Source organism: Canis aureus, chromosome 6 (assembly GCF_053574225.1).
Source record: "Canis aureus isolate CA01 chromosome 6, VMU_Caureus_v.1.0, whole genome shotgun sequence".
Classification (NCBI taxonomy): domain Eukaryota; kingdom Metazoa; phylum Chordata; class Mammalia; order Carnivora; family Canidae; genus Canis; species Canis aureus.
Window position 1 is genome coordinate 64,760,547 of NC_135616.1, and position 60,948 is coordinate 64,821,494.

Here is a 60,948-nt window from a genome sequence, read left to right on the forward strand (position 1 = left end):
GATAATAATGGTAACCTATCTCATTGCGTGTTGTGTGTCTTAAATGAATTGGTATATGTAGAGCTTTTAAAACCATGCTTGAAAAAAAATAAAACCATGTTTGAATGAATAAAAGCAAGCTATTATTATGGGTAGTACATAAATACTATAAGCAAATGGGAATGCACTGAATCTAAGAGCTATACAATATGTGCAAAGCTCATAGATGGAGCCTCAAAGGTGAAAGAGGCACGGTCCTTGCATTCTGAGCAAGTAACCAAGTGTGGAAGATAAACACATAAATAACTGTTACAAGACAGCCAGCAATAAGTGTACAATATCAGTACACACAAAATACTATGGGAATATTAAGGACAGTGAGATTCTTTCCTGCCAGAAGAACATTGTGAGATACTTGGGCTATGTCATTTTGCAGTTATGACTTAAAAAAATATATATACAAATTTAATGGGCAGGTTCTAGATGGAGGGAGAAGATGAGGAAATTCCAAGCAGGAATGGAGCAGCTTGAAAAAAAGGCCAAAGGTAAGAAACGGTACAAAAGGTATGAGATAAAGAAAGTTTAGCAGGAGACAAGATGAGAAAAGAGGTATGGACCAATTTGTGGAGTGCGTTCAGCTCTCGGCTTGGGAGATGTACTTGATTATGAATGCAAGGGAACCTTCAGTTGTTTCATACCAGGGAGGGAGTGTGTGTCCCAAGACATCCCAAATCATTCTACCTCAAACCATTCCATTTTTTGTAGTCCATTAGTTACCCTCTGATTCTAAGTTCTTTAGAAATGCATTAGTTTTTCAAGGCTACAAGATAAAATGAATTACAGTCATCAGTCCAATTGGAATCTGCTTTGAACTAGCCTTGCTTGAGCTTTCCAATTCCCCGTTTCTATATTCTTCTTTGGGCTATCTGAAGGAGGTTTTTTGTTTTTTGTTTTGTTTTGTTTGTTTTTTAACTCTAAACAGGCAAAACCCAGTTAGCAATATCCAGTGACTCAAGTCTCTTGGCACTCATGATGCAAAGACATGGCTGCTCTTCTCATTTTGCCTCTCCACTAGCATGTCTCTTTCCTCTTATTCTCTCTGAGATCAAAGAGAAGGGCATGGAGAAATCCTGTTTAAGTCAAACAGTTCCTTATCTAAAATGTAGCTCATTTCCCCTTTCCTTCGTGTTTGGTATGTTCCCTCCAGCAACAAATCTGCAGTAGAAAGATCCCGGCTCTGGCAAGAGCCCTAGGTCAGCCAGTGCTCTGGCACCTCTCACCCAGCAGGGTTTCCTTTACTTGGTGAGTCTTCCAAACCTCCAACCAGTAATGTGTTCACCAGTAAGACATACTTACAGCTTTGATTTTTAATATACATTAAATGAATCTGAATTAAGTATTCCAAAAAGGAAAAGAATTTGGTATTGCTAGTGATCGGGAACAAGCATACTACTGTAAAAACTTTGGTGTGACTCTGCATAGGTTCATGCTCCATAAATTTGGTTCTAGGACTCAAAAGCAGAATAGGAAACTCTACTGAATACCAGTTTGCTTCATGAATACACGTAATATGAACTATCTATTATTGGCTTAAAAAAAAAAAAGCATTAGGATTTATTGGCCAATATAGTAGAGGGTCCAGAAATGATTCCAAGCTTCAGGAATAGTTGGATCAGGCTCTGGCTTTCCTTTTCTCTGTTTCTTGTTCTTGCTGGCTTTGCACACAGTCTGGCTTCCGTCGTGATTGCAAAGAGGGCTTTTTAGCAGTAGGACTATTTGTTGGAAAGTGATTTTATGATTTCCCAGTAGGTTTAATGAATTCTTTTACTTTCCTTCAAAATCTAGCAGGTGGTACAGTATTACACGAAGATAGAGTCTTTTACAAATCGTGGTTCAAAGCATCAAAGTGCTAAAGCACCAGACTTCTAGTGCTGGACAATGAGTAAGGGTTAAGTCGTGATGAGTGCCATGGATCTTTTCCTTGTCTGAGCTCATGTGATCTCTTCAAATTAGATAGCTCTGCTGACCACATGTCAGGGGAGCATCCAAGCCTTTGCTTATTTGGATGCCCTGGCACTCAAGGCTAACCCTTCTAACACTACTATGTGGCTAACTTTTCTTCAGAGTCCTTCCATTATTGGTAACTTTTAAGAAATTTGAAAAATAAAGCAATGGATATAGTAAAATATTAAGACCTATTTCTTTTTTTTTAAGTTTATTTATCTTTTTTTAGTAACCTCCACACCCAGTGTGGGAATCGAACTCACAACTCTAAGATCAAGAGTTGCACATTCTTCCAACTGAGCCCACCAGGCGCAATAGGATCTATTTCTATGGACATAGAGGACACCAAAGCAATAATGGGAAAGAAATGTCATGGAGTCATTCTCTCTTATTACATTTTAATATGTGGGGTTGTTCTATTTGTGGTCCAATTGTTAGGAAAATGAACTAATTTGTATGACTGCCTGAAATAGCTTTGATGACATTTTCTCTATGGCATAGCCTGTGTTTTTGTGGGTTTTTTCCCCAAAGCTTTTATTTATTCATTCATGAGAGACACACAGAGAGAGGCAGAGACATAGACAGAGGGAGAAGCAGGCTTCTCCCAGGAAGCCCGATGAGGGACTCGATCCCCGGACCCGGGATCACACCCTGAGCCGAAGGCAGATACCTGACCGCTGAGCCATCCAGGAGTCCCAGCCTGAGTTTTTAGTGTGTGAGTGCATATGTGTGTCTGGACTGCATGTGGGCGTGGGACGGTGGTCAAGGAAAAAGCAAGAATTAGGTCCTGCTGCTGAAATCTGCAGCAGGAAACACAAACTAAGCATAGCTTAGCTTGTGCCAATCATGGTTTAGAGCTTTTTTTTTTTTTTTTTAATTTTGTTTTTGGTTTTGAGTTTTTTACACACGTTATCTCATTTAATTCTTATGACCCCCGCCCCCCTAGTGACATGGTATCTATCTTCTTCCCATTTATGGAAGGAGGAACTGAAGTTCCGAAAGGCAAGTATATTTCTCAAGGTTGCAAAGGCCAGGTGTGTCTGTCTCCAAAGCCTGAGGACTGAGCCGCTGCAGTGTACCTGGCTCCCAGCGTCCTCTCCCCTGAAGCACACTGCTGGAGGTTCCCTGGGGTACGACAAAAGATGTTCCCCACTTCCATACAGTGCCCTTTAAGAAGTCTTTTCTCTGAGAATTCCTTAGAATTACGGTTTAGTGTCAGGGAGGGAACAGCTTGCCAAGCCTTTTCTTCCCCCGGAAACATTTCATTTCCTCCAGTATAATGACCTTCTTCCCTTTTCGTATAATTCAACATGCTTCAAATGCAGACAAAGAGCTACTACTTGATTTTTTTTAAATATATATTTTTAAAGATTTTTATTTATTTATTCATGAGACACACACACACACACACACACACACACACACAGAGGAGAGAGGCAGAGACACAGGCAGAGGGAGAAGCAGGCTCCATGCAGGAAGCCCGATGTGGGACTCGATCCCAGGAACCCGGGATCATGCCCTGAGCCGAAGGCAGACGCTTAACCACTGAGCCACCCAGGAGTCCCTAAAATATATATATATATTTTTTGGAGTGTGAAATACGTGCAAATTGGAAACTTCTGGAATAAAGAAGACATGGAAATCTGTAAAGAACCACACAAATCACCCTAACACTCCTAAGACAATGCCACTAACATTTTTGTGCATTTTCCTCCAGCCTGCACAGCTTGGCGTTTCAGTTATTCCATATATGGTTATGTGGTGAACGTGTGTCCATAATTCTGGAGGGCAAAAACTGTTGGTTTTTTTCTTTCTTGATCAACATTGTACTTCCAAACTAACTACAATTTAAATGAAAACCTGAAATAGGGACGCCTGGGTGGCTCAGCGGTTGAGCGTCTGCCTTCGGCTCAGGGCCTGATCCTGGAGTCCTGGGATCGAGTCCCACATCAGGCTCCCTGCGTGGAGCCTGCTTCTCCCTCTGCCTGTGTCTCTGCCTCTCTCTCTCTCTCTGTGTCTCTCATGAACAAGTAAAATCTTAAAAAAAAAAAAAAACCCACAACACTGATATAAAACACAAACAAAAAACCCCCACTGTACTTACAGGCCTAACGCAATACCTGGCATATAACAATGAGCATCTAATTAGTAATATCAAATTATTTGATTTAATAAATAATTGTTGATTGATATTATATACCTTCCAAAACTTTTATGATTTTATTTATTTATTTGACAGAGAGAGAGAGAGCGCACAAGCAGGGGGAGCAGCAGAGGGAGAGGGAGAGCCAGGTTCCCCGCTGAGTAGGAAGCCCGATGTGGGGCTCGATCCCAGGACCCTAAGATCACGACCTGAGCCAAAGGCAGATGCTTAACCAAGTGAGCCACCCAGCCTTCCAAAACTTTTTAAAGGCCAGATAATTACGAATCTCTGAAATAAAACATAACCATGAAGTCCCATTAGGATATGATGAGCGTAGGTCATTTTCAGAGGTTTCACCAGGGTGAAGGCAAAATGGTGCGACGCAGAGAACACTAGGGCAGGAGGGGGGCTGGCAGGCTCTAGCTCAGCTCAGCCGCTTCACGTGCAACAGCACACACTCCACTTTACTTAACGCTGCAGTTTCCTTATTTGTGATATGAAGGGGATGATTAGACTGCTTGCCAGGATTGCCTTCTATTTTTACCCGATGTCATTTTCCTCTTTGAAAGGGTGTTACTCTAGCACATAAAAACATTTTATTTCAAAACACTTAAATAATTCAGAATCATATAGGGTCAAACATCAAAATCCCCCTTTTATGAACACCCCCATCCCCAGTACCGCTCTCCTCCCCAGAGGTTACAACTAGTACAGTTTGACGTCCATAAGATCCTTCCATCCTTTTTCTGTGCTTGTATCTACGTCCAAATACAAATAGGAATTTTAAAGAACCATACATGGGAACATATTGTATGTTTTATCCTGACAATTGCTCCCCCTGCCATTTTCCCTATGATATGTCTTCGGGACTCTTTCTGAGTCCGCGCATCTAGATTGACCTTGTTTTGATAAACTGGGTGTATCATCAGTGACTTAGGCACTCCACCTGTGATAGAGGTAGGTTGTTCCCAGTTTTACACTATTATAAACAATGCTACAGTCAATACCCTGCACTTCCTGGTGTCTTGGTTATGAGCATAAACTTTGCCATCAGCCTGCCTGTGTTGGAAACCAGCCTCCACCACTTTATGGATATTATTTAACTTCCTGTGCCTCTTTACTCATCAGTGAAGTGGGGGTCACTGGGCTATTGATAGAATCACAATAGTCAATATACAGAGTTCTTCAACCTGTCTGACAAATATTAAGTGCTAAATGCAATTGTCATCCTTATAATTAATACACATACCTTTAGGCACAGAGACAAGCCATTTCTGGGGAACTGATTTCTAAAGATGGCATTGCTGGATTGAAGGTCAGCACATTCAACATTTTGAAAGATTTCTGCCAAGTTGCCTTCTTCAGTGTCTTTTATAATTTCTACCTCTATCAACAGTGGTTGAGAGTGAGTATCTTACAGTGGTCGCGATCAATTTTAAGTGTTTGCGCTCCTCTTAGATATTTATGCACTTCTGGAAATGTAGGCTAATTAGCTATTGTCCCTGTCATTCTTAGCGTCCTTTGCTGTCAGGTTGAAATGTAAGACGTCTGAGCATTACTAAGGCAAGTTTGGGCCATTAGCTGTTTGCCAGGGAAGCTGTTGTCAGCGGTTTGAGGTTGCTCCCTGTCCATATCCTGTGCCCCGAAACATATCTGGTGATTTTTGTCTTTTGTGTGGTTCGTGTAAAATTAAGATCTTATAGTTTCTTCAAAAAGAGCTTAAAAAGCAAAAGCAGGACACAGAACAAGTATCAGGGAGTCAGTACGCACACTGTCAAAGTTTGAAGATTTACCAGAATGTCACGTTTGTGGTTAAAGAAGTGTTAGACCAGAGAGAGATGTGTCTGAGCTTGTCCCCTAGCAAGGTGGTGTGTGGTGTGATGGTGTGATCCTGAGTCAGGACGGGAGCAGCCTGGGCCTAAGGCTTCAGGCTTCACCTGGCTCTTTGGATTGGAACCCTTACACGGCCCCAAAGCTCTCCAGTGCCCTCCTCTGGCAAAAATGAGGAGTTACAAGCTTCCAAGAGAGCCTGCTCCTGTCTGGTCCCACCAGAGTATTTGCTGACAAAGTTAAGGTCAAAGAGTCAAGGAGGAGGGAAAAATGTGTGTTCTAAGAGAGGAAGAATTAAAGTTCTCAGCAATAAATTGCTGACTTATTACTTATAAGTAATACGTATACTTATTTACTTATTTATTCAATTGAGAAAACCAAGTGGAGAAACAAATACAGCAGCATTACACAGAATCCTACCCAAAACCATAGAAACCAATCTCCACCATACAAAACTTCTAAAATTCCTAAACCCCCAGATGTACTCATTTAGTGCTTTCTGACCAATGTGAGCCTTACTTAAATGCTTATCATGTAAGGAAATGTGAAAATAATATGCTTTCTAAAACTGCAGTTGTTCCTTATTTACCTGTGTTCCTTTTATCTGAATTGTCCTCTGGAAATAACTGGATGATAGGAAAAAGTTTCTTTCCCTTGCACTGTCAAAATCCAAGATTTTCCTCTTGACTCCCTTTAGATCTTTACTCATTCAAATGTCCTCTATGGGTAAGACTACCCCCACCCCACGTAAAATCTGTATCGCCAGCCCTACCCTCCAAAAAATCCCCCATCTCTACTTCCTGTCATATTTTTATCATTCTCATAACACTTACCAGTATACATTTTAATTTTTCTTTTCTTTTTTCTTTTTTAAATATTTATTTATTTAGTTAGTTAGTTAGTTAGTTAGTTATGTATTTTAGAGAGAGCACGGGTGTGCACGCCCATGAGTACCATGGGCAGAGAGAGAGGGGGAAAGAATCCCAAGCAGACTCCCCACTGAACACAGAGACTGATGTGGGACTCAATATCACAACCTTGAGATCATGACCTGAGCCAAAATCTAGAGTCAGTCACTTCACTGACTGAGCCACCCAGGTACCCCTAAATTTTACTTTCTCAAATTGTCTTTAATTCACATACCATACAATTCACCCATGTAACACCTATAACTAAATGACTTTTGGTGATTCTCAAAGTTGTGCAACCTTCATTACAATCAATTATAGTAGGGTCTCATCACCCCTAAAAAAACTCGGGGACTCAGTAGCATTTAGCAGGACTTCTTACCCCTCAAACCATCCTACTGCCTCTAATCCTAGGCAATCACTAATCTGCTTCCTGTCTTTATAGATTTGCCTATTCAGGATATTTCATATGAATGGAATCAATATGTTCTGTGGGCTTTCATGACTGACATCATTCGCTTAGCATGTTTTCAAGGTTCTTCCATGTTGTGGTATCAGTACATTATTTCTTTGTGTGTTTTTTTTTAAAGATTTTATTCATTTATTCATGAGAGACAGAGAGAGAGAGAGAGGCAGAGACACAGGCAGAGGGAGAAGCAGGCTCCATGCAGGGAGCCCAACTTTGGACTCGATCCCGGATCCTGGGATCACACCCTGAGCCAAAGGCAGGCACTCAACCACTGAGCCACCCAGGTGCCCCAGTATGTCATTCTTTTAATAGCCAAATAATATCCATTGTGTGGATTATACCACATTTCCTTTTTCTGTTTATCGACTGATGGATGTTTGAGTTCTTTTCATTTTTTACCTATCATAATGCTCTGAACATTCTTGTGCAAGTTTTCCTGTGGATGTGTTTTTTGTTTCTCTTGGGAATTCTACTTTAAAAATGTTTATTGTCTATCTCCCTATCCAGAAAGCAAGCTCAGAGATTTTGGTATATTTTGTTACATCCCCAGCACCTAACACCATGCCAGCACAAAGTAGGTGGATGACTCATATCTATCAAGTGAAAAACTGTTCTCCTCTTTTCTCTTTGCTAAATGAAGTCCCTCAGGTCCTCTTAATTCCCAACTCTTCCCCTAAATTTAGGTTAGTCATCACTAGGAGAAAAGGAAGGTGAATCCTCCTGGTGTCTCTCCCGTACATCTGCCCAGTCCCAGAGCTGGTTTTATTACGCTCCAGCCCCTATTTCAATCTCTGTACTTTTATTGAATAGACGTGTCTACTCCTGACCCAAAGTCCCTACTCCAGAAAATAATGAAAGCTCAAGGAAACTGAGTCTGGGTGGATCTCTGAAATGTCAGTGACTCTTACTTATTCTTTTTTTTTTTTTTTTTTTAGATTTTATTTATCCATTTGAGAGAGAAGAGAGAGAAAGAGGCTGAGCAAGCACAGGAGCAGGGGGCGGGGCAAAGGGAGAGGCCGACTCCTTGCTGGGCAGGAAGCCTGAAGCAGAGCTCCATCCCAGGACCCTGAGATCTTGACTTGAGCTGAAGGCAGACGCTTAACTGGCTGAGCCACCCAGGCGCCCCGAGTCTTATCTATTCTTGCTTTGTCTATGGCCAGGTGTTGTTACTCATCAGTGCTTTGCTCTTTCCCTCTAAGAGCAAAAGAGGAGAAAAAAAAAATCCCAACGACTTAATTAATGTTCAGGGATTGGAAGACTGAGTTTATAAGCCTACTTTCTGCTTCACAGTGACCTAGGAAGAAAAGAAGTTTTAATCAGAAATATTTTTCAGATAGACAATAATGAGTTCTAATTTTTAAATAAGCTGTTGTAATTTAAATCATGTGTGTATTGGAGACAGCCTCTGGATTTAACTTAGAGCTCCCCAGATAGCCCCACCTGAGGAGAATAAAAGCCTGTGCATATTCACATTAATTTGCAGAATTTTTAAAAAAATTTTTATTTATTTATGATAGTCACAGAGAGAGAGAGAGAGAGAGAGAGAGAGAGGCAGAGGGAGAAGCAGGCTCCATGCACCGGGAGCCCGACGTGGGATTCGATCCCGGGTCTCCAGGATCACGCCCTGGGCCAAAGGCAGGTGCCAAACCGCTGCACCACCCAGGGATCCCATAATTTGCAGAATTTAACCCACATGCTAAAATAAGTTCTGCAATGGACATAAAAATGAGTAGACCTGATCCTGGGTGAGCATCAAGGAAGGAGCATCCTAGGGGACAAGGAGAACAGATACACATTTCAAGTTAGAAAGTGGAAAAAAATATTTATTACACTCCTATAGTGATACAAGTTACTAGTTATGTGCCAAGGACTGTGCTAAGTACTGGGGTTAAAATATATCTGTCCCTACACATGAAGTGTTTTCAGTGTTTATAATACTGTGCAGGAAGTACTCTGAGAACACAGGGGAGAAAAAGGTTAGTTCTGATGAGGGATGTATATTGGAATCTGGCCCAGGAGAATGTTGACAGAGACAAGCAAGAAAGACATTTTAGGTGAAGAAAACAGCATGAGCAAGGGAGGACAATGGTTACTGGTCATTGTATCCCCGGAAACAAGAGATAAAGATACCCAGGACATCAGATTTCTCAAGTTCAATTCTGCAATAGCCAGGCATCCTCTTCAAGGTCTTTGTGAGAGATAAGACAAGGCCATCAGGTTTTGGCCACAAAACCCAATGTGGAAACTAGCCCGTGTATGCAGGAACCACAGACTCTCGTGTACCACTGAGGCAGGCCTGAGTCCTCCTAGTGCCCACACTGCCAGGCAGCAGCCTGCCCTCTGCCTGGGGCCCTGCTCAACAATCAACCTCAAGTATTTTACCGCTTCAAAGGGAAGGAAGAGCCAATTCAAGGAAAAGCCTCCAAAGGAAAAAGAGGGAAGATGAGTTTTTCCACCCCAAGAAACAGAACAGAGCTGGCCTCATTTAACACCCAGGACTTGCTAATTAGAATCACTAATCAAATGCAAGAATTGTTTTAACTGCTGTGAGCTAGCAGAAGCTGATTTAACACTGATGGGGTGTGCCTCAGGCACTACTTAAACAGCAAAATACCGAGGGCCCAGAAACTCCTTACCACAAACTGTTATTTAAGTCCCATTTTACTGGCAAGGAAAAGACCTTAAGGAGGGGGAGACATTTACGTCATAGTCAAGCCATAGAGCCCAGGCAGTCTGGCCAGAGTCCATGCTCTTGACCTTTCATTTTACAACATGACTTCACCAAAGAAATGAATGGAGAGAAAGTGCTGGAGAAGAAGGCTCAAAGACAGGAGCCTTGTGAGATCAGCTACGACAACACTCAGAAACTTCTCAAGTTCTCTGCCTAGCTCCATTTCTCAAGTCCCTTGAGTTCCAGCCTTGGGGAGAGGTGGTTAACACTTTGTATGGTTTCCCATCAACACCCAGGCCTAACACCGATGGACTTCTAGACAATAATCTCAAATGCTAGACTCACACTGTGTTCTAGGCCAAGGGCTCTGGTGAGTCAGCAACAAGTCCACTTTGGTAGAGTTCTGTTCTAGCTTAAATGGCAGTCTGAGAACTGTGTGTAGTGGATACTATGGTTTCCTGCCTTAATCCTTTTTTTGGAACCAGGACATTCATTCTCCTGGATGCTGGGAGTGTTGGCTGCTGAAAACTCACATTTAAATCCCTCTGTGGGAGTCACTCTCAGCCAAAATGTGCTGCTGCTACTACACATTGATTAGAATGTCCAGAACACCAACACCACCAAATGCTCGTGAGGATATAAAGCAACAGGAACACTCATTCTTTGCTGGGGGAAACGCAAACTGGTACAGGCACTTTGGAAGACAGTCTGGCAGTCTCTTACAAAAGGAGTTGCCACGTCAAGGTAAGGCCTCTCTCTGTGGGCAATTCACTTCCAATAACTGGAGGATGCATGGATGTATAAAGGCCCACCTCTTGCCATAACTCTAAAGGGCCACCCTAGTCCAGAGCTTCCAGTAGGAATGGCTGAGAACTCTGCTATAAACACATCACAGTTCTGTAGTTCTCTTTGCCCACTCCTGATTCCCTCATTCCCTTATAGATGATGTTCCCAAAAGCACCTCCCCCACAAAATTCTCTTTATGCAAATCATTGCCTCAGGTCCTATTTCCCAGGAGACCCAACCTAAGACAAATGGTATGGAAGCAGATCATAAAATGACATGTTGGAGCCGAATCATCTTCTAGCCAGCTATCAATGAGGACGCTGTCATTGGTGGTGAGTGGAATCCTAATAGTTCCCAGCAGGCTATGCCGGTGCAATTGTCAAAACTTCCACTGTGGGTGAAAGGGAAGAGAATGCACTGGTGGTGCAATGTCAGGAGTTTGAGAAGTTTGGTGGACATAGTAATTATAAGGCCCATGGAATCAATTGTGTCTTTCTGAGCATTATGTATTTACTGGCACAAGACAAAGACATACTGAGGTAACCAATTTTTTTTTTTTTTTTTTGAGGTAACCAATTTAAGGTGAAGTGTCAAAGCCAGGAGGCCTCCATTGCAGCACATAAAGAGATTTGTTTCCAGCTGAAGGGCAGAAAAAACTTGAGCTCCAGGTTTTTTATAAGAGTAATGGAGTTCTAGGGGTGCCAGGGTGGCTCAGTCAGTTAAGTGTCTGCCTTCAGCCCAAGTCAGATCTCAGGGTCCTGGGATTGAGCCCCACATTGGGCTCCATGCTCAGCAAGGAGTCTACTTGAGATTCTCTCTCCTTCTCCCCTCCCACCACTTGTGCGTGCTCTCTTTCTCTCTGTCTCAAATAAATAAAATCTTAAAAAAAAAAAAAAAAAAAAAAAAGTAAGGGAGTTCCAGAGAAGATTGAGTTCTCAGGCGCAGGATTACTAAACCAGTCAGGCTCTGATTGGGAAGGAGAGATCCTGAGATCTGGTATGAAGACATCCTGTTTGATGCACTGGGAGATACTGAACCCCCAGAATCCCCTGAGCCCCCTGAGCTCACTACTCTGCATTAAAGGCTAGAGTCCCCCATGCTTACAGATGATACATAGGTTTCTGCCTTGGAAGACTACAGGCAACACCCCTGAAGATCTACCCGCATCCCCTCCTGGCCACCAATCCAATAAATAGCGTTAAGAGACAACATAACCCAGCCAGAGATGCACTGGGTCCCCTAAGAGAGCATGAGGACTGGCCAACATGTACTGGCATGACCTGGGAAAGTTTCTGCGGGAATCGGTACTGAGGGTGTTAGATCAGAGAGTAGAATATAAAGTTGGGTAAGAAAAAAAAAAAAAAAAAAAAAAAAAAGTTGGGTAAGGAAGCATTTCTCAATAGGGTTAGAATTCAACTCATTTACATAACATATGTGACCCTCCGTGAGGCAGCTTTTGTATGTCTCTCCAACCTGAGGTTTTGTCCCAGTTTGCTCCTTCTTTTTTCAGTCATAACAAGCTACCTAGACCAAGTTATTTTACCCTTCTGTAAAATCACTAATGACTCTCTCTGCCTGGAATGTTTATCCTACTCCATCTCCTACCCTATCCCAGCCTTAGGTGCCTATAGTCTACTTCTATTTCATAACACAGCCCATCTGGAAATTATATCTGCTAATGGAAGTAGAAACTCATGAACATCCTTTTTGGGAAACAACTTGGCAATACTAGCAGCCTGAAAATGTTTACACATCCTGACTTAAGAATCCCACTTTTTGCTGGGGATGAGGGTGGGGGATACAAAATATAGGCAAAACTTATGCACAAATATATAAAAATGGCATATTATCATAAAAACTAATGTAACCCAAACATCTGAAAGTATGGGTTTATGGAAATTATATCCATACAAAGAAATTGTATGCAGCTATTGAAAATAACATTTAAATAATTTGTAATATGAAAACATTTATCCTAAATAAAAGACTACACTAAAAAGTTAATATGATATAAACTATGAATAATGTGATAGGAAAAAACATCGAAAGAAAATGCTCCAAAATCTAACAGGATTTAGAAACAGCATTTCTGAATCCAAAATGCTTATTGCCAAGCATTGGAAGTACAATTGTTTTAAATTTTCTTCTGTTTCAAAACAGCACAGATATTGCTTTCATAATCCAGACTCAGCTTATGTACCACTTCTGGCAAGAAAGGTCTCTTTTTCCCCATAACAGGATTAAAGTACATGTATACGCTTGCAATATATAAATATTAAATCAGGGTTTCTACCAAACACAATCATCTATCGACCTATCTGCAGTCTTCACCAAGACTATGAGAATAAGAATTATTCTTATTTCTAGAACTTTAGCATCTGTGCATTGCCTAGCACATACCAGGTTCCTACCTGTTTTTGTTTTTGTTTGGGAAAGAGGCTGTTGTTTGTAAACTTTCAACTAGGACAAATGGTCTCTGTTAATTCTGTATCTAAGAATGAAAAAAACCCCAGACTGTATTTAAAAAAACACACACAACTTTTTGAAGAAATGCTAGACTAAATAGATTTTACTTTCGGTGAGTGAAATCTGTGGCTAGTACCATTTTAAACAAAATCCAGGACTCCTGACCAAAGGCATAAACTTAGGGTCAAAACGTGATAAATGTCGTAATTATTCCCTGACATTGAAATGAGGACTAATATTTTCCCCAAAATAAACTCAAAATGTAACACAGTGTCCTTCCAGAGGAGCGTGAAGGAAGGCAGGTGTTTTCCCAGCGCTGCTCTCTGTGGCCGCTGTTGGCTCCCACGTAGCACTGTCACAGCGAGGGTGTAAACAGAATTCGTTCCAACTGGCTCCACGCACACTTAATAGTCATCCAACAGAAACCGGGGGGCTCACTCCTTCTCCAAAATGTATTATCTTGAGCCGACCTCTATTGTGAGGGAATTCGGAGTTTGCACACAGTCCGCCCAGCTGGAAATCGGAGTCCAGCTGAGGAGTTACATAAAGAAGAGTCTTTAAGGGGAATTTTGAGCAGCACAACAGGGACCTGAATGTAGACTCACCTACCGTTTTTGGCACAAAGTGGCGTGTTCAAAATGGAAAGGTGGTTTTATATCGGGAGCCGTGTGGATAGGCTGGGGGAAATCTAGGTGGCCGCATTTGTTCCTGGGGGTCCCTCGTCGGGGGCAGAGGGTGCCAGCCGCCAGCTCCAGGGTCAACCCAAGGTTCTCTCAGATGGCGTCCGGGGGTGCAGGAGTGCGGCACGGCCACCTGAGGGTGCCTCACAAGCCCCCTGAGGACCGCGGGGCCCCGGGGCAGAATTGTCTCCAGGGGGTGCCGAGGGCAGCGGCGGGGCGTTCTGGCGGGGCCCTGCCCGTGCGCGCCACCTAGTGGGTGCGCAGCCCTGAGCGCCACACTCCCCCGCCCCGCGCCCCCACCCCGCGCCCTCCATCCCCTCGTCCCCCAGCGCCCCCACCCCCTCGTCCCCCAGCGCCCTCCACCCCCTCGCCCCCCAGCGCCCTCCATCCCCTCGCTCCCCCAGCGCCCCCACCCCCTCACCCCCAGCGCCCTCCATCCCCTCGTCCCCCAGCGCCCCCACCACCTCACCCCCAGCGCCCTCCATCCCCTCGTCCCCCAGCGCCCCCACCACCTCGCCCCCAGCGCCCTCCATCCCCTCGTCCCCCAGCGCCCCCACCACCTCGCCCCCAGCGCCCTCCATCCCCTCGCTCCCCCAGCGCCCCCACCCCCTCACCCCCAGCGCCCTCCACCCCCTCGTCCCCCAGCGCCCTCCATCCCCTCGTCCCCCAGCGCCCCCACCCCCTCACCCCCAGCGCCCTCCACCCCCTCGTCCCCCAGCGCCCCCAGCCCCTCGTCCCCCAGCGCCCCCACCCCTCGCCCTCCATCCCCTCGCTCCCCCAGCGCCCCCACCCCCTCGCCCCCCAGCGCCCTCCACCCCCTCGCCCCCCAGCGCCCTCCATCCCCTCGCCCCCCAGCGCCCCCACCCCCTCACCCCCAGCGCCCTCCATCCCCTCGCCCCCCAGCGCCCTCCACCCCCTCGCCCCCCAGCGCCCCCACCCCCTCGCCCCCCAGCGCCCTCCATCCCTCGCCCCCCAGCGCCCTCCATCCCCTCGCCCCCCAGCGCCCTCCATCCCCTCGCCCCCCAGCGCCCTCCACCCCCTCGCCCCCCAGCGCCCCCACCCCCTCGCCCCCCAGCGCCCTCCATCCCTCGCCCCCCAGCGCCCTCCATCCCCTCGCCCCCCAGCGCCCTCCATCCCTCGCCCCCCAGCGCCCTCCACCCCCTCGTCCCCCAGCGCCATCCACCCCCTCGCCCCCCAGCGCCCCCACCCCCTCGCCCCCAGCGCCCTCCACCCCCTCGTCCCCCAGCGCCCTCCATCCCCTCGCCCCCCAGCGCCCCACCCCCTCGTCCCCCAGCGCCCTCCACCCCCTCGCCCCCCAGCGCCCTCCATCCCCTCGCCCCCCAGCGCCCCCACCCCCTCACCCCCAGCGCCCTCCATCCCCTCGCCCCCCAGCGCCCTCCACCCCCTCGCCCCCCAGCGCCCCCACCCCCTCGCCCCCCAGCGCCCTCCATCCCTCGCCCCCCAGCGCCCTCCATCCCCTCGCCCCCCAGCGCCCTCCATCCCCTCGCCCCCCAGCGCCCTCCACCCCCTCGCCCCCCAGCGCCCCCACCCCCTCGCCCCCCAGCGCCCTCCATCCCTCGCCCCCCAGCGCCCTCCATCCCCTCGCCCCCCAGCGCCCTCCATCCCTCGCCCCCCAGCGCCCTCCACCCCCTCGTCCCCCAGCGCCATCCACCCCCTCGCCCCCCAGCGCCCCCACCCCCTCGCCCCCAGCGCCCTCCACCCCCTCGTCCCCCAGCGCCCTCCATCCCCTCGCCCCCCAGCGCCCCACCCCCTCGTCCCCCAGCGCCCTCCACCCCCTCGCCCCCCAGCGCCCTCCATCCCCTCGCCCCCCAGCGCCCCCACCCCCTCACCCCCAGCGCCCTCCATCCCCTCGCCCCCCAGCGCCCTCCACCCCCTCGCCCCCCAGCGCCCCCACCCCCTCGCCCCCCAGCGCCCTCCATCCCTCGCCCCCCAGCGCCCTCCATCCCCTCGCCCCCCAGCGCCCTCCATCCCCTCGCCCCCCAGCGCCCTCCACCCCCTCGCCCCCCAGCGCCCCCACCCCCTCGCCCCCCAGCGCCCTCCATCCCTCGCCCCCCAGCGCCCTCCATCCCCTCGCCCCCCAGCGCCCTCCATCCCTCGCCCCCCAGCGCCCTCCACCCCCTCGTCCCCCAGCGCCATCCACCCCCTCGCCCCCCAGCGCCCCCACCCCCTCGCCCCCAGCGCCCTCCACCCCCTCGTCCCCCAGCGCCCTCCATCCCCTCGCCCCCCAGCGCCCCACCCCCTCGTCCCCAAGCGCCCCCACCCCCTCGCCCCCCAGCGCCCCCACCCCCTCGCCCCCCAGCGCCCTCCATCCCTTGTCCCCCAGCGCCCTCCACCCCCTCGTCCCCCAGCGCCCCCACCCCCTCGCCCCCCAGCGCCCTCCATCCCCTCGCCCCCCAGCGCCCCCACCCCCTCGCCCCCCAGCGCCCTCCATCCCTTGTCCCCCAGCGCCCTCCACCCCCTCGTCCCCCAGCGCCCCCACCCCCTCGCCCCCCAGCGCCCCCACCCCCTCGCCCCCCAGCGCCCTCCATCCCTCGCCCCCCAGCGCCCTCCACCCCCTCGCCCCCCAGCGCCCCCACCCCCTCGCCCCCCAGCGCCCTCCACCCCCTCGCCCCCCAGCGCCCCCACCCCCTCGCCCCCCAGCGCCCTCCATCCCTCGCCCCCCAGCGCCCTCCACCCCCTCGCCCCCCAGCGCCCTCCACCCCCTCGCCCCCCAGCGCCCTCCACCCCATCGCCCCCCAGCGCCCTCCATCCCTCGCCCCCCAGCGCCCTCCACCCCCTCACCCCTCGCCCCCCGCCCCTCGCGGGCTGCCGCCCCCCGCCCCCGTCCCCGGCCCGCAGCCCTCGAGGCCCTCCCTGCACGTGGCGGGCTCCGCGGGCTCCGCGCCTAACGGCCGCAGCGGGGCCTCGCGGGCGGGGAGATGGCGTCGGCGGCGCGGCCTCCCGAGCCGGAGGAGTCGGTCGGAACCGGCAGGCCCGGCAGGCGGGGCGCCCAGGGACTCTCCGCGCCCCCCGGGGACTCGCTGGCGGTCGGGACCCTGAGGGGCGCCGCGGCCCCGGCGCGGTCGGTGGTGGCGTCCCCGCGGCCCGGGAAGGGGAAGGCGGGCCGGGAGGCGGCGCGGCGGCGGCTGCAGCTCCCGCCCGCCTCTCAGGCCGAGGGCCGGGCCGCGGGGGCCGCGGGGGCCGCGGGGGCGGAGGAGGAGGAGGAGGAGCAGGCGGCGGAGGCGGCGGAGGCGGAGGAGCCGCCTCTGTCGGTGCCCCAGGAGGAGGAAGAGGAGGCGCAGCCGCTGCCCCCGGTCTGCGTGTCCCCCATGAGGGGGATGTGGCGCGACGAGAAGGTGGTGCTGTACTGCGACCAGGTGCTGCAGGGCTGCAAGGTGAGGGTTACCGTTGCCTTGTGGCAGCCCTGCTGGAGCGGTTGCCGCGCTTTTGGCAGCTTCCAAGGGGTGACAATCTGATCGGTGATGGATCAGTTATCAGTGCCCAGGGTTGCCTCCTGGATCCATAGGCCTCATCAGTGCCCAGGGTTGCCTCCTGGATCCATAGGCCTCATCAGTGCCCAGGGTTGCCTCCTGGATCCATAGGCCTCATCAGTGCCCAGGGTTGCCTCTTGGATCCATAGGCCTCATCAGTGCCCAGGGTTGCCTCCTGGATCCATAGGCCTCATCAGTGCCCAGGGTTGCCTCTTGGATCCATAGGCCTCATCAGTGCCCAGGGTTGCCTCCTGGATCCATAGGCCTCATCAGTGCCCAGGGTTGCCTCTTGGATCCATAGGCCTCATCAGTGCCCAGGGTTGCCTCCTGGATCCATAGGCCTCATCAGTGCCCAGGGTTGCCTCTTGGATCCATAGGCCTCATCAGTGCCCAGGGTTGCCTCCTGGATCCATAGGCCTCATCAGTGCCCAGGGTTGCCTCCTGGATCCATAGGCCTCATCAGTGCCCAGGGTTGCCTCCTGGATCCATAGGCCTCATCAGTGCCCAGGGTTGCCTCCTGGATCCATAGGCCTCATCAGTGCCCAGGGTTGCCTCCTGGATCCATAGGCCTCATCAGTGCCCAGGCTTGCCCTTGCATCGATAGGCCTTATCAGTGCCCAGGGTTGCCTCCTGGATCCATAGGCCTCATCAGTGCCCAGGGTTGCCTCTTGGATCCATAGGCCTTATCAGTGCCCAGGGTTGCCTCTTGGATCCATAGGCCTCATCAGTGCCCAGGGTTGCCTCCTGGATCCATAGGCCTCATCAGTGCCCAGGGTTGCCTCTTGGATCCATAGGCCTTATCAGTGCCCAGGCTTGCCCTTGCATCGATAGGCCTTATCAGTGCCCAGGGTTGCCTCCTGGATCCATAGGCCTCACCAGTGCCCAGGTTTGCATCTTAGTTTTCTCATTTAACGATGTATGCCCACACATAAGGATGCGATGACTTAGCGGTGACTTTGACCTGACAGTACTGCACAGGTCTACACGGGATGGCTGTGGAATCCTGTTTCGTATACAAGATAACGTACCTTGTAACACTCTGTAGAGCAAATACCAGATGTTTCTAGCCTATTTTTTAAAAAATTATAGTGGAAGAATATGTGTATAAAGATATTGGTTGCAATGATATTTGTTAGAATTAAAAATTAGGGGATCCCTGGGTGGCGCGGCGGATTGGCGCCTGCCTTTGGCCCAGGGCGCAATCCTGGAGACCCGGGATCGAATCCCACGTCGGGCTCCCGGTGCATGGAGCCTGCTTCTCCCTCTGCCTGTGTCTCTGCCTCTCTTTCTCTCTCTCTGTGTGTGACTATCATAAATAAATAAAAATTAAAAAAAAATAAAACAACTGTCTCCAACCTTTTAAAAAAAAAAAAAAAAAAAAAAAAGAATTAAAAATTAGACTCCTGAGTGGCTCAGTGGTTGAGGGTCTGCCTTCGGCTCAGGGCGTGATCCCCGTCGGGAGTGGAGTCCCGCATGGGGCTCCTTGTGAGGAGCCTGCTTCTCTCCCTGCCTATGCCCCTGCCTCTCTGTGTCTCCTGAATAAATAAATAAATAAATCAAATCTTAAAAAAAAATTAGAAACTAAATTTCTGACTGTGGGGATAGTAAAGAATGTGTGGTGGTGGCATATAGTGGAGAGACCCAGGCAGAGTAAAAATGAGGTTTTCAAGAACGTTAGTTATGCTTATCCTTTAAGGTTAAAAAAAAATGCCCCAGGAGACAAAACCAAATATGATTTATATGTATGGATGAATACATACATAGAAAAGTGACTGGAAGGAAGTAGCAACAATGGTTATTTTGGCTGTCAGGATCAGAAGTGGTTTTGGTTTTCCTTACATTTTGTGCATTTCCTTACATTTTCTGCAGGTGAACTGTATTTTATAATTGGATGAAAAATTTTTTAAGAACACAGTTACCATAAAACTAGGACAGTATCAATGGCCAACTTATATCTGATACTGAGAGTTGGAGGAGATGAAGTCTCCAAAACGCAACTGAAAAACGTTTATGTAAATTTTTGTGCCATTAATCAGACAGGCTCTTAAGGACTGTGTTTCACAATAGCTTACATTATTATCCTTGAGGTAGCTGGCTTTAAATTTTAAAAATCAAATGGGCAGTATTTGTTGAATGCTTAGCATGCTCATTTGTTTTATACAATGAAGTGCTATTTTAAATTTTTATGTAGTGTTTTATTTTTTTTATTTTTTTATGTACTGTTTTAAATAGTTATTGTATCTTTAAAGTTCAGAAAAAATAATTGCTGTTTTTAAATATGATAATTACTATTTTTTGATGTATAATTACAGTTCTTTCTCCTCAGTGGATTAATAAAACAAATTACTTAAATATAAATAAGTACATGTCTTAGCACTGAATTACTCTATTGAGTGTATGGATCTCTTTTAAGTTTTTAATGTTTATGATATTTTCCAGCAAACATAGATTCAATTTATAAAAGTATATAATTTTATACAACTTACCTATATTTTTTCTTTTGCTAGGCAGAAGATGCTGATGAGGCTATGAGTAAATATCTATCAGAAAAATTAAAGTTGAAAGACAGATGGCTTGGAGTCTGGAAGACTAACCCTGAGTTATTCTTTGTGAAATATGAAGAAGCTTCTATCCCTTTTGTTGCTATACTGGTTGAGGTAAATAATTTTTACCTGATCTTTGTTCTTTTGAGTGAAATTACCAGTTCTTTTTAACACTAAAATATGGCATTACTGATTTGGGGCTTTGACTCTTAAACGGAGATTGATTGACAAAAGGTTATGTCTATTTTAAGTTTCTTTTTTTTTTTTATTTTAAGTTTCTAAGCAAATTAATAGTGTAAAAAGAAGGGGGGATATTAGCATCCATTTACCTGTGCACAGTTAATTATTAAATGGAATCTAGTGTATCAGACAGTATTTATTAGTTTAATTTTAATTGCTCAAATAACAGAAGTACATTTCTTTAAAATTAGTAACTTAAGCTTTAACAGACTTGGGGCTTCTTTTTCTATCACTTTAATCTTCATTTATCTGTGAAGATAAATTACAGGTTTAGTTAGATTAAGACAGAAAAAGTGGATCAGAAAACTATTGATTGGTGGGTGCCTGGGTGGCTAAGCAACTAAGTGTTTGTCTTTGGCTCAGGTCATGATCCTGGGGTCCTGGGTTGAGTCCCACATCAGGCTCCTGCTCTATGGGGAGCCTGCTTATTCCTCTGCCTCTCCGTCTCATGAATAAATAAATAAAATCTTAAAAAAAAAAAGAAGAAAACTATTATTTTCTTTCCATGAAAAGTATCCTTTTAGTATAATACATCAACTTTCAAGCATTCATCCTATAACATTTTACTTTTTTAGGTCTATAGGTTAAATGTGGCATATATAATGTCATAAATTTGATTCCCTTAAAGATTAATTATCCTTGTGTAGACATTAATATCTATAATCACAAATGGTATCCCTGCCACAGATATCTCAAATCTATTGTTTTGGTCACGAGAAAAATTTGAAGTTCATTACATTGCACACTACCTGAAAACAATTCAGTTCCATTTCCGTGGAAAAGTAAGTTAGTGGTATTTTTACAGATAAAAATTGGCTTATTTTTGATCATAGAGACTATACAAAAAATATAATAGAGACTTGAGATTAGTTTTTCAATAATATTCTGTGTTTAGTGTTTCTTTGAGGTTTGCTCAATTTCAGGTTTTGAGTAGCCTTTCCCTGGAACTTTCATAACTTCTCTGGACCTTTTTTCATGTAAGAGGAGGTGTACTATGTGGGTATCTTTAACATTTGGGGGGGGCGGTTTAGTCAAGTTTTATGTGGAAGCCTGACAGATATAATACGTTAAGGGAGGATATTTCTGACTGAAATGAAGGGAATGGGTTTTCTCCCAATACCTCATGATAGCCCCTATACTCCATAAAACATTTAAAGATCCTTAAAGTTGTGTGAAAACTCACTGGATTAGATTATCTAGAAATTCTACCAAGTTCTAAGATTTAATATGCAACATATTGATTATTTGCTCTTTCTTACTCCTAAAATAACAAGATTACAGATAATTAGATTGCTTTAGAATCCTCTAGAGATTGCCAATGTTCTTTAAACACTAGAAAGGTAGGAAGAAAAGGGGTGGACAGAGGGAAAATAGTATATTGGAAGATTCTAATTCTTTGAATTATGTGGCAGTCAAACCAGCTCTTTGGACCTCTGAAGGTAGCACTGCACAATTCAGACATTGTTTTGTCTGCCTCTGCTTCTTAAGTCTTACTTGGATTAAAGTATCAGCAGTTGCTATATGATGCTCCTTGTTCTGAAGTCACAATAATTTGTTTCTATGGACCTCATTCTCTTTTTATTTAGGTGCTCAATTAGTTTTCTATTGCTGTTGAAAGAATTTACCATAAGGTTTGGTGGCTTAAGCAATACAAAATTTATTATCTTACAATTCTATAGAAAAAAATCTGACATGGGCCCAGTGAGCTAATATCAAGATGCAGACAAGGCTGCATTCCCTTCTGGAGGCTCTAAGGGAAAATCTCTTTCCTTGTCTTTTCTACATTCTGGCCCCCTTCCTCCATCTTCAAAGTCTGTCTTTCTTTCTTTCTTCTTTTTTTTTTTCTTTCTTTTTAAGATTTTATTTATTGTTCACAAGAGACACACACAGAGAGAGAGAGAGAGAGAGAGAGAGAGAGAGAGAGGCAGAGACACAAGCAGGCTCTATGCAGGGAGCCTGACATGGGACTGGATCCTTGGTCTCCAGGATCACACCCTGGGCCGAAGGCAGGGGCTAAACTGCTGAGCCACCCAGGCTGCCCCAAAGTCTTTCTTAGACTATCTGTCTGGTTCTTTGCAGGCTGGAAAAGTACATGTCTTTTAAGATTCATGATTAGAATGGGCCCAACTGGGTAATTCAGGATAACTTCCCATCTCAACTCCTTAACCTTAATCACATCAGCAGAGTTCCTTTTACCGTGTCGAATAATATTAATATATTCACAGGTTCCAAGGCTAAAGGCATGAATATCTTTGAGGGCCATTATTCTGCCTGCTGCAGGTTCACAACAATAACAAAGAAAAATTTGGAAATATTTGATTGGAACGAAATCTAGCATATCCTTAATCTTGGTTACAAAGTGGTCCAGAAATTAAGGAAACTTTTTTATAACCTCTGTAGAAAGCAGTTTGCCAAAATACATTAGGAATTTTAAAGTAGTTCACTCGTTTTATGTCAGTTATCTCAATAAAGCTGGAAAAAAATAAAAATAACAAAAATAGACTCCCCTGCACAGAATAATAAATGAAAATGGAAAAGTTCACTTAATTTCTAGAAATTTATTCTACAGAAATCAGAAATGCAGAAAAAGATTTATATATTGAATGTTCACAGTGATATTTATAAAATTAAAGATTGATAATACCATATAGCTTTAATAATGAGATGCTGGTCAAATAAATGATGATATATCCATAAAATAGAATATTATATAGTTATAAAACTTATGTTAAAAAAACTTTTCATGATTAAGAAATTGCTCATTGGGGCAGCCCCAGTGGCACAGCGGTTTAGCGCCGCCTGAAGCCCAGGGTGTGATCCTGGAGTCCCGGGATCGAGTCCCACGTTGGGCTTCCTGCGTGGAGCCTGCTTCTCCCTCTGCCTGTGTCTCTGCCTCTCTCTCGCTCTCTCTGAATAAATAAATAAATAAATAAATAAATCTTAAAAAAAAAAGAAAGTGCTCATTGTGTATGTATTTAATAAAAGATTATAGAACTAGATATGCAGTATGATCCAATTATGTAAATTATATAAGTACATAGGAATAAAACTGGAAGATAAAAAGGTTAAGGTTAATGGTGGTTGGCTATTCTGTTGATAGGATTATGGTTGATTTTTAAACATTTTTAAACAAAGAACATGTTTAGTCACTATCAATAAACTTAGAGAATCTATTTTTTTTTAGTTTTATTCAAATTCTAGTTAGTTAACATTTAGTGTAATATTAGTTTCAAATGTACAATATGGTGATTCAACACCTCCATACGGTACCCAATGCTCACCACAGTGCACTCTTTAATCCCCATCACCTATTTAACTCATCCCCCCCAGCTACCTATCCTCAGTAACCCATCAATTTGTTCTCTATAGTTAAGAGTCTGTTTCTTAGTTTGCCTCCCTCCATCTTCCCCCACCTCCTTTGCTTGTTTTGTTTGTTAAATTCCAAATATAAGTGAAATCATATGGTGTCTTTCTCTAACTTATTTTACTTAGCATTGTGCTCTCTAGCTTCATTCATGTCCTTGCAAAATGGCAAGATTTTGTTCTTTCTTATGGCCAATGTGTCATTGTGTATATATACCACATCATTTTTATCCATTCATCAATTGATGGATGCTTGGGCTATTTCTATAATTTGGCTATTATAGATAATGCTGCTGTAAACATCGGAGTTCGTGTATCCCTTTGAATTAGTATTTTTGTATTCTTTTGGGTACTTAGTATTATTTACTAAATTACCCAGCAATTGCTGGATCATAGAGTAGTTCTATTTTTAACTTTTTTGAGGAAACCCCATACTGTTTTCTAGAGAGGCTGCACCAGTTTGCATTCCTACCAACAGTGCACAAGGATTTCCCTTTCTCCATATCCTCACTAACACCTGTTATTTCTTGTGTTGTTGATTTTAGCCCTTCTGACAGGTGTCAGGTGATATCTCACTGTAGTTTTGATTTACATTTCCCTGATGATCAGTGATATTGATGAAAAGACACATCTTTTCTGTTGGCCATCTGGATATCATCTATTCATGTCTTCAGCCCACCCACCCCCCTTTTTAAAAAGATTTTATTAGTCATGAGAGAGAGAGAGAGAGGCAGAGACACAGGCAGAGGGAGAAGCAGGCTCCATGTAGGGAGCCCAACATGGGACTCCATCCTGGATCTCTAGGATCATGAGAGAGAGAGAGAGAGAGAGAGAGGCAGAGACCCAGGCAGAGACCCAGGCAGAGGGATAAGCAGGCTCCACACAGGGAGCATGACATGGGACTCAATCTTGAGTCTCCAGGATCGCGCCCTGGGCTGAAGGTGGTGCTAAACCACTGAGCCACCCAGGATGCCCCACTTCAGCCCATTTTTAAATTGGATTGTTTTCTGGCTGTTGAGTTGGTTAAGTTCTTTATATATTTTGGATACTGGCCCTTTATCCAATATGTCATTTGCAAATATCTTCTCCCATTCTGTTGATTGCCTTTTATGTTGCTTGTTTCCTTCTTCACTGTGCAGAAGCTTTTTATCTTGATGAAGCCTCAATAGTTTATTTTTGCTTCTGTTTCCCTTGCCTCAGGAGACCTATCTAGAAAGAAGTTGCAATGGCCGATGTCAAAGAGAATACTGCCTGTATTCTCTTCTAGGATTTTTATGGTTTCAGGTCTCACATTTAGGTCTTTAATCCATTTTGAATTTATTTTTGTGTATACTGTAAGAATGTGGTCCAGTTTCATTCTTTTGCATGTTGCTGCCCAGTTCTCCCAGTACCATTTGTTGAAGAGACTCTTTTCTCCATTGGATATTCTTCCCTGCCTTGTCAAAGATTAATTGACCATATGCTTGTGGGGTTATTTCTGGGTTTTCCGTTCTGTTCTATTAATCTGTGTGTCTATTTTTGTGCCAGTACCTTATAATTTTTTTTAGTACCTTATAATTTTGTTCATTACAGCTTTGTAATATAACTTGAAGTCCAGAATTGTGATGCCTCCAGGCTTGCTTTTTTTTTTTTTCCTTCACAGTTGTTCTGGCCACTCAGAGTCTTCTGTGGTTCCATACAGCTTTTAGGATTGTTTATTCTAGCTCTCTGAAAAATGTTGGTGGTATTTTGATAGGGATTGCATTGGATGTGCAGATTACTTTGGGTAGTATAGACATTTTGACAATATTTGTTCTTCTAATCCATGAGCATGGCATGTCTTCTCATTTCTTTGTGTCATCTTCAGTTTCTTTCATCAATGTTTTATAGTTTTCAGAGTGCAAGTCTTTCGCCTCTTTGGTTAGGTTTATTCTTAGATATCTTACTGTTCTGGATGTGATTGTAAATGAGGCTGGTTCCTTACTTTCTCTTTTTTTGTTTCTTTTTTTTTTTTTTTTTTTATGATAGTCACATACAGAGAGAGAGAGAGAGAGAGGCAGAGACACAGGCAGAGAGAGAAGCAGGCTCCATGCACCAGGAGCCTGACGTGGGATTCGATCCCGGGTCTCCAGGATCGCGCCCTGGGCCAAAGGCAGGCGCCAAACCGCTGCGCCACCCAGGGATCCCTGGTTCCTTACTTTCTCTTTCTCCTGCTTCATTATTGATAAAGAAATGCTTCAGATTTCTGTATGTTGATTTTGTATCCTGTGACTCTACTGAATTCATGTATCAGTTCTGTCAATTTTTTGGTGAAGGCCTTTGGGTTTTCTTTTTTTTTTTTTTTTTTTAATTTCTTTTATTTATTTATGATAGTCACAGAGAGAGAGAGGCAGAGACACAGGCAGAGGGAGAAGCAGGCTCCATGCACCGGGAGCCCGACGTGGGATTCGATCCCCGGTCTCCAGGATCGCGCCCTGGGCCAAAGGCAGGCGCCAAACCGCTGCGCCACCCAGGGATCCCGCCTTTGGGTTTTCTATATAGAATATCATGCCATCTGCAAACAGTGAAAGTTTTACTTCTTCCTTGCCAATTTGAATGCCTTTTATTTTTGTTGTCTGAGTGCTGTGGCTAAGACTTCAACCAGTCTGTTCAACCAGTACTGTGTTGAACAACAATGGTGAGAGTGAACATCTGTGTCTTGTTCCTGACCTAAAGGGAAAGCTCTCAGTTTTTCCCCTTTGAGGATGATATAAGCCATGGGTTTTTCATATATAACCTTTATTAGGTTGAAGTATGTTCCTAGTTTAGAGAATCTTTAGTTTGGAAACATTTAAGGGATCTCTCCATGGATTCTGGAAGCTGGTTATTTACCTGGTTTATTATATCATAGTTCTGAAGAACAAATAGTTACTTTGAGCTTTTCTCAACATTTACATCTTGCATTGTGGCTATTTCTGCAAACGCCCACCTTTAGTTATAGAATCCTTGGTTTTATTATTTTTATTTTTAGGGCTAGGGGCAGAGGGAGATGGAGAGAGAGAATCTTAAGGAGGCTTCACTGCCAGCATGGAGCCCAGTCTGGGGCTCAATCTCACAACCCTGAGATCAAGACCTGAGCCGAAATTAAGAGTTGGACGCTTTACTGATTGTACCACCCAGCTACCCTCAGAAACCTTGGTTTTATTTTATTTTATTTTATTATTTTATTTTATTTTATTTTATTTTATTTTATTTTATTTTATTTTTTTAGAAACCTTGGTTTTAAAGCCTGTTCTGTAACTTGCTATCTGAACAAATTGGAAGCATTTAAATTCACATTTTAGACTGCTTGGGACCATTCTTTTCCCTTTAGCTCCTACTCTGTTTCTTTCCTTTCTTTCATTATAAAGTCCTCAAAATTGTAGTTTATATTAAATGTCTCAATTCCTTACCTTTTGTGTACCCACTTATTGCTAAATGTTTTCTTAGTTTTATAAAAATTAAATATGTACATAATTTATAGAGTCAAATACAGTTACAACGTTTGTTATAAAATGATGTGGTCAGCCAACCTCTATCTACCTCCTGCTGCCATGCCTTGTATTTTCCAGGTGCAGCCAATTTTAACCAGTTTAGTTAATTATTATATTAATTCCCTGTCTCCAAGAATCATGCTTATATTGCTACTTCTTGACTTCTCTGTTTTAGGTTTCATATGTAGGCTCCCACTATGGAAAATGGAGATTTAGGTATTTTATCTACCACCACCAGTACCATTCCATGTTCTACCTTATACCCATATTTTCCACATGCTTCCAACCTCCCTAAATACTTATATAATAATTTTGGTTTTAACATATGCTCTGTTTACCTTCATAGATATGTAGTATCCATTTCATATATAGATAAACCGTTCAGTATATTAGGATTAATTTTCCTTTCCTGGACATTTAAAAACATTTTCCTAGAGTTGAATACCCTGTTTTTTCACTTCTTTTAGTTTGTTTTTTATTTATTCATGGGAGACTCAGAGAGAGAGGCAGAGACTTAGAGGGAGAAGCAGGCTCCTCACAGGGAGCCCGACGTGGGACTCAATCCCCAGAACCAGGATCACGCCCTGAGCTGAAGGCAGATGCTCAACCGCTGAGCCACCCAGGCATCCCTCTTTTATTTTTCTTACAGGTTTGTCCTCGGTTATGTAAATCTTCACAACATAAACACCTCTATCAACTTTGTCTTCTTAAAGAGGTTATCTCTTACACCCTTTTGATCCGCAGTCGATTGGTGATCTCTGTGCCTGATGGATAGCTGTCCTTTTGGGATCTCCCTCCATCATCACGTTAGGAATTCCTTTTGCTATTCTCTTGTACAAATAACCTGTTTGCCAGAATTCCTGTCTTCCTTTATTCTTAATTCTATTGTTTTGGCTAGGGACCTTTTCCTAATAGCTTCATGGGTAAGGACACAAAAAAGATAAAACTATTGCAGTCTTGTGTTCTTGAAAATATCTTTATAGGGCAGCCCTGGTGGCGCAGCGGTTTAGTGCTGCCTGCAGCCTAGGGCATGATCCTGGAGACCCTGGATCAAGTCCCATGTCGGGCTCTCTGCATGGAGCCTGCTTCTCCCTCTGCCTGTGTCTCTGCCTCTCTCTCTCTCTGTCTCTATGAATAAATAAATTTTAAAAATCTTAAAAAAAAAGAAAATATCTTTACAGTATCTTCATATTTATTTGAAAAATTGACTAGGAACATGATTCTAGGTTTGATTTTTATGGCCAGAATTAGAAAAATACTGTTCATTTTCAAGCTTCCAGTGTTGGTGATTGAGAAGCCAATATCATCAATCCTTTGATAATACGTATATGTTTTTTTCTCTCTGAAAACTTGTAGGATCTTTTTTTTTGTCCCTAGAGTTCTCCATCAAAATGATAGCAAAGGAATTTTTTGAAACATATGTAAGGAGAAGAGAGAGGAAAGGAGATAATGGCAAGAAAACTTAAAAGGCATAGAACAGATAAGTAGGTGGCAACTGACAGTAGAGCTAAGAAAGTTGAATTCTAAATTTGTATTAGGGAAAGCCAAAAAACAACATGATATACACTAAATAACCCCAAAGAATTGATTGTATTTAGGTCTCTGGGCATGGGGTTAAAGATGGAGCTGAGAAAGAATTGGTTGAAAGCTATTTAAAAACAGAGACTTCCATTCCCAGAAAGATGGAGTAGACATTATTTTTCCCTATTCTTCCTACAGAGTATAACAAAAAAAAACCTGGATTATGTTAATATAAAGCCAACATAAGACTCTAAAAAGATGGATAGAAGGCAGAGTGCCTAGGGACCTCATGACCCAAGGAATGACCATAACTTCCTTGAGGTTTGCTTCGTATATCTTAGACTGGGTATCAGAGAAGCTGGCAACCTAGAAACATCAATAGTAGTAGATCAAAAGTAAAAAATTAAAATTAAAAAGTCCAGGCAGCCAGGGTGGCTCAGCGGTTTGGCGCCGCCTTCGGCCCAGGGTGTGATCCTGGAGACCCAGGATCAAGTCCCACGTTGGGCTCCCTGCATGGAGCCTGCTTCTCCCTCTGCCTCTGTGTGTGTATCTGTCATGAGTAAATAAATAAATCTTTAAAAAAAAATTTTTTTTTAATAAATAAAAAGTCCCCCACTCCTAAAGGCCTGCTTTCTCTAGTCAAAGGACCAGGAAAGGGGCAACACCACAGGAAGAAAAAAAACAAACCTGCTGTCCCTCTTTCCCCACTGCAGGAAAAGACCAAGTGAAGAACCTAGACTTCCACTCTTGTTAAGTTGTAACAAGGCACACTAACCCCAATGCCAAAGTGGTCTTAGAGAAGACCTAGTGGGGAGAAAATGGGGAGCTGAGTGATAAAGAACTTCTCCTACACCCCTGTTATCAATGTAGACTACATGGGAAGACTGGACTACCACCCCCACCAGTAAGGGGAGACTCCTTCCACTTCCTGGAGCAGTGGTGTCAGAAAAGATCTAGTAGAGAATCAGGACTCCACCCTACTGTGATGTCAATGGAAACAACATGGGGAGCAGAAATGAGATGCTCCTCTCTCTCCAAGCTAGGGGGAAGTATCAGTAGAGATCTCATGTTGAACCTGAACTCCTACCCCAGAATAGCAGTAAAGAAGAAATACCTCTCCCCATTCCTACAGTCAACAGACACTGGAGAATCTGGACTTCACTCCCTATCTGGCAGTAACAGGGTGGAAACTTCCTTTTTATGCCATATTGGTGTCAGAAGAGGACTGATGAAATAAAAGATTTAAATAAGGTCAAGAATCTCATGACATAATATTCAAAATGTCTAGATTTAAATAGAAAATCACTTGTTATCTCTTCTCAATCCCTTGTAAGAATTAGAATAATCTCAACTTGAATGAGATAAAACAATAGACACCAACACTGAGGTAACCTAGATGTTAGATTTACCTGACAAAGACTTTATTATTTTTTTTAAGATTTTATTTATTTATTCATGAGAGACACAGAGACAGAGAAAGGCAGAAAGACACAGGCAGAGGGAGAAGCAGGCTCCATGCAGAGAATCCAACCTGGGACTCCATCCCAGGTCTCCAGGATCACACCCTGGGCTGAAGGGGGTGCTAAACCTCTGAGCCACCCGGGCTGCCCACTGACAAGGACTTTAAAGCAACCACCATAAAAATGCATTACTGAGCATTTATGAGCGCATGTGAAACAAATGAAAAAATAGGAAGTCTCAGCAAAAACAGTTTTATTTATTTTATTTTATTTTTTTAAAAACAAAGTTTTAGAACTAGAATAATATAGTAACTGAAAAAAACTCAAAAGGATGTGCTGAACAACAGAATGAAGACAGAGGGAACAATCAGCAAACTTGACAATAGAAAGTTAGAAATTATCTAATTGAACACCAGAAGGAATAGACTGGAAAACAAAATGAACAGAGCTGCAGGGACATGTTGGGCTATAACAAAAGACCCAACATTCATGTCTTCTGAGTCCCAGAAAAAGAGAAGAAAAGATGTGGCTGAAAAAAATTTTTGAATAAAATAATGGCTGAAATATGCTGAATTTGGCAAAAAGACATAAAATTTACAGATTTAAGAAGCTGAATGGTAGTATCCTACTGAGAAGGGAGTAAGTCAAAGTTTACTGGCACTGAATGTTAGGATCCTCTTCCTTCTATTCTGACTCTGTTTCTAGCATACAGGCAGTTAAGGCATATCCCTTTAGGCATGAGAGTTGGAAGATTTTTCTATGTTCAGCTCAAAAGAAAAGACCTAAAGATAATTGGCATATTGAGTTCCCATGGAAAGAGCCAGTGCAGAATATCCTGCATTTACAGATAGAACATCCGTACTTGTTCCACCCATATACACAGACCTCTTTTTTTTTTTTTTTAAGATTTTATTTATTTATTCATGAGAGAGAGAGAGAGAGGCATAGAGAGAAGCAGGCTCCATGCAGCGAGGCCAATGTGGGACTCGATCCCGGGATTCCAGGATCACGCTCTGGGCCGAAGGCAGGCGCTAAACCATTGAGCCACCCAGGGATCCCCAGACCTCTTTTTTAATGCTCCACCTTTTTTTTTTTTTTTTTTAATGCTCCACCTTTTAATATGAGCAGACAGCCAACGATCACCAGATATCTAAAGAAACTCTAATAACAAAATAGTGGTTAAAACAGCAGAAAAGGGATCCCTGGGTGGCGCAGCGGTTTGGCGCCTGCCTTTGGCCCAGGGCGCGATCCTGGAGACCCGGGATCGAATCCCATGTCGGGCTCCCGGTGCATGGAGCCTGCTTCTCCCTCTGCCTGTGTCTCTGCGCCTCTCTCTCTCTCTGTGTGTGACTATCATAAATAAATATTTTTAAAAAATAAAATAAAAATAAAACAGCAGAAAAGAAGACATTTTGAAGAAACAAATGATAAGGAGAAGGAAAAAATATATATATATACACACACACATATATTAAAAACCTATTAATATTCTCAGAAGTAAAAGACAAGGCATCTATGAACTGGGACCTATTCTAAAAAAATAGAAAGGGAAGGAAAGCTTTCAAATTCATTCTATGAGGCCAGCATTACTCCAATACTAAAACCAGCTACCAAAACACTGCCAAAAAAGAGAGGGAGAGAACTGTAGGCCAATATCTCTGATGAGCATAGATGCAAAAATACTCAACAAAATTTTAGCAAACTGAATCCAACAGTACATTAAGAAAATTACTCACCATAACCAAGTGGGACTTATTCTTGGGATGCAAAAGTAGTTGAGTATTCACAAATCAATTAATGTGATACATAACATCAACAAGACAAAGGATAAAAACCATATGATCATTTCAATAGATGCAGAAAAAAGCATTTGACAAAGTACAACATCCATTCCTGATTTAAAAAAAATACCCTCAACAAAGTAGGTTTGGAGGGAATATCCTGTAACACAATAAAAGCTATATATGAAAAACCCAGAGCTAATATCATACTCACTGGTGAAAAACAGCCTTTCCCCTAAGGTCAGGAGCAAGACAAGAATGTCCACTGTCACCACTTTTATTCAACATAATACTGGAAGCCCTAGCCACAGCAGTCAGACAAGAAAAAGAAATAAAAGGCATCCTGGGGATCCCTGGGAGGCTCAGCGGTTTGGTGCCTGCCTTTGGCCCCGGGCGCGATCCTGGAGTCCCGGGGTCAAGTCCCACATAGGGCTCCCCGCATGGAGCCTGCTTCTCCCTCTGCCTGCGTCTCTGCCTCTCTTTCTCTCTCTATGTCTATCATAAATAAATAAATCTTAAAAAAAATAAAATAAAAGGCATCCAGATAGGTAAGAAAGAAGTAAAACTTTCACTATTTGCAAATACTGTATATAGAAAATCCTAAAGATTTCACCAAAATACTAAAACTGGTAAATGAATTCAGTAAAGTTGCAGGATACAAAATCTGTATGCAGAAATTCATTGCATTTCTATACACTACTTAGCAGAAAGAGAAATTAAGAAACCCCTTCATTTCAATTACACCAAAAATAATAAAATCCTTAGGAATAAACTTAACCAAGGAGGTGAAATACCTGTACTCTGAAAACTATAAAACACTGATGAAAGAAACTGAAGACAACACAAAGAAATGGAAACATATTCCATGTTTAGGGATTGGGAGAACAAATATTGTTAAAATGTCCACACTATCCAAAGCAATCTGCAGATTTATTGCAATCCCTATCAAAATACCAATAACATTTTTCATAGAACTAGAACAAATCATCCTAAAATTTGTATGAAACCACAAAAGAACCCAAATAGCCAAAGCAGTCTTGAAAAGGAAGAACAAAACTGGAAGTATGACAATCTAAGATTTCAAGATATACTACAAAACAGTAGTAATCAAAACAATGTGGTACTGGCACAATAACAGACACATAGATCAGTGGAACAGAATAGAAAACCCGGAAATAAATCCATAACCATCTGGCCAATTTATCTTCAACAAAGGAGGCAAGAATATGCAACAGGAAAGAGACAGTCTCTTTAACGAATGGTATTGGTAAAACTGGACAGCCACATGCAAAAGAGTGAAACCAGGCCACATTCTTACAGCATACACAAAAAGAAATTCAAAATGAATTAAAGATCTAAATGTGAAACCTGAAATCATAAAAATCCTAAAAGAGAACACAGGCAGAAATTTATCTGCTATTGCCATAGCAACATTTTTCTAGATATGTCTCCTGAGACGAGAGAAACAAAAGCAAGAATAGGCAACTAGGACTAAATCAAGATCAAAAACTTCGGCACAGAAAAGGAAACAAGCAACTAAAATACAACTTGTAGAATGGAGAAGATATTTGCCAATGATATATCTGATAAAAGGTTAGTATCCAAAATAGAAAAGAAATTATACAACTCAACAGCTCAAAACAATCAAATTTAAAAATGGGCAGAAGACATGAACAGACATTTCTCCAAAGAAGACATCCAGATGGCCAACGGACACATGAATAGTTGCTCAAACTGATCATCAGGGAAATGCAAATCAAAACTACAATGAGATATCACCTCACACCTGTCAAAATGGCTAAAATAAAAAACACAAGAAACAATAGGTGTTAGTGAGGATATGGAGAAAGGGAAACCCTTGTACACTCTTGGTAGGAATGCAAACTGGTACAGCCATTAGAAGACTGTACGGAGGTTCCTCAAAAAATTAAAAATAGAACTAGTGATCTAGCAGTCACACTACTGGGTATTTACTCAAAGAATACAAAAATACTAATTTGAAAGGATACATGCACCCTATGTGTATTGTAGAATTATTTACAATAACTAAATTATAGTAGTCCAAGTATGCAGTGATAGATGAATGGATTAAGACAATGTGGTATATATATTTACAATGGAATATTGTTCAGCCACAAGAAAGAATGAAATCTTGTTTGCAACAACATGGATGGATTTAGAGAGTATAATGCTAAGTGAAATAAGTCAGAGAAAGACGAATACTACATGATTTTACTCATATGTGGAATTTAAGAAAGAAAACAAAAGAGACAAACCAAAAAACAAACTTTCAAGTATAAAGAATAAACAAATGGTTACCAGAAGGGAGTTTGGGTAGGGGGATGGGTGAAATAGGTGGAGAGGATTAAGACTTATCGTGATGAACTCTGAGTAATATATGGAATTGTTGAATCACTGTACTGTACAGTGATATAATGTTAGTAACTACACTGGAACTTAAAAAAAAAGGAAAACAAATAAGGTTTGAAAAAATTGTGTTATTTTATTTAATATTGATCTATAATTACTTTGTGGTAAAGAGATCTTCAAATTTAAAAGAAGAAACTTTGTAAGTAGATCATGTGTGAGGAAAATATCTTTGTCGTTCATTTTGATTTGTAATTACAAATTTTATAATATTTATCTTAGGTAACTTGTAAACCACGCCAAAGCTCATCATCTTGTTTCAAAGTTAGTGTATCTCTTGCTGAGCCTTTTTCTTCTAACATTGCAAATATTCCAAGGGGTTTGGTCAATGAGATTTTGGAAGAACTGGAGCATAGTGTGCCTCTCTTGGAAGTGTATCCTGTTGAAGGACAAGATTCTGATATACATGATATTGCTTTGGCCTTGGAAGTTGTAAGGTATTAGACCTTTTTACCTCTTAAAGTTATGATATTCAAAAAGTTAATATGTAAGTATACAAGCACTTTATAAATAGTTATAGATTTAATTTTTCTTACTGCTGAATTCAATTTGTCCTTTTTTAAGTTTATTTATTTATTTTAAGTAATCTCTACACCTAACATGGGGCTCGAATTCATGACTGAGATCAAGAGTCACATATTCCACTGACTGAGCCAGCTAGGTGTCGATTTTTAATGAACATATTTATAACTCTTAACATTCTCCTGCAGAAGTATTATATATGGGCAATGAAAAGTTTGCCATTTTTTGATCTTGCATTTTCAAAAATTGATTTAAAAAGTTCTAGAGATAAGTAACACTAAATTTTGTTCATATTTAAGCATCTTAAATATATTACATTTTATGTTTCACATGTAAGGACATTACAAATACTAGATGTCATCATCCACATTATGATTGCTTCTTAAGTTGATACAATTTGAGAGAAGTTATCCATAAACATAATTCAGAATTTTAGGGGCATATTTTTTTCTTTTTCTTTTTCTTTCTTTCTTTTTTTTTTTTTTTTTTTTTTGAAGATTTTACTTATTCATGAGAGACACACAGAGAGAAGCAGGAGACATAGGCAGAGGGAGAAGCTGGCTCCCTGTGGGGAGCCTGTTGTGGGACTTGATCCCCAGGCCCCAGGATCATGCCCTGAGCCAAAGGCAGACACTCAACCACTGAGCCTCCCAGGAATGCCCATATTTTTGTTTTTCTAATACTTCCCCAGAATATACAAATTTGATTATACCTGAAGTATTATTTCTGGGGTGCCTGGGTGGCTCAGTCAGTTAAGCATCTGCCTTTGGTTAGATCATGATCCCAGTGTCCTGGGATTGAGCCCCACTTCAGGCTCCTTGCTCAGTAGGGAGCCTGCTTCTCCCTCTTCTCCCTCTGTTCGTCCCCCACCTAATCTCTCTCTCTCAAATAAATAAATAAAATTTTAAGTATTATTTCTTTGTTGAACAAAACAGCCAAATCTATGAAATTTGGAACCTGCATTTTACATTCCCACTTCAAGAAACATGATCTGTAGCAACCTTCAATAGAATGTAGATCATCTTGGGATGCCTGGGTGGCTCAGCCGTTAAGCATCTGCCTTTAGCTCAGGCCGTGATCCTGCAGCCCCAGGATCAAGCACCATGTCGGGCTCCCTGTGAGGGAGCCTGCTTCTCCCTCTACCTGTATCCCTCTGTGTCTCTCATAAATAAATACACAAAATCTTTAAAAAAAAAAAAAAAAGAATGTACATCACCCAATTTTTAAAAGTTTGATTTTAATATTAGTTCACTGAAAGGTCATTTACAAATATTTTTCTTAGAATTCATATAAAGAATTCTGACATGAGAATGTCTTTAATTTATATACATATTATTGGCTCTTTTTGATCACTTTTACATTATTTTCATTCATCATAGGTTTTTTTATGACTTTCTTTGGAGAGACTGGGATGATGAAGAAAGTTGTGAGAATTACACTGCTTTAATCGAAGAAAGAATTAATTTGTAAGTATAGTTAAAAGCTAATTTAGCACATTTTATAAGATAAACATTGTAATTATATTGATACTTTTCAGGTGGTGTGATATACAAGATGGAACCATACCTGGTCCTATTGCACAACGTTTCAAAAAAACTTTGGAGAAATATAAGAAAAAGCGTGTTGAGCTCATTGAGTATCAGAGTAATATTACGGAAGATCCATCTGCAGCAGAGGCCGTTGAATGCTGGAAAAAATACTATGAGATAGTAATGCTCTGTGGATTATTGAAAATGTGGGAAGATTTACGTCTCCGGTAATAATACTCTATTTTAAACAAAAAAATTACATGGTTATTCTTTTATCATATTACTTAACTTAGGATATATGTTACCCTGACTGAAGTAGATTATAAAATTAGATGTCCAATTTTTGAGATAAGAACAAAGTGCAACTACCAGTATTAGAAAATCATTTTTATATAACTGAATTCAATGAAATCATTGGCTTTTTGGATTAAAAAAATATCATCAATCTAGTTCTTTTCTTATCTTTCATTTTTACATTCTTGATTTTGGCCAAAGCCTAAGAAAAGAAGAGGGAGAGCTCCACCACATATAATATACAAAGTAAAGAGAAAGTTGAATAATTTGGCTGCCTCTTAATTTCTTTTTTTCTCATGGATATTGATAAGTTGTTTTTATAATAAATGAAACAATGTGGATTTAACCAGCATCATTCTCCATAATACTTCAAAATGTCTTAAAATGTTTTTACATTACTATGCAGTAAAGTATATATTTCTGTCTTTGTTTTAGATAGAGAGGAAAACAGGAATTTCTTGCCCATGGTTTCAAAATTAAAGGAAAATTTTGAATGGAGCCAAAGGACATCTGACTATTTCATACTAGATTGTTAAATCTTTTTATGTTCCACCTGTACACGTTCTTTGCCTTAGGAATTCTGAGCCACATTTTATTTGTTCAACAATTAACTGTTAGCCTAAATCTTTTCTTTTTGTATTTTCTTTCAAATTTCACTTATTTTTTTAATCATTAAGAATCTCACTTCAGTGCCTATTTTGATGTTACTGGGATTCTTGTGTAACGAAGCCTTGGGATTACTTTGGGAAATCGGTATAGATAAGATTTTTGAAATCTATTTATCTAGAAATTCAGAGTCAACAAAAGTTGAATTTGAATACAACTTATCATTATTAGACTTCAGGTTCTAATAGCATGGAACAACGTGGGGTTCTCTCATCTTAAAAGTTAAATCACAGAGAATCTAGGTCTGGGAGTGGTGGAGTAAGGTAACTGGTCAAACCTTTGCATAGATAACAATTATAAAATTTGGACAAAAATATATTAAAAGCATCCAGCTATTTGAAGGCTCTGTAAAATAACCAAAGTAGGCAACAAACCTTGAAATATATCCTTGGGTAAGAAATGGGAATTTGTGGCTTTTCAGTATGAGAGTGATCACCAGGTTTTATAGCTTTGGTAGCAAAAAATGCAATCCAACTATTTCAAGATGGCAAAGCACAGAGTTCAAAGCTGGCAGAACAGCTGGAAATATAGGTGGGGTATCCTGAAAGAAGAGAGTTGCAAAAAGGGCCAGATCCAGAATTTGAGCATAAACTCTGCTCAAATTCTTGACTGACCACTAAACTATACTAGCATTGGTGGGGGAGAGAAATTGGGGAACGATGCTTTTTAAAAAAGTCTGTAGTTGAAGCGTGGAAGTCGAGAGAACTAAACAGATATATCAGCTGATTTTGAGCCCAGACAAGTTACCTGCCTGCTAGAATACAAGACTAACAATCCTTAGAAGAACACAACACAATCTAAAGTTATGAGAATGTATTTTCCAAAGTCTCCAGTGTTCAACCAAAAAATTTATGGGCATGGAAAGAAACCAGAAAATTAGATCCATTCCCAGGGAAAAAGATAGTTAATATAATCTGACTCTGAGTGGGCTCAGATGTTAAGATTTTCAGACAAGACTTCAAAGCAGCTATTATAAATATGTTCAACAAATTATAGGAAAATTTGGAATTAATAAGTGGACAGAGAATCTCAACAGAGAAATGGAAACTAAAAAACAAATAGTTTCAGATGTAGCTCTGATATGTAAACAGCTTGTTAGTTATCACTCACGTCCTTAAGACAAGAAAAAAGGTGAACAAAACTGAAAATGATGTTCTTGGACCCATAAGAAAACTAAGGTCATAGAGCAAACTGCCACCTTGAAATCTGGAGAGAGAAGTAAATTCAGAATCACAACCAGGATCTCCTTACCTGGAACAGATAATCCCCTGCGCCATAAACTGTAAGAACACAAATGGTAATTTTGATAAACTGCTGGAGGTTGAGTATGGACTAGTATGCAAGTGAGAAATTCCTGGAGGGATGCATTTCCTAGTGAGACACCCCACATCTCTGTGGGGTTTTTGCCTCCAGGAATCTCTCTAGGTTCTCTGGTGAGAGCCAAGAAAAATCCCATTATGCCTCTAGTTGGGGATGGGAAAAGTTAATATTGTGAAATATACCCAGAGCATCTCCATGACAAAGTTCATTCACCAGAGGAAAAGATTACCATAGCATCTTCCCATGTAGGGGAGAAGGGTATTTCCTTGACTCCAGCCTCTTCTAGCCTTCCTTCCTATCTGGGAAGAGGAGGGCACTACGAAACTTGTAAAGATCACAGTCCAGGGACATAGATACACTAAAAGACTAATAAGAACAATTTCTCTCCATTATACCTTCCAACCACACCAATTAGGCTCCAGTATAATAACTGGATTATAGCTAAAAGAACAAGACACAAAAGGAGGAGTTTTTAGGGAAGCTCAAAGGCAACAGAGGAGACACAAATAATGGAAACCATAGGAATGTGAGGTGTCTGACACCTACAGCTATAGCAAACATTAAACACATTTTATCTCCTGGCTAGATTAATATAAAACCTCACTCTAAAAGCCTGTTTACTTTAGTTTCTAGTCAATGCATCATGGTTGGCTTTCCACAAAATATTATAAAACATACTTGAAGGCAAGAAAAAAACTAAGCTTAAAGAGAGAAAGTAAGCTTCAGAACCAGACTCAATTATGATTTTGGAATTAGATGGAATTTAAAATACCTAATTGATGTTAGTCTAATGGAAATGGGACACAAAATGTAAGAACAGATAATGTAAACATAAGATGGAAACTCTAAGGATTAAAAGAAACTGCTAGCGGGATGCCTGAGTGGCTCACCAGTTGAGCCTCTGCATTTGGCTCAGGGCGTGATCCTTGGGTCCTGAGATAAAGTTCCACATCGGGCTTCCTGCAGGGAGCCAGCTTCTCCCTCTGCCTATGTCTCTACCTCTCTCTCTCTGTCTCTCATGAATAAATAAATAATAATAAATGCTAGAAATAAAAAACACTAAATAAAAATGATACTTTTGATGGGTTAACTAATAGATGGAATGAAACTGAGGAAAGAATCAGTGAGCTTGAAGGTATGTCAGCAGGATCTCAAAGAAAAAAAAGAATAAAGAAACAAAACATCCAAGGACTGTGGGACCATTTCAAAAGGTGCAGCATATGTGTAATTGGAATGCCAGAAGAGAAAAAGAGCAAATGCAGCCAAAGAAATATTTGAATTAATAATGGTGAGAATTTTCCACAATTAAATGCAGACAACAAACCATAGATCCATGAAGCTCAGAGCACACCAAGCAGGATAAATACCAAAAAATTCTATACATTAGCATATCATATTCAAACTGAAGACAACTATAAAAAAGGAGTGGGGTGGGGGGGGAGGGAGGAGGAAATGCTTATCTATAGGTGAACAAGAATAAGAATTACAACAGACTTCTTATAAGAAACTATGCAAACAAGATGAAAGGAGTGGAATATTCAAAGTGTTGAAAGAAAACTACCAACCTGGAATTCTATGTATGCAGTGAAAATATTTTTCAAAAGTGAAAGGGTAATAACTATTTTAAACAAAAAGGAAAAAAAATGAGGGAATTTATCACCTTGCAAGAAAAATGAAAAATTATTTAGAGGAAAATTGTTAAAAGTCAGAAACTCCGATCTGTGTATAGGAAGGAAGAGCTTTGGATAAAGAATAAACAAAGGTAAATTAAAATATTTTATTTTTATTTATCTCAATTGATTAAAATAGCTGTTTAATAGTATTTGTGATGGTATTGGGTGATAATGTATGGATTGGTAAATTAAGTGACAGTAATATCATGCTGGGGAGAAATGGGAATACTCTGTTAAAAAGTGCCTGCACTATATATGAAATATGATAGTGTTATTTGAAGGTGAACTAAGATTAACTTAAAATGTATATTGCAAGACTCTAGCCACTAAGCATGTGCCATGCAACTGATTTTCTGGGACAGAATGGTACCCACCCAGCTGCAAGTCTCTCCTCTGGGGGAGGGAAGCAGTCCTTGCCTTGCCAGGTACTTTATTTATTTTTTTATTTTTTTAAGATTTTATTTATTTATTCATAGAGATGCAGAGAGAGAGAGAGGCGCAAAGACACAGGCAGAGGGAGAAGCAGGCTCCATGCCGGGATGTGAGACTCCATCCCGGGTCTCCAGGATCACACCCTGGGCTGAAGGTGGCGCTAAACCACTGGGCATGCAAGCTGCCTGGAAACAAGGCCTTTGAATGACACTCTGGACCAGAGGAACTTCATAGGCATATTTAGAGCATTTTTTCATCCTAACCCATCAGAATATACATTATCTTTTAATGCACATGGAACATTCTCCAGAATAGATAACATACTGGGTCACAAATCAGGACTCAACAAGTTCAAAAGGATTGAGATCATACCATGCATATTTTCAGACCACAGTGCTATGAAACTTGAAGTCAACCATAAGAAGAAATTTGAAAAGACCACAAATACATGGAGGTTAAAGAACAGCCTACTAAAGAATGAATGGGTTTCTCCTGAAATTAAAGAAGAAATAAAAAAAATACATGGAAGCAAATGAAAATGAAAATATGACAGTCAAAAACCTTCTGGAGGCAGTAATGGCGATCATAATAAGGAAGTATATAGCAATATAGGACTTCCTCAAGAAGCAAGAAAAGTTTGAAATACACAACCTAACCTTATACATAAAGGAGATGGAAAAAGAACAGCAAATAAAGTCTAAAACCAGCAGAAGGAAATAGTTAAGATTAGAGCAGAAATAAATGATACAGAAACTGAAAAAATAGTAGAGCAAATCAATGAAACCAGGATCTGGTTCTGTGAAAGAATTAACAAAATTGATAAACCCCTAAGTATACTTATCAAAAAGAAAAGAGAAAGGACTCAATAAAATTAGGAATGGAAGAGGAGAGATCACAACCAACACCACAGAAATAAAATTAGAATATTATGAGCAATTATATGCCAAGAAATTGGGCAATCTGGAAGAAATGGGTATATTCCTAGAAGCACATAAAGTACCAAAACTTAAACAGGAAGAAATAGAATATTTGAACAGACCTATAACCAGCAAAGAAATTGAATTATTAATTAAAAAATCTCCCAAAAAACAGGAGTTCAGGGCCAGATGGCTTTCCAGGGGAATTTTACCAAACATTAAAGAAGGACTAATACCTATTCTCCTGAAGCTGTTCCAAAAAATAGAAATGGAAGGAAAACTTCCAAACTCATTCTATGAGGCCAGCATTATCTTGATCCCAAAACAAGACAAAAGACCCCACTAAAAAGGAGTATTATAGACCAATATTCCTGATGAACATGGATGCAAAAATTCTCAACAAGATATTAGCTAATTGAATCTAACAGTAAAAAGGATTATTTACCATGATCAAGTGGGGTTTATTCCTGGGCTGCAGGGGTGGTTCAATGTCCACAAATCAATGTGATACATATACCACATTAATAAAAGAAAGGCGAAGAGCCATATGATCCTCTGAATAGAAGCAGAAAAAGCATTTGACAAAACATAACATCCTTTCATGATAAAAACCCTAAGGAAAGTAGAGATAGAAGGAACATACCTCAATATTATAAGCCCTATATGAAAGACCCACAGTTAATATCCTCTGAGAGTTTTCCGCCTAAAGTCAGGAATACAGGGATTTTCACTCTTACCACTGTTTTTCAACACAGTACTAGAAGTCCTAGCCTCAGCAATCAAGACAACAACAACAACAACAAAAAAAATGCATCCAAGTTAGCAAGGAAGAGGTAAAATTTTCACTATTTTCAGATGACATTATACTCTATATAGAAAACCCCAAAGACTCCACCAAAAAACTGATACATTAATTCAGCAAGTTGCAGGATATAAAATCAATGTACCAAAATCTGTTGCTGTTCTATATACCAATAATGAAGCAGAAGAAAGAGAAATCAAGGAATTAATCCCATTTACAATTGCACCTAAAACCCTAAGATACCTAGGGATAAACCTAACCAAAGAGGTGAAATATCTGTACACTTAAAACACTATGGAAGTAATTGAAGAAAACACAAAGAAATGGGAAGACATTCCTTGGTCATGGATTGGAAGAACAAATATTGTTAAAATGTCTATACTATCCAAAGCAATCTACACATTCAATACAATCCCTATTAAAATAATACACAGCATTTTTCACAGAGCTAAAACAAATAATTCTAAAATTTGTATGGAACAACAAAACCCCCAAATATCCAAAGTAATTTTGAAAAGTAAAGGCAAAGTGGGAGGCATCACAATTCTGGACTTATAGCTGTATTAACAAAGCTGTAATCAAGACAGTAGGTACTGGCCCCAAAACAGACACATAGGTAAGGAGGAGGGTAGAGAACCCAGAAGGGGACTCACAACTGTATAGCCAACTAATCTTCGACAGAGCTGGAAAGAATATCCAGTGGAAAAAAGCCTCTTCAACAAATGATGTTGTGAAAACTGGGCAGTGACATGTAGAAGAATATAACTGGACCACTTTCTTACACTATACACAAAAATAAATTTAAAATGGATGGAAAGGGCAGCCTGGGTGGCTCAGCGGTTTAGCGCTGCCTTCGGCCCAGGGCATGATCCTGGAGACCCTAGATCGAGTACCGCATCAGGCTCCCTGCGTGGAGCCTGCTTCTCCCTCTGACTGTGTCTCTGCCTCTCTCTCTCTCTCTCAAATAAATAAATAAAATATTTTTTAAAAATAAAATGGATGGAAGACTTAAATATAAAAGATAAGAAACCATCAAAATTCTAGAGCAGAAAATAGGCAGCAACCTCTTTGACCTTGGCTGCAGCAACTTCTTACTAGACAGGTTTCCTGCCTGTGCCAAGGGAAACAAAAGCAAAAGTGATTAGGACCTCATCAAGATAAAAAGCTTCTGCATAGTGAAGGAAACAATCAACAAAACTAAAAGGCAACTGACAGAAGGGAGAAGATATTTGCAAAGGACATATTGAATAAAGGGCTAGTATGCAAAATGTATAAAGAATTTATCAAACTCAGGGCACCTGGATGGCTCAGTCAGTTGAACATCCAACTCTTAGTTTTGCCTCAGGTCATGATCTTATGAGTCATGGGATCAAGCTGCAGATCAGGCTCCATGCTCGGTGGGGAGTCGGCTTGAGGATTGTCTCAGTCTCCCTCTCTCCCTTCTCAGATAAATAAATCTTAAACACACACACATACACACACACACACATCAAATTCAATACCCAAGGAACAATTCAGTTAGGAAATGGGCAGAAGACATGAATAGACACTTTTCCAAAAAAGACATCCAGATGCCAACAGACATGAAAAGATTCTCAGTCACTCTCATCAGGGAAATACAAATCGAGACAACAATGAGAAACCACTGCACACCTGTCAGAATGGCTAAAATTAACTCAGGAAACAACAGGTGTTGGCAAAGATACGGAGAAAGGGGAACTCTTGCATTATTGGTGGGAATGCAAACTGGTGCAGCCACAATGAAGAAGAGTTTGGACATTCCTCAAAAAGCTAAAAACAGAACTACCCAAGACCTAGCAATTGCACTACTAGGTATTTATCCAAAGGATATGAAAATGCTGATTCTAAGGGGCACATGTACCCCAATATTTATAGCAGCACTATAAAGAAGAGCCAAATTATGGAAAGGGCCCAAATGTCCATTGACTAATGAATGGATAAAGAAGATGTGGTGTGTACACACACACACACACACGAATATTACTTGGCAATTAAAAAGAACAAAATCTTGCCATTTGCAAGGACATGGATGAAGCTAGAGAGTATAGTGCTAAGTGAAATAAGAGAGACAAATATCATTTCCCCCATATGTGGAATTTAAGAAACAAAACAAATGAACATGGGGAAGAGAAGGAAATATAAAATAAAAACAGAGAGGGAGTTAAATCATAAGAGACTCCTAAATATAAAGAACAAACTAAGAGTTGCTGGAGGGGAAATGGGTGATGGGCATTAAGGAGGGCACTTGGGATAAGTACCGGGTGTTGTATGTGGGTGATGAGTCACTGGATTCTGCTCCTGAAACCAGTGCTGCAGTGTATATTAACTAACTTGAAATTAAACTTTTTTAAAAAAAAGATGTATATTGCAGTCTATAGAGAAAACACTAAAATATTTTTTAAAATAATTGGTGAGAATAGATAAAAGTGGAGCCCAAAATGCTTAACTAAAACTAAAAGAGGTGAAATAAATAAATAAAAATAAATAAATAAAAATAAAAGAGGCAGAAAAGGAGGGAAAAATAATGAACAAGTACAACAAACAGAAAATTAATACAGGTATGGTAGATATTAATTCCACTACATCAGTAATCACTTTAAATGCAAATGGTCTAAATATATAAATCAAAAGATAGAGATTGCCGTACTGGATAAAAAGACAAGATCAACTGTATGCCATGTGTAAGAAATCAACCTTACATATAAAGGCTTGGAAATGTTAAAAGTAAAGGGTCAGAGAAAGATACCACATACTAACACAACCATTAAAAACCTGGATTAACTATGTTAATTTCAGACAAAGTAGGCTTTGGGAAGAACTGGTTAAATTATCAGGAATAAATAAGGCATTGCATAATGATAAAGGAGTCAGTTCTCCAAGAAGACATAGCAGTGCTTAATGCTTAATGTGTATACACCCAACAACAGAACATCAAAATATGTGATGCAAAAACTGATAGAAATGCAAGGACAAATAGGCAAGTCCACCATTATAGTTGGGATATTTTAACATCCCTTTTTCAATAATTGATATATCAAGCAATAATAAAGGATAGAAGCATATTCCTCAAATTGATAAAGAACATCTACGAAAAACCTACAGCTGACCTAATACTTAATGGTAATTATGAAACTAGATGCTTTCCCTCTAATATAACAAGGCAAGGATATCTTCTCTTATTACTCCTATTTAATATCACGCTGGAAGTCCTAGATAGTGCAATAGGACAACAAATGGAAATAAAAGATATATAGAGTGGGAAGGAAGAAATAAAACTCTTTGCAGCTGACATAATTTTCTACATAGAAAATCTCAAAGAATCATCATCGTCAACAACAACAATAAAACCCTGGAACTAATAAATGTGAATAGCAAGGTTAATATCCAAAAATCACTTGATTTTTTATATGCCAGCCACAGTTTGAAATTTTAAAAATGTAGTTTATAATAGAACCAAAAAAAAGAAATATTTAGGTATAAATCTAACCTAAAATATGTATAGGATCTATATGAGGAACACTATAAAACTATGACAGAAAAAAATGTAAATAAATGGAGAGATATTCTCTGTTCATGGATTGGAAGTCAATATTTTCAAGATATCAGTTCCTCCCAACTTGAGGTTCACATTCAATGCAATTCTAATGAAAATCCTAGCAAGCTATTTTGTAGGTATTGGCTATTTTTAAAATTCATATGGAAAGGCAAAACGCCTACAATAGCTAACATAGTACTGAAGAAGAATAAAGTGAGAGTACTCACATTAACCAATTTTAAGAATTATAAAACTATAGTGATCAAGAAAGCATGGTATTGGTGAATAGACACAAAGATCAATGGGACAGAATAAAAGTCCTTGAATAGATCTACACAAATATAGTTGACTGGACTTTGGCAAAGGAGCAAAGAAAATTCAGTGGAAAAAGTATTATTTTTAAGAAATGGTGCTACAGAGTAATTGAACATTCATATGCAAAAAGATGAACCGTGAAAGAAAAAAATGAGAAATTGGGCTTTGTTAAAAATAAAAACTTATGTTCTGTGAAAGACACTGTTAAGGGACGCCTGGGTGGCTCAGTGGTTGAGCATCTGCCTTTGGCTCAGGGTATGATCCCAGGGTCCTGGGATGAGGTCTCACATCAGGCTCCCTACAGGGATCCTGCTTCTCCCTCTGCTTGTGTCTGCCTCTCTCTCTGTGTGTCTCATGAGTAAATAATAAAATCTTAAAAAAAAAGGAAAGAAAGAAAGAAAGAAAGAAAGAAAGAAAGAAAGAAAGAAAGAAAGAAAGAAAGAAAGACACTGTTAAGAGAATTAAAGACAAGCCAAAAATTTGAGGAAAATTTTTGTAAAACACATATCTCATAAAAGACTTGTATGTAAGAGATGCAAAGATTTCTTAAAATCATTCTGAGTAACAGCCCAGTTAAAAATGGACAAACACTTCTTTTTAAGATTTTTTTTTTTAATTTACTCATGAGAGGCACAGAGAGAGAGAGAGAGGCAAAGACACAGGAAGAGGGAGAAGCAGGCCCCATGTAGGGAGCTGGATGTGGGACTCTATCCCGGGTCTCCAGGATCAGGCCCTGGGCTGAAGGTGGCACTAAACCGCTGAGCCACCGAGGCTGCCCCAAAATGGATAAACATTCTGAACAAACATCTCACCAGAGAAGATATACAGATGGTTAAAAAGTCTATAAAAAGATGCTCAACATCACTGTCATTAGGTAATTGCAAATTGAAGGAATGAGATATCATTACTTATCTATTAGAATGGTTAAAATCCAAAAACAAAACAAAAGCAGAAATAAACAAACAACCCCCCCCCCCCCCCGACAATACCAATTGTTGGCAGGGGTGTGGAAAAACAAGAACTTTCATTTATTCTTGATTGGAATGCAAACCAGTGCAGCTTCTTTGGAAGATAGTTTGGCGGTTTCTCAAAAGCTAAATGTAGTCTGAGCATATGAATCAGTAGTAGTGCTCCTAGTTGGCATTTACTCACCTAAGTTGAAAATTTACATCCACATAAAAACCTACACAGAAATAAAAAAAAGAGGGCAGCCCGGGTGGCTCAGCGGTTTAGCGCCGCCTGCAGCCCAGGGCGTGATCCTGGAGATCCCGGGTCCATTCCCGTGGCAGGCTCCCTGCATGGAGCCTGCTTCTCCCTCTGCCTGTGTCTCTGCCTCTGTGTGTGTGTGTGTGTGTGTGTGTGTGTGTGTGTGTGTGTGTGTCTCATGAATAAATAAATAAAATTAAAAAATATATATTACTAAGGAATATTCCAAGCAATTATATGCCAGAAAATTAGATCACCAGATCAAATGGACAAAATTCCTGAAAAGAAACTGACTGAAGCCAAAACAGAAAACCTGAGTGAACCTATAGCAAGTAAGGGGATTGAATTAGCAAATTAAAAACTATCCACAAAGAAAAGCCAGAGACCAGATGTCTTCACTGAATTCTACCAAACATTTAAAGGATTAACATCATTTCTTTAACTTCAAAAAAATCAAAGGAAATGCTTACCCAATTCATTCAGTAAGGCCACTATCGTTACCCTCATACTGAAACCACAAAGACATCACAAGAAAAGAAAACTACAGAATAATGTCCCTTATGAATATAGATGCAAAAATTTTCAATTATATACTACAAACCTGAGTCTAGCAGCATATTAAAAGGATCAGACACTATGACTAAGTGGGATTTATCCCAGGGTTGTAAGGTTGGTTTAATGAAAATGAGTCAATATAATACACCATATTAATAAATAAAAGACAAAAGCCACACCTCAATAGACAGAAAAAGAATTTGGCAAAATTCAATGCTTTCATGATAAAAATTTTCAAAACTGTTGGAATAGAAGGTATATTTCTCAGCCTGTTTAAAGCCATCTATGGAAAACCTTTAACTAAATCCTACTTAGTGAAGGAAAGGGTGTTTCCCCGCTAAGATCAGGAAGAGGATAAAGATGTCCATTGTTACCACTTCTACTCAAATTGTACTAGAGGTTCCAGCTGGAGCAACAGGTAAGTAAAAGAAAAGCCATCTGGAGGGAAAAGAAGAAGTAATAAAATTGTCTCTGTTTGCAGAGGAGAGGATTTTGTTGTATACAGAAAATTCAGTAAAGGAATACTGCTCAGCAATATAAACAAAATGCTGATACACAAAATACCATGATGGATCTCAAAATAGACTGAATTAAAAAAGCTAGACACAAAAGAGTACCTCATATTATTTCACTTTAAAGTTTCATTTTAAAAATCCAAGAAAGGGAAATCTATGACAAAAAGATCAGTGGTTGCATGGGAATAGTTTTGGAGGACTGACTGCAAAGATGCATGAAGGAACCTATCAATGTGATGGGAATGTTCTATATCTTGATCATTGTGATTGAGTAAAATGGGTATACACATTTGTAAAACCTTCTGGAATGGTTTACTTAAAATGAATGTTATGTAAATTATACCTTAATAAATTTGATTTAAAAAAACACTGATATATACTTTTGATTTTAAAACTAGGATTGCTTGATAAACTGTATTTCCTGAATTTAGGATGCTGTACTCTTTGAGCAGCTACTGATAAAGTATATGGTGAAGAAATGTGTGAGTAGTTCTCTTTCTCAAGATCATAACCACTTGCTTAAATAGGTATAAAAAATGCTGAATGGGTTTACTTTTGAAATGTTCAGTGGAACTTTTGAAGCTGAAAAACATTGGTATTAAAGCTGCATCCCATTAGCATCAAGAAATAAAGTGCTACAGAGAACCCAAATGACACCTAAGGAGATTATTAGTAAAGCTACATCAGTTGGTAAAGGAATCCCTTTCAGCTGATAATAATGATAAAAATTATACTCAAACTTTCTTTCTTTTGTTGACACATGATTAAGAGATAGGAAACAGGGATTGTAAGGAAGAGCAGAAAGAACAGAAAGAGTGGAATTAATTAGAAGTTCTCAACAGCAAACAATAATAATAAAAAAAAACACAAGTCAGAGAGAAGCTAGAATTGTTCTGTTGGGAGGCCACAGCCAACATATCTATGGATACCGTATCCTTTGAAACAAAACACTATTAGTTGAACACAGTATCTAAAATTGGGCATGTCCCTAAACATTTTTATGCCTCAGTATCATAGGCATAACCCACCTTTGCTTTGTTGTGAGTTCACAATGCAATGGACTATAAAAGCACAATTAAGAAAATTTCCTACTGTATTTGAACAGTTGATGTGACAGGTATTGGTTGTAATGGTTATGTATATAGATTTTCAGGTACAAACAATGAAAATGAAAATATTTTAGAGTTTAAGGATTTAAACACGTAGTCATCTAAAAGATTTTAATCATTTCATTGCTCTCAAGTTGCTCATTGCTCTCAAAGAGCTTAAAATTAGTGAAACCTACTTCTCAAAGATGTTTGGTGCCAAGTTTTATTTTCTAAGTAAGTATAGTTTGCGTCTTTTTCAGTTACCTTAATCGTAATCAATGTTTTCAACTCTAGAGTTCATGGACCTTTCTTTCCAAGAATTCTGAGGCGCAGGAAGGGAAAAAGAGACTTTGGAAAGACTATAACACATATTGTGGCAAAAGTCATGACTACTGACATGGTAAGAAATACACTTTATCTCTATTTGTTCATTTAAGTTGCAGTTGTTTATAATAAAAAAGGAAGCTCTTTGAGGGCAGGGTTCTTGTCTGATATTAATGTCTTATTTCTCCTATTACATCCACTTCAGTGATTAACATAGAATAGATACTAAATAAATAAATGTCAACAACTATTTATTGAGTACAAACCTTGTTGCTAGGTACTATGCTAGTAGTATGGGAAGGATAGGAGACAAATATGAGAAAGACTGCATTTGAGGGAGATATAATTTTGAACCAGATCCACAGTCTTGCTGCTTCATAGATTTGAGAAGTTTGAATTATGGTGGAGATATGGACATGGAAATAGGCAGTTACAACACAGAATGATAAAAGTATGACAGGAATATGTACATAATGCACACAGGACAGGTATATAAGTCAGAATGAGGAATTATGGTAATGCTAGCAGGAAGAAATAACTCAGCAGAAACCTGAAAGATGAGAACATAAACCAGCCCAAGAGGGAAAAATGTTTTAAGTCAAAAAGTAAATATTTCCATCTCACTTGATGGCTCATTAGTATTTCACAGCTGTCTCCTTGAAACATTCTTTTCTGTTGTCTTCTATTACTGTACTTTTCCTGATTTTCATTCTCTGTAATTTTTTTTCTCCTTCTGTCTTCTAAATGCTTGGTACTTTTTTTCTTTACACTATATTGCCCTTAAGTGATTGATCTGATCTGATCTCTTCCCATTACTTGATTATATATACTGATAATCTAAAATGTGTATCCACAGGCCAGATTTTTGTTCTTTTTTTTAAAGATTTTATTTATTTGAGAGAGAGAGAGAGAGAGCATGAGCGGGTGGTGGGATGGAGGTGGGGCGGAGGGAGAGGGGTAGGGAGAAGCAGACTCCCCGCTGAGCAGGGATTCCCTAGACAGGGCTCCATCCCAGGACCTTGGGATCATGACCTGAGCTGAAGGGAGATGCTTAACTGAGCCACCAAGGCGCACCTAGATTTTTGTTCTTAGCCCCAAACTTTCATGTCCCGCTGCCTATTGGTCATCACCACTTAATTATCTCACAAGTACATCCTCTTCATGCTAGTAGTGTATTACATTCTTTTTTGTTGTTGTTGTTAAGGTACCCCTGAATTCCTAGAATAAATCCCACTTGATCAGAGTATGTAACTATTTTAGTATGCTGTTGAGTTTGTTTGCTAGAATTTGTATTGTTCAATACCTCTATTTCTTTATTGAGCTACTGTCTAGATGTTCTAGTTATTACCGAAAGAGGAGTGCAGAAATCTCCAACTAATTGCTGTTGAATTGTTTCTCCCTTTAATTCTGTTTGCTTCATATATGTTGAGGCCTCATTGTTTGGTGCATTTATGTTTGTTATATATTTTTGATAAATTTTTTTGTCAATAAATAATGTCCCTTTTAGTCTCTGGTAACAGTTGTTAAGTTAAAATAAGTTAAAATAAGTCTGTTTTGCTTAATATTAGTAAAGTCACCATAGTTTTGTTGTTGTTGTTGTTTATTGTTTGTATGGAATATATTTTTCTATTCTGTCAGTACTAACCTGTTTGCATCTTGGGTTCCAAAGTAGATTCCCTTTTAGAAATCATATAGTTGGATCATATTTCTTTATCCGTTCTATCACTCTCTGTCTTTTAATGATAATCCATTTACATTTGAAGTGACTACTGATATGGAAGATATAATACTGATATAAATACTATGCTCTTATATAGCTTCATTTCCCCCACTGCTATTGTCATAAATTACATCTTTATACATCATCTGTTCATTAACATGTATTTATGTTTATTATTTAATGCATTGCTTTTTTAAATCACTAGGAGGGACACCTGGGTGGCTCAGTGGTTGAGCATCTACCTTTGGCCCAGGGTGTGATCCTGAATTGTGCTGCTTTGCCTACTTATGTTCTCTCTGTCAAATAAATAAAATCTATTTTTAAAAAAATGCTGATTCTGTCATTTTTTCCAACTTACTATTTGCTTCAGTGGAAGAACCAATTTTTGGAGCTCTTTACTCCACCATTTTCCATGACATCACCTCTCTTTTGTATCATTCTCTCTTCTATTTCCTTCTTAAATGCATTGAGATGTATTCAGTTGTTTTAAATAACAAAACAATGTATCCTAAATACCATACCTCTATCTCTTCTTTTGCACAGCAAAACCTCTTGAGATATTTATCTGTACTTGTCTCTTATTTCTTCCCATTCATACCTCTACTCACAGTGATCTTATTTCTGCCTCCAGAATACCAGTGAAAATGCTCTTGTAGCCAATGTGGGATCAAACTATGGCTAAATGCAGCAAGCACAACACAAGGATTACCACCATCTCCTTTAATCTTTCAGCATCTGACATTATCAACTACTTCTTCCTTTCATGACATCTTGGTCTCCTGATTTTCTCACTACCTCTCTGGTTACTCCTCAGCTTTGAGTTTGTGGGTTTTTTTTTTTTTTTAAGATTTTATTTATTCACTCATGAGAGACACACAGAGAGAGTGAGAGAGGCAGAGACACAGGCAGAGGGAGAAGCAGGCTCCATGCAGGGAGCCCAATGTGGGACTCGATCCCAGATCTCCAGGACCACACTCTGGGCTGAAGGTGGCGCTAAACCACTGACTCATCCAGGGATCCCTGAGATATTCTTTTATTTCTATTCTATACGTGTTCTTCAGCTTTTTCTCCTAGAGTGCTATCTTTCCTTTTTTATATAATCTTATAGCTAATCTTATCCATTCCTATTTTATATGTAAACAACTCCAAGATCTTTATGCCTCGTCAAACCTCAGTCCCATATTCTAAGATTGTATTTATTTGACAGTGAGAGCAAGTGAGCACAAGCTGGGGGAATGGCAGAGGGAGAGTTCCGAAAAGCAGGCTCCTTACTGAGCAGGAAGACCAACATGGGGCTGATTCTAGGACCCTGGGATGAGCCAAAGGCAGATGCTTAACCAACTGAACCACCCAGGCACCCTCAGTCCTATATTCTAGACTCTAATGTGCAGTCTACTAGATACTTTTACATAGAGACTCCACCAGTATTTTAAAATAAATGGCACCAAAACTAAACTCATGCTCCCCATCAAACTCCTCTATTGGGTTTCCTATTCTCATGAATAAGAAAAATGAGATGGATTCTAGAGTTCTTCCAAATTATTTATTTACAGAGGGTAATTCTGGTAACCTCCGCCACCAAAGTGTTTAGAATACACACATGAATGAATATAGGGGTTTGCTGATTTAATAAGGATTGAGTTTCAAATATATCTGGGAAAAAATGTTCATTCTTGGTTATAAAGGGAATTTAAATGAGGCAGTGAGGATTTTTGCCTATTAAGGTGGTAAACATTTTAAAAATTTATTATTTTTTAATAATAAATTTATATTTTATTGGTGTTCAATTTGTCAACATACAGAATAATACCCAGTGCTCATCCCGTCAAGTGCCCACCTCAGTGCCCGCCACCCAGTCACCCCCACCCCCCGCCCTCCTCCCCTTCCATCACCCCCTAGTTCGTTTCCCAGAGTTAGTAGTCTTCTATGTTCTGTCTCCCTTTCTGATATTTCCCACTTATTTTTTCTCTTTTCCCCTTTATTCCCTTTCACTATTATTTATATTCCCCAAATGAATGAGACCATATAATGTTTGTCCTTCTCCAATTGACTTACTTCACTCAGCATAATACCCTCCAGTTCCATCCATGTCGAAGCAAATTGTGGGTATTTGTCATTTCTAATGGCTGAGTAATATTCCATTGTATACATAAACCACATCTTCTTTATCCATTCATCTTTCGATGGACACCAAAAGATACCCCACACTGATGAGTTTGCAGCAAAATGAGTTCTCAAGCCCAATTTTAATTGGTTAAAATTTTCTGGAGGGCAACTTAGCAATATGTATCCAAGAAACTTAGTCTTTTATACTTTTGACACAGTAATTCCCCATCTAGTAATTTATCCTAAAGAAATAACTAGATATATGCATAAGGATTTATTTGGTGTAGTATTTTCATATTGAAAAACTGTAAAGCATCTAAAGAGTAACGCAATCAATTATATTATGATATGTCCATATAATACATTTTATGTAATCATTAAAAATTAGGCTTTGAAAAATATTTAAAGACATGGGAAAATATGATGTAATGAAGAGTCAGGGTTCAGGGGTACCTCATGGTGCAGTTGATTAAGCATCTGACTTGGTTTCAGCTTAGGTCATGATCTCAGGGTTGTGAGATCTAGCCCCACATTGGGCTCTGCACTCGGTACGGCGTCTACTTAAGATTCTCTCTCCCTCCCTCTAAAATAAACTTTTTTTTTTTTTAAAGTCAGGATTCAAAGGCATGTTCATGTATGGTATGATATGTTGGTATTACAACGAAGATATGCATGGGAAAAAGACTAAAAGGAAATATCTATATAAATACATATTTAGGTCCAGATTTCCACTTTTGTTATCTTTTCATTTTTTTGTTTTTCTTATAACCATTTTTATAAGAAAAAGGATATATGAATGATAATGCCATTTGTATTTGAACAAAATAGTAGATATTTTCTCAGGATATATTTTTAGTTTTCAAATTTAATTTGAAAGTTCCTCACTCTTCCTAATAAAGAAGTTCTTCTCCCCCCCACCCTTTTTAAAGATTTTATTTATTTATTTATTCATGAGAGACAGAGAGAGAGAGAGAGAGGCAGAGACATACCCAGGCAGAGGGAGAAGCAGGCTCTCCACAAGGAGCCCGATGTGGGACTCCATCCCAGATCTTGGTATCACACCCTGAGCCAAAGGCAGGAGCTCAACCACTGAGCCACCCAGGCATCCCTCTCTCTTCTTTTCTATTCTCAGTGCAGACTCTTGGTATCTTTTTAGTTATACAATATTTAATATATAAAGTTGTATTGATTTACTAAAATTATAGGATTAGCTCGAGTTAAAGAAAATAAAGTAGTAGACTGGAAAGAGACCTGGTGTCATAAAGATCTGGATCTAAAAATTTGCTTAAGCACTCACCAATTCTATGTCCTTGGGCAAATCATTTCATCTCACTGAGTTTCAGTGTCCTTCACCTGATAAAGAACTATTGTGAGGCTTGGGAGGTAATATGCTAAGTTCAAATTCTGCCTTCTGGCACACAGTCTTTAAAATTAAAAATTTTTAGTGTCTGTAAAATTATTAGTGATTGTAAAGAAAATCCCATATCACCATTTCTTTAGTTGATGGACTGAAGATATTTGGAACATTTAATGAACACAAATACATGCAGTATTTACAGTGTATTACAGTGTAATACACAAGGTAATTCTTTGAGAAAAGCACATTACTGATAACTGATTAAAATGACCTGTTTCAGTTTAATTCATTGTTAAAAATGTACTATTTCTTCTTTTCAGGTAAAGGACTTATCTTCAGACACACTTCTCCAACAGCATGATGATTTAGATTTGGCTTTGGATAGTTGTTATAGTGGAGATACAGTAGTTATTTTTCCAGGAGAATATCAAGCTGTAAATCTTGCTTTACTGACTGATGACATCATTATAAAGGGTTAGCAGGGCATTCTTTGCAATCTTTTTATAGCAATGTATACGGGAAAAAATGTGCATTAGAAACATGATTTACCTAACACAAAAATCCCTACGTACCTTTTATTTTTTTTATTTTTTTTCCTACATACCTTTTTTTTTTTTTTTTTTTTTTAATTTTTATTTATTCATGATAGGCACACAGTGAGAGAGAGAGGCAGAGACACAGGCAGAGGGAGAAGCAGGCTCCATGCACCGGCAGCCTGACGTGGGATTCGATCCCGGATCTCCAGGATCGTGCCCTGGGCCAAAGGCAGGCGCCAAACCGCTGCGCCACCCAGGGATCCCTCCTACATACCTTTTAAATTAAGATTTTCTCACCTGTTCATGAATACTATCTGTACAGGTGACCTTATTTGGACATAATGTACCAGAGTGAATCAATGAGATTACTACTTCCCCATGATAATGTAGCAGTATAAGCAGATTCTAAAAAGATCAAAACCAGAAAAAAAAAAAGCAAAAACCCTATTGGTAACATTTTTAATTTGCTCCATCTATATTTTTATCCAAACTACTTTTTCTATCTCTATTGCACTTATCACTGTAGTAAGAAAACCCAAATGTAAGGCTATATTAAAATGTATTCAAACATTTTCTCAGGTCAATTCACACGCAAATTTGCTAAAATAGAAGAGTTTACTAAATTTCTTTTAGGTTCTGAACCTCTTTAGTAATTTTAATCCTGCCTTTTGACATTGCAGTTAGGATATTCCCACTGTCAGGCCAAAAGAAAAGAACCAGGTAACTTAGGCTTTTTTGCCCATCAATTCAAAAATTGAGCAAAAATTCACTATATCTTGATAACTAACCAGTAGTATTTGCTGAACTGCATAGGTAATAAGGACTATCCTTGTCATTTTCAAATTTCATAGCTTTCTGGAAGATTCAATCCTTATTTTTAGGTTGATTTTATATTTAGATGATTGCTTTGGCTACTCTAGATCAAAATTGTGGATATTATTAATCTTGTAACCTCTAATTCACAAGTCTCTGACAATCTTTTTTGTTATGGTAATTTACTATGATTTTGAAATCAGGTTATGGTTAAAACAATTTTTATATCTTAGACATTTTGTAAATGACTGCTGATTATGTAATAGGAAATTGAGAAAAATATATTATGGAATGAGTATGTTGAATAAATACATAGGTACATTTGTATTGACAATAAGCCCAGATTCTTCCATCATGGCATCAAAATATGGACAAAAGATTAAAGTATCTAATTAGTTAACAAGTAGATAATTACATATATTACTTATTAAAAATATGTGAAAAGGACAATTAGTAATAGCAAGTACTATTGCATGACTGAAGGACTTTAAACTTTGGGATTACTGATTTGTTTTTGTCTCTGTGAATCAGGAGTTGGAAAGAGAGAGGAAATTATGATTACTTCTGAACCGTCTCATGACAGTTTTGTGGTGTCTAAAGCTGATAATGTGAAGCTAATGCATCTATCTTTGATACAACAAGGGACAGTTGATGGTATTGTGGTAGTGGAGTCTGGTCACATGACTCTCGAAAACTGTATATTAAAATGTGAAGGAACAGGAGTGTGTGTTCTTACAGGGGCTGCTTTGACAATTACAGACAGTGAAATAACTGGTGCCCAGGTATTTCATTTTATAAAAACAGCTTTACACGATAGTAGATAACTATGAGTGATCTTAATGTGCAAAGGACAACAATTACTTTATCTTTGTATGGAGTTACAATCAAGCTTAGAATCTGGTAAAGGACAAGTACAGAGCATCATAGCACATGTAGGAAAAATGAACTAAGTCCAAAGTAAAGAATCATTAGCTTTAAGTGTGATTTTTTTATAATCTAGGAATTGGCAGCTACAAAACAGATCATGAGTCAGTTAACTTGTTAACAGATTAGTTAAAAATAAAAGAGTTCAAGTCTTCAGATAAGAATCACAGAGCATTAAAAGATTAGAAAATTGAGGGATGCCTGGGTGGCTCTGTGGTCAAGCATTTGCCTTTGGCTCAGATCATGATCCTGGGGTCCTGGGATCAAGTCCCAGTATCAGGCTCCCTGTGGGGAATGGAAAGATTAAAGAATGAAAATAATAGTATCCTTTTATAGAATGAATTTCCACCAAATTGAGGAAGTAGATGTTAGCAGCATTAAGGGATTTAGAATACATATAAATACATTTTTATAACTATTTGAAAGAATTGCTTAAGGAGATTTTTGGCCCCCTTCTGGAGATTTCACTTGGGTGGGAGAGCAACGTGACTCAATGAAACTATGTGACCTAACACTCCTTCTAGGCCCAATGATCTTCTAACACAGATAATACTAGTTTTCAACATTTTTAAACATTATAATAAATCATTACCTAATTATATTTTTGTGTAACTTAGTGTTTTGTGAGTACTAATATAGAATTACAATGTTTGTATCTAAAGAAAATTTTGGAGAGGTACATGTGTGTTTTGAGATTGTTTTATTTGCTTTTAATTTACAGGGTGCTGGTGTTGAACTGTATCCTGGGAGCATAGCTGTTTTAGAAAGGAATGAAATTCATCATTGTAATAACCTCAGAACCAGTGACAATTCAAAAAGCACCTTAGGTGGAGTTAATATGAAGGTATTCTCATATACAGTTGTTATATATACAGTTGTTATAAGAATTAGAATTATCACAAAAATACTAAAGTATTATTTCTAGACAAAGTTTAGTTTAAATGTTATCATTGATTTGGAAAATAGTAAAGATAATTAAAATATGGTTTAAATGATGGCTGCTATAAAACAAGTTTAACCTTCTAATTTAATAGTTTCAACTTAAATTCTTAGTGAATAGTTTTGCTTTTATAAAAATGTTTTCGATTTTTCATTGGGTGGATCTGTATATTATGTTTTGGGAAGTAAGGCAAATAAAAAAATAATGAATATATTAAGAAATATTTGTCTTACTCTCAAAGATTATAAGCTAGCCAGTTAAAATAACCAATTATAATAGCAATAATTTTTAAGTGAAGTGCCTTCCAATTCCTTTCTACTTCTGTAAGTTCTACCTTTCTAGATTCCTCTCTAGACTTAATGTAGTTAATGAAGTTTTTCCCTAGAACTGTAGGTTACATATAATTATTTGAAATTACTTTTGAGATGCAGTTGTTTTAAAGAAATGTGTAAAACCAAGAATTCTAGAGTTCATATCTTATTTTTATAGAAATTATTGAAAAACTAATTTCCTTGAATAATTTAACAGGTTCTTCCAGCACCAAAATTGAAGATGACTAATAATCATATTTACAACAACAATGGCTATGGTGTAAGCATTCTTCAACCAACTGAACAATTTTTTATCGTAGCAGAAGAAGCCCTCAACAAAGGGGCAGCTTCAGGGGATAAAAAAGAGGACAGTATGCTCTCCAGGGTAATGCAGAATCTGAACCTAGAGATGAACAACAATAAGATAGAAGCAAACTTGAAGGGGGATATCAGAATAATCACAAGTTAAAGCATCTGGATTTATGTTATGTTTTATATTTCAGATATTTGTTTAGTAAATAATTCTCATATCCCACAGAAATGGTAGCTTTAATTAAATTCAAACCCTATTAAAACTATTAAGCATTCTAAAGCTTTCATTGGATGATTCATTTTAACTTTTTAATATAAGTTTTGAGATATAATTCACACACTATAAAATTCACCCTTTTAAAGTATATAGTTTAACAGTATTTACTGTTTTTAGTTATATAGACCCCACCATCATCACTATTTAATTTCAAAACAAATGTGGTTTTATTTTTTTTTCAAATGTGGTTTTAAACATTGTTTTTGATACTCAGTCCAGTAAGCAGCATTAGGTGTTCTATGCAGATAATAGGAAAAAATTAAATTTATAGCCAATTCCTGATTCATTCCCGTTTATCTGTGCTAGGAACTGGAATTAGGTAAGAAAGCACTGTAGCACTCACTGTATTTATATAGAATTAGGTTCAACTGTAGGAAACAAGGAAATCCAAAGAGAGGTAAAGAATATAGAAACAGATTTCTTCCTCATATTCAAGAAGGCCAGAGGTAATCAGTATAGGGTTAATAGATGTTCCGTGTTTGTATTTAGTGTAGGTAGCTGTCCATGTTAGAAATTCAAATGTTTTCTATCTTGTTTTACCACTGTAGGGTTTCCCATTCAAAATCACCACATGGGCCAAGAAGATGGCAATTGTTGCTCAAGCCATTATGTTTAAATTCCAGCCAAGCAAAAGGGATAGGACCTTCCTACAAAGTTACATTATTCCAACTTTCATGCCTCCCTCCTGCCATGAGCTAATTACATGGCTTCGCCTAATTGCTAAGAATTTTTTTTTTTGAGTCTTTTAATTGGACTGCTGTGGGTCCTCTAAAATAGGCCGTTTGTTTTCTAAGATAAAACCAATGGTCTTTTTCACAAAGAGAACTCATACTGATTTTAGCACACAAAAGGAAATAAGCACTCAGGCTCACTTATTTTCCTTCCTCAATTTGCCTTTTACTTCATGTGATCTGTAGCTTAGCAACATGTAACTCAGGTAACACAACCTAACATGTCATGTTATCTAAGTTACAGGTCACTCCGTATTGCCATAGAGAATCTGTTGAGGCTGGGTTGAATGGTTGTTTTTCAGTTTCATCAATGGCCTTTTCATGTATTTTTTATACAAGGTCTTGTTAACTGGGTGACATGAGATAATTTTACTTATTGTCATGGAGGCTTTAACAAGAATAGTCTTTCTATAATGAGTTTAATGAACTGTAAGAGGGGGGATTTTCCTTTCCAGTCTTCTCCACCTCCCTGTTTTTGGCTTCAGGAAGAGGCCATAGACAAAGATAGGATCTTTTGAGAGGGAGCAGAAAGAGCAAGAGCTTTGCATGTGCATACTGCTCACTCACAAGTCATTTGCCTTTTTATCTGTTGCCACCGTTGTTTCCAACAGATTTCTCTTTTCCAAGGCCCTCTTCAGAGCAGGTTTTTTTCCCTATTCTCTCGAGAATGAAAAAGCATTTTTTAGATTTTCTAAGAAATTTGATGTTTTCTCCCTCCCTTACCTTCCCATCTCTACTTTCCCCTCCAGTGTACCAAATTATCACAACTTTAAAGGTGTAACACCAATTTATTATCGCACAATTCTGTAGGCTGAAGTTTGACATGGCTTCCACGGGGCTAAAATCAGGCTGTTGACAGGAATTTTCTTTCTGGAGACTTCAGGGGAGTTGTTGTTTTCCTGTGCATTTGGGTGGCTGGCAGGATTGTTTTCTGCAGTTGTAGGATTGAGATGT

General features: G+C 40.1%; 1 protein-coding gene across 1 annotated transcript; it reads left to right on the plus strand.

Moving 5' to 3' along the window:
• Positions 1-16,860: 16,860 nt before the first annotated feature.
• SHCBP1L (SHC binding and spindle associated 1 like) lies at positions 16,861-59,266 on the plus strand. Its single transcript, XM_077901997.1, has 10 exons — positions 16,861-17,331; positions 19,935-20,084; positions 34,476-34,690; positions 36,155-36,241; positions 36,313-36,531; positions 49,938-50,043; positions 55,471-55,624; positions 57,031-57,281; positions 58,145-58,267; positions 58,892-59,266. Exons 1-10 carry the CDS (start codon positions 16,876-16,878, stop codon positions 59,141-59,143), a joined length of 2,013 nt encoding a protein of 670 aa, XP_077758123.1. The 5' UTR covers positions 16,861-16,875; the 3' UTR covers positions 59,144-59,266.
• Positions 59,267-60,948: the final 1,682 nt, after the last annotated feature.

Bases quoted from the DNA above. Each gene is read 5' to 3' on its own strand.
- SHCBP1L (XM_077901997.1), top strand. From the start codon at position 16,876: ATGGCGTCGGCGGCGCGGCCTCCCGAGCCGGAGGAGTCGGTCGGAACC. The intron at 20,085-34,475 runs GTAAATAATTTT...TATTTATCTTAG, and splicing joins TTGTTGCTATACTGGTTGAG to GTAACTTGTAAACCACGCCA. The intron at 34,691-36,154 runs GTATTAGACCTT...CATTCATCATAG, and splicing joins TTGGCCTTGGAAGTTGTAAG to GTTTTTTTATGACTTTCTTT.